General features: G+C 42.1%; 1 protein-coding gene across 2 annotated transcripts; it reads left to right on the forward strand.

Moving 5' to 3' along the window:
- Positions 1–5,961: 5,961 nt before the first annotated feature.
- Positions 5,962–53,381, forward strand: LOC117441578 (zinc finger protein 271-like). Of its 2 annotated transcripts, XM_071202241.1 has the most exons (4): positions 30,937–31,406; positions 42,664–44,030; positions 44,474–45,328; positions 51,177–53,381. In XM_071202241.1, the coding sequence occupies exons 2-4, from the start codon at positions 42,869–42,871 to the stop codon at positions 52,328–52,330; spliced, it is 3,171 nt and encodes a 1,056-aa protein (XP_071058342.1). In that variant the 5' UTR covers positions 30,937–31,406; positions 42,664–42,868; the 3' UTR covers positions 52,331–53,381. The 2 variants fall into 2 exon arrangements, with proteins under 2 accessions (XP_071058343.1, XP_071058342.1); XM_071202242.1 differs by lacking the exons at positions 30,937–31,406; positions 42,664–44,030 and adding an exon at positions 5,962–6,375.
- The last annotated feature ends 15,001 nt before the right edge of the window (positions 53,382–68,382 follow it).

The following is a 68,382-nucleotide window of genomic DNA, read 5'->3' on the forward strand; positions in this document are numbered from 1 at the left end:
AGAATCGCCCCGTCAAAATTGAAATCCCCTATTAATACTGGGCGGTGGTGGCGAAGTCGATACGGACTTGGAAGGTCACCAGTTCAAGTCCCGGCAAGACCAAGTGCTACCGAGGTGTCCCTGAGCAAGGCACCGTTCCCCACACTGCTCCCCGGGCGCTGTTCAAAAAATGGCAGCACACTGCTCCTAACACTAGGATGGGTCAAATGCAGAGAAACAATTTCCCCACGGGGATTAATAAAGTATATCCTATCCTATCCTATCCTCCTAATGTATAGATTATAGGTCCGGGTCCGTGTTGGTCGGCGTCCGGATCCGGACCACGGTCCGCCTGTTGCCGACCCCTGATCTAGAGCATCAGGTCTTATCATGTCTGCCACTGAGGTACTTCCGGGTCATTTCACTCCGTTAGGAACCTTCCTGAGAGAAATAGGTTCATCCCAATGTCCCTCCTCGTCTCCTCATCTCTTCTCTCCTCGTCTCCTCTCTCCTCTGTGACTTGAACCGGAAATCGATCAAGACACGCCATGTTGAAGAACGTCCCGGGGAACTTCCAGTGACGAGGAATGGAGTAGAAGCGTGCATTTCTTTCGATATCTACAGGCTAGGCACTATGTGCGTTCTGTCTTGCCATGTTTTCCTAAGGAACCGGACAGTATCCCTGTTGATGTGTTCCTCTCCTTCAACCCAATATCTCAAAGGGCTATGTCAACCTTGTACAGTAACATCTCCATATTGATGCATGCACCCTTGGTCAGTATTAAACTGGCTTGGGTGCATGACCAGTCCCTGGATTATGTTCTATGGGACACAATCCTCACATCAATACATACATCTTCACTCTGTGCAAGACGCTGTCTTTTGCAGTTTAAGGTAGTACACAGGGCACATATTTCAGAGGCTAAATTGTCCAGTTTTTTCATGAACCCTACTTGCGATAAATGTAAAAAAAAATGATGCTATCCTTTTTCATATGTACTGGCTATGCCCCCGCCTACAGGAATTCTGGAGAGACGTTTTCCTTGCCTTGTACAACATCCTAAATCAAAAACTAGACCTAGACCACCTAGGTAGCTGTTTGGTACAACCACTGTACGTGTGCTCCACCTTCAGAACGCCACATTATTGCCTTTTCTTCACTGCTGGGTAGACGTGCAATTTTACTCAAATTGAAGGACGCTGCCCTGCCCACATGCAATCAATGGCTTCGGGACATAATATCCTGCCTTAACTTAAGCTTTGCTTCTCTATCAGAGGCTCTGATGAGAAATAATGTAATGTCTATGCCTTTAATTATATATTCTACTCTGGACAATGTGCTTTATAATTTGTTTTATCGTCCACTGGAATGGGGAGGGAAGAGCTATCTCCAGCATAATTATTTATTCACAAGAATTTGCTGCAGGTGTTTTTTTTTTTTTCTATAACGTTTCTTTACTTTTCTAATGTAATGCTACATGTATGCACCACTCACTTCACTGTGTAATGTTGCGGACCAATCTGTGGGAGTTCTGTGTTGAACAAGAACATTTATAAAAATATTTTGAAAAGAAGGATGTCTCAATCGCTTAAATGCACACAGAGGAATCGAGGAGAGAGGAGGGAGGAGTCGAGGAGAGAGGAGGGAGGAGGCTTCCAGTCTGATTATAAAAGTTCTTATTTTTGGTTTCTCATATGTGGATAAAAACCCACAGAACACATCCGTGGCCGATGCAAAGCAGCGGGTGTGGGAGAACTTCGGAGAAGACATGGAGAAGGACTTTCGGGCGGCACCAAAGTTGTTCTGGAAAACTGTCCGACACCTCAGGAGGGGGAAGCAGGGAACCATCCAAGCTGTGTACAGTAAGGGTGGGACGTTGTTGACCTCAACTGATGGAGTGTTGGGACGTTGGAAGGAACACTTTGAGGAACTCCTGAACCCGACAACTCTGCCCTCTATGTTAGAGGCAGAACTGGAGTATGACGGGGGATCAACACCAATCTCCCGGGGGGAGGTCACTGAGGTCGTCAAACAACTCCACAGTGGCAAAGCCCCGGGGGTGGATGAGATCCGCCCGGAAATGCTGAAGGCTCTGGGTGTTGAGGGACTGTCATGGTTGACACGTCCTCACTCCCAGGTCGGCCTATGTTGACGTTATGTCAAGGTCCCCTGTGTCGGCTTTTTCCAACGCAAGGGGGGCGGCCCGAAACGTACATTTTCAACTTTCCGGGATGTCCATAGGCTTCTATATAGCTCCCTTCTTACTCAATATCAAGCCACACTTATTGTTTTTACCTCTTTATTTTAATTGAATAATGTAGGACTTTTGTTGCCGTCAGTTATGAGGAGAGTCGGGGCTCAGAATACTGAAATCTGTTTCATCATTTTTTCCTTCTAATTTTGTATTATTTTCTAAACCACACAGTTATTTACTCAACAATAACACATAATTATCCTTGTGTTTATTTTTTTGATTAATTAAACACAAGTTGGGACGGGTGGCGCAGTGATCTGTGCGTTTGATCATCAGATCAATGGGGCGTTGGGGAACTCCAGTTCGAAACATTACATTTAGTCAGTTACATTATGATATTCTCAATAGCTTTAGTGCATTCCCTGACACAGAACATTTATATTTTGACACCAAAATTGACCCTCTAAGTGGCTTGGAAGCCGAGATAATGGCACTTATAGCATCGCGGCTGATCTTGGAAATTCAAGATGGCTTGATGGCTTGATGAAGAGCCACTTCATCAAGATGGCAAATTTAAAACTATGGTGATGTAGAACACATGGAAAAAACGTGGTGCTTTTATCCGGGGTGTCCCCATAATTTTGCTAAGCAGCCGCACTATTTAAACATGTTTGAATGGTGATATACACAGTGATAGATGTTAAGGCCTAAAACGTTTATAATAGTTACATTTGTGTTTATTTTAAAATCTTTTCATACAATCATACGTATTGGGATTCATGTGGATACGTGAGGGTGACGAGTATAAGTTTCACTTTTCTTTTTAGTTTCAATTCCAACTAATAAAGAGTTTGTTTCTCTGTTGTCCATGTTCATAAAGCATAAAACAGCAGTTTTCTTATGTATATATATTTTGTTTGGCATTGACCGGTTCACGGTTCTTCAAAGTAACCAATAAACCTAAATTAATTTGTAATGTGTCTGTCCAATGACCTTGCTCCCTTTCATTTCATGTGATACCTTGATGAGCGAACCGTTTAATCAACCTGTACTGTAGCTAGCAGCAGCAAGTTCGGCAGCATTATAACAAATGTAATAGCTTGCATTTATAATGTAGAGCAAACAAAAGCACTAGAGCGGCGCTCAAAAGAGAAAGGACAAGAGGGAGTGTATGTCTGTGAGTGTGAGCGCATCAGCGTGTGCTTATATTTGGGGCAAACAATATTTGCACCGGGGCCAATCACAACCTTGTTACGCCACTGGTCAGTGAAGCCGGATTCTCAAAGCACCGCAGTCTCTTTTCCTAAGTCCTTTTGAATTATGCTATCCACTATTCCTTAACCCCGTGACGTTTCACACAGAGGTCAAGGAATAGTGGTTAGGAAAAGACGATAGGAGCTGATTTTTTGACAATTCGACCGGATACCAGGGTTTCTTGTTTACCCCCAGCCAGAGCCATTTAATAGAAGAGTTACGACATCTCCGTTCACTCCAATGGACCACTTTTTTACAGCAATGGCGGATCGTGGAGCCTCTCAATCGTTCCCCGGAAGTTAGCGCCAAGGCTGGCAGAGCTGTGGAGTTGCAGCATAATAGACCGTTCGTGACGGACTTTTAAAGGTAAGAAGAAGTTTAAAGATGTATATTGCGGATATTATCAGTACATCTGATTCAAATGAACATGTGTATTAAAGGATGTCAGTGGATTATCCCTAAATTAGTAGATTTAGGGAACGTTTACAGATAACAGATTAAGCTAGCATACCGAAGCAAGTTAGCAACACACGTTGAACAGCCTTTTAATTGTAAATTCCGTTCTCTCTATGTCATTTCGTCCAACATGTTGAATTAGAGAAGAGGGGCTTCTAAACGGGATTGTATGCAGGGGTGGAGGGAGTTAAATATTAGATAAATATAACTTTGGTGCGTGTAAGAGTGAGTGTTTTTAGCAGAGCCATATTGTGTCCTTGTGATTCTGTTGATTATTACCTGTCTGTATAATGTTGCAGCTCAGCTGATTCTGGATTGATGGCAAAGGGAGAGGGACTTAAGTGAGAGTGAAAACACAAGGTACGTTTAATACTACTGTTTTATATAAGTAAACACCTTATCTCCCCAAGGCATTTCCCATCCAATAGGTGTGCTATATAGGTGTGTATAACCCTTTCTCCTGTCTGTTACTCCCTCTCTCAGCACAAGAACCAGAGGGGGGTTCAATGCAGCCTGAATACCTGCACTGAGACCCTCACCCTGCACCCTGAGACCCTCACCCTGCACCTGAGTCTCAACTCTGTGTTTTTCAAGCCTTTCCCTGTTTTTTTGTATTAAACAAAACATTAAGCTTTCCCAATGGTGTGGTTTTCGTTTTGTGAAAAAGTGCAAATGCAGTGTTTGTATATAAATCACATATTTTGTTGCTGTTGGTCGTGAAATTGCTCCTGCTGACTTGAGCCAGCCATTTTTTCCTCCGCTCTGTGTCAGTGGGGAAGCCGTACATTCGTACTCCTTTCTCTGAGCGATTTGAGCATCCCCAGGCAGCACAGCAAACCATGGTGGCGACTAGGAGGCAGCACAGCAAACCATGGTGGCGACTAGGAGGCAGCACAGCAAACCATGGTGGCGACTAGGAGGCAGCACAGCAAACCATGGTGGCGACTAGGAGGCAGCACAGCAAACCATGGTGGCGACTAGGAGGCAGCACGGCAAACCAGGACAACACGGAGGAAAAGGCACAGACAAACTGCATGATATGCTCTTCTATGTTTATTGAATTCCATGTATTTGCAATGGATGTTCCTAAAGCAACACATTTAACATCATCATCATCATCATCATCATATGCTGCTAGTCCTGCTGCTGCTGCTAGTCCTTTGATAGTCACCTGTCGGTCTCCTGTCCTTTCTGAAAGCCATAAAGACGACATTAGTCATTTAGATAACTTGTGTCCTCAATTACCATGGGATTACTGAAACTACCATGAATTTAAGAAAATGGTAGAAATTAATCTGAATTTTAAAGCATTACTTTAGATCCCCTCCCTCTAAATGTATCAATAAACATTAGAAAGTGATGCTCCTGACTACCATACAAGTTTAAGAAGATAATATTGGTTTGAAAGAATTCAAAGCTATAAATAAACAGCAACAGGCTCTTTAACCAAGGAACTGTTAGCCTAACATGTAAACTAGTTGTTCACACTAATCCTAATATTACCACTTAATATTAGCAAATTCGATTTTATTTTTTAAAACATATTGATGTAAATACATACACATATCGATTTGTTGTATAAATATTGCAAATCAAAACCTTTATTCACTAATAATTACCAAAAATCGTAGTTCTATCTCCTGTTATCAATGCATTCACATTGCCCGCCATGAACTTCCGGGGAACGATCCCTCGTCTACATGAACCACGTGACGATAACCGTTTTTGGACTTCCGGTGTCGTAACTCTTCTATCTATATGGCGCTGCCCCCAGCTAACTTGCTAATGGAGATCCTGAAACAGAACTTCCGGTGCTGGCCTTCACAACAAAACCCACCGTTTTCTCTCTTTGCATTTCTCTTCTTACAAATATTATATTACAGCAAGAGGGGAAATACATATAATATAAATAAAGGTGTTTCAGGAGGAATACATCGGGTTCTCTGCGCAGCTCCATGTCTGTGTATTTTAAAGGTTTAGGTATTGTCTAAGCGGGGAAATTATATTCGCTTTTATTTTGAAGTCCTCTGCACCGGAAGTGATGGTCCCGCACTTTCTAACTTGGAACCAGATCGCGTCTTGTGGGTTCTCTCGCTACACCCATGGTTCTCTCTCTGTGTTCCTGAGGAAGTGTGTGTGAGAGCAGCTGATCCATCCATCGTCTGTGTGTCTGGATGAACCTCTGACTGTGTGCTCTTTCTTCTGAAGCCTTTACCTAGGACTCTAGAAGCTAGCTTAGCATGCTAGCTGGTAACACGCTAGCAACACAGAGTGAGAGAAACAGGAAGTGGTGATTTAGTAAACATGAGTGTTGTGCTGCTCTCGTTGGTGAAGCAGCGAATCACTGAGGCTGCTGAAGACATCTTTCTTCTGTTTGAAAGAACGATAGCAGAGTACGAGGAGGAACTGTCCCGTTCAAGACAGGAGAACGAGAGACACCGGAAACTACTGGACGCTGTTTTACAGCCTCAGCTTCAGATCCACAGAGCAGGTCTGTTCCCTCGTTCTTCACTCTCTCTAACTCTTTAGACTCTGTATTAACTCGTTAGACTCTTAATAGCTGTCTCTGCCGCCTGACGCTCTATTTGACTCCATGTTCATATACCGTTTCTTGATGAACATAAATATTCTTTTTCTGGCATCACTTTAAAATGTTATGGGGAAATCTGCATTTTGGTATGAGGGTGCACGCTGAGAGTTAGAGGGTGCAGGGCCCTGTTACCCAGTTTAGAGAACTTCTGAAGCAATTGGAAACAGGACTCAGAGAGACACGGGGAGAGCAGGAGCTTTGATGGCAAACACTGACGGTTTATTTGGAGCTTCGGCCGGAGAATTCACAAGACATGTTACGAGCCATGAGTTGACACCAGGGGCGTCGCCTGGACCTGAAAACATTCAGGGCTTAGCCCACAGTGGCGCTACAGTGGAATTGTCTACTGCAGGCAGGGCCGGCCCTAAAATCTTGCCTAGGGCGGCAAATTGGTCAGGGCCGGCCCTGACTGCAGGGGTCGGCAACCTTTTTGATATGAAGTGCCATTAAAAAAAAAACTTGTTATCAGCGTGCCAACGATCGAGAATTATCAACAGGGGGGGGGGGGGGTTGAGGAGCTTGGCCTTGTGCACTATCAGCAGGAGGGCTGGGGGAGCCTTGCTGCGGAGAAGCAGTGTGTGGACCTGTCAGCGCAACTTACATGATGCCGAATTTAACAAACACATTTAAATAATTGGTTTAAAAGGCATAATAATAAGGACGATCGTCCGTTCTGTGATTCTCCAGAACAAACATGTTAATGATATTAGGGTCATGCAGAGTGAGATGAGATCGCTGTCCCTTTAAGAGAGAGAGAGGGTTGTGGCTTGTGCATGTGTGTTTGTGGATGGTAGAGCGACAGTGAGAGAAGCTATGGAGAGAACGTATGTATGTTTCTGGAAGTGAAACGAGGAAGCAGAAAAACAGAGATATGTGATGTATTTTGTGAAACAGAAGAACAGCTAAATAAATGCAACGGCCTCCCAAGAAGAGCTCGCCTCTCTCCAGTCATTTAAGCTAAAGTGGGTTATTGAACCTGAAGCTTGTTGCTTCTACCCTCCTCGACTACGGTCTGGGAGCCGACAGGAAAGTTTAACACACAGATGGCCAGTCCGCCCCTTTGTAGCATATTATTTCGATGAGAGATGAACAGATCGCCCCTGGGCTTTCAACTAAAGACACAGCCACGCAAAAACTGCGGCATTTGTACAGCTCCTTATGGGTACTGCAATTCGAGAAGTGCTTTCCTCTGTGGTGAAACGATCAGCACCACGGAGGAAAGCGGCAGAAATGCCCCTTTCACACCAGCGCCTTTTCAGCTCCGGCTCGGAGCTAGAGCCTGAAAAGCGCCGGGTTTTCCTGTTCAGACCGGAGCGGCGCCGGCTCTTAGCTCCGGAATCCGCTTCATTTCCAGCTCCAAAAAATTGTCGGTCCAGAGGCAAGAGCTTTGGAGCTAAGAGGTGACGTCGCTTACGTCTCTCTTACGTCGAGGCGTGCAGGAAACTAAACCCACCTCCCCTGAACATGGGTCGACTGTTATGCCTGCCTACAAGCAGTAGTGCCTATAAACACACTTTATAAAGTCAGGCAACACTAACCAGGCTTCGTGTGATTCTGTTTATTTGTACCTTACTTTGACCATCCGTTCACTGTTATCGATCATTGTGGAGAGAGGCAGACGTGTTGTTTTGTATTATTGCAGCTATCGGATGCAAGTAGTCAGTTTAGCTTCGGTTGCTATGCCAACATCACCCGTTTTATACCAGAGAAACTTTCATAACAGCGTTGTGATACCAAACCGTGTCAATTCAGACTGACACACATTCACTTAGGCTAAGGGGAGCTGGGGATATGCATCAGCTGCTTGTGTGAGTCGGACAGTGAATACTTAGAGCGGCCGCTGCAGTGCGAGCTAACGGGAGCTAACCGGGAGCTAACGGGAGAATAAACTCTGTGGAAGAGCAGCACTGCAGCGGTCGGTAAATGCTGCAGAAACACATTAATAAACAATGAACCACGGCACTCTGGAGCAAAGCATAAGGTTGGAGAAGTCGTTATTCAATTTATTCTGGCTTCGTGTGATTAAAAGCAACACGATCATCGACCCGACGCAGTTGTTGTTGCGAGCGCCGTAATGGGTGCCGTTGAGGAGCAAATCAGCGATGTAAACGGTGACGCCATGACGCAGCAGGGGCAGCTCTGGGGCGCCAGTGGGCCGTGTGCACAGAGCGGGAGCTGAAAAGGGAAACCGGAGCTTAACCAGAAAAGCTCCCGCTCGGAGCTAGAAACTGAAAAGCGCTGGTGTGAAAGCCGCAAAAGTCGCCTGGAGTTAAAGAGAGCGGGGCTGCGTTGCGTGCATGGCTTCCTTCTGCAGGCAACAGGGAGACACGCTCTGGCGGGGGTCTTGTTCAGGATCCGAAAATACAATTTTAAATATTTTGCACACTTATTACACTTATTCCTAGTGTGCCACTGGTTACGGTGCCGCGTGCCAATGCTGGCACGTGTGCCAGGGGTTGCCGACCCCTGGTCTACTGCAACACTCTCCACATGCACACACACAGTACACCCGCGACTGTTGCAATGAAGGTTAGATAATCAGCTCACGGCATATAAGCAGGGGTAAAGTTCTATTTTTTATGAGTGGGGGGTGGACCTCACCTCCTCTAGGGGGGTCCGGGGGGACATCCCCCCGGGAATATATTTTTTGAAATATTGAAGTTAAAAGCATCAATCTGGTGCACATTGAGAGCAACATTAAGAGATCTATGGATACATCTCTCAACACATTACATTTCATTTTAGCTGACGCTTTTATCCAAAGCGACTTACAATTGCCAATTACAGGGACATTCTCCCTGGAGTAAATAAGGCCTTCCTCAAGGGCACACTAGTGGTGGTGTTCCAGACGGGAACACCCATATGAAACAGATTTCCTTTTTCTTTATGGATATTTTACAAATCACTCCCCTTTTAAGCTCTATTCTTGTTTTACTGCCATATAGTAGATTTTATAACTGTTTTTCATTTATTCTCTTATTTTTTTTATAACTATAATGATCATATGAAGGTGTGCCGCGGAGATAATCTTTTGAATAATTTGTGACCAAACCGTTTGAGACCCACTGAGATAACTTAGACTAAAGTTAACTATCTAAACACTCAGAGAGTCCTTTAGCTGAGGGGTTCCCAACCTTTATTGTGCCAAGGACCGGCAGATACATTAAAAAAAAATTGCGGACCGGTTGTCAATTTTAACTGATTTTAATGTTTACTCGTGGCAACAGAGGCTAATTGTATTTAACAGCCTGAACAAATACCAATATGCATCCAAAACATATTAACAACGTTTAAAACCAGGATACAATTAAAACAAAAAATTAGGACCGCTTTACAAATATTAATATAATATAATATAGCCTAATATAGGTGGCAACAGTGGCTAATTATATGTAACAGTCTGAACAAATAATAGAACAATATTCATCCAAAACATATTAACAAAGTTTAAAACCAGGATACAATTAAAACAAATTAGGACCACTGTACACATATTGATACAACTGAAATGTCAGTGAGACCCCTGGGCTTGTTTGCCAGCAATAATAACGTCATACCGGGGCGTTCGTTCCGGTGCACTCCGACAGCATTTAGCACTACATCGAGTTTAAGATTAAACTAACTTCTTTTGTGAACACCCACATACCTATGGAGTTGGCCAGATGTGTGTAAATCACTGTTCATGGTCATTTGAAAACAAATGCCGTTGTTGGACACACACAAACACACACACACATCATGCGCCTTTATGACCGGACATTTCCTTCATACGAGTAATAGGGGGAATAATCGGGGTGTGTGTGGTTGAAACGTAGCAGCCTGCAGTGGGGAACACAGTGAAGGTGGTGTGTACGCGCAGGTGCTGCACTTCTCAGAGGCTGCCTCCTGATGCTGCAGCCATTTCATGAAGTGAAGCAGGCTTTACAAATAAATAACTCTACACCCCTTTTGTTTTTACCCCCATTTTTCATGAGATGAACTCAAAGGTCTAAAACATTTTCTATATACACAAAATAACCATTTATCTCAAATATTGTTCACAAATCTGAAAAGATCTGTGATAGTGAGCACTTCTCCTTCGCCGAGATAATCCATCCCACCTCTCAGGTGTGGCATATCAAGATGCTGATTAGACAGCATGATTATTGCACAGGTGTGTCTTAGGCTGGCCACAATAAAAGGCCACTCTGAAACGTGCAGTTTTGATTTATTGGGGGGGTCCGAAAACCAGTCAGTATCTGGTGTGACTACCATTTGCCTCACGCAGTGCAACACATCTCCTTCGCATAGAGTTGATCAGGTTGCTGGATATTGGCAGGAACTGGAACACGCTGTCGTATACGCCGATCCAGAGCATCCCAAACATGCTCAATGGGTGACATGTCCGGTGAGTATGCTGGCCATGCAAGAACTGGGATGTTTTCAGCCTCCAGGAATTGTGTACAGATCCTTGCAACATGGGGCCGTGCATTATCATGCTGCAACATGAGGTGATGGTCGTGGATGAATGGCACAACAATGGGCCTCAGGATCTCGTCAAGGTATCTCTGTGCATTCACAATGCCATCAATAAAATGCACCTGTGTTCGTCGTCCATAACATACGCCTGCCCATACCAGAGCCCCACCACCACCATGGGCCACTCGATTCACAACGTTGACATCAGAAACCCGCTCACCCACACGACGCCACACACGCCATCTGCCCTGAACAGTGAAAACCGGGATTCATCCGTGCAGAGAACACCTCTCCAACGTGCCAGACGCCATCGAATGTGAGCATTTGCCCACTCAAGTCGGTTACGACGACGAACCGGAGTCAGGTCGAGACCCCGATGAGGACGACGAGCATGCAGATCAGCTTCCCTGAGACGGTTTCTGACAGTTTGTGCAGAAATTCTTTGGTTATGCAAACTGATTGTTGCAGCAGCTGTCCGAGTGGCTGGTCTCAGACCATCTTGGAGGTGAACATGCTGGATGTGGAGGTCCTGGGCTGGTGTGGTTACACGTGGTCTGCGGTTGTGAGGCCGGTTGGATGTACTGCCAAATTCTCTGAAACGCCTTTGGAGACGGCTTATGGTAGAGAAATGAACATTCAATTCACGGGCAACAGCTCTGGTGGACATTCCTGCTGTCAGCATGCCAATTACACGCTCCCTCAAAACTTGCGTCATCTGTGGCATTGTGCTGTGTGATAAAACTGAACATTTCAGAGTGGCCTTTTATTGTGGCCAGCCTAAGGCACACCTGTGCAATAATCATGCTGTCTAATCAGCATCTTGATATGCCACACCTGTGAGGTGGGATGGATTATCTCGGCAAAGGAGAAGTGCTCACTATCACAGATTTGTGAACAATATTTGAGAGAAATGGTTAGTTTGTGTATATAGAAAATGTTTTAGATCTTTGAGTTCATCTCATGAAAAATGGGAGCAAAAACAAAAGTGTTGCATTTATATTTTTGTTCAGTGTATTTGTATGCCAATATTTTCCTATGGTAAAGTTTCGTTTAGCACTTTTATTTTGGTAGTAATAAGATCGGGACTCTTATTTTGAAGGAACTTGAAGTGAATGGACAATGATGCAGAATATATATACATATATATTTCGCCTATCAAGACTTTACAAAAGTCCTCTTTGCTTTTCGTTCGGGTTCATCTTGCGATTTATCAGTTAAATCACTTTGAACATTCGTTTGAGATGTTGACGGGTTGGCCGAACGTTTTACCCCACGGTCAAACAACTTCATTTGCTTCGCAATTTGTTGTAAAAACAAACACACCCAGAGCCCTATAATAGAATGCACCGCGCACACGAGTAAACGTGCATCACTTTCTGCACGTGCAACTTAAGTATCAGGTTCCAACTGGTCACAACAATAATTAAATATCACTCTTAATTAGGGCTGCAACAAACGATTAATTTGATAATCGATTAATCTATAGATTAATGAAACGATTAATCGACTATTCGGACTATTACGCCTTGCACAATTTCTCAAACACTCTTATTTAAACTTTTAGATTTGGCTTGAGGTTGTTTTAGGCATGTGGAAACTAACAATGAAGACAATAAAGATGAATACTTGATTCAAAAATACATATTATTAAATTAACTAAACACATTTTGAACAAAATTAACATTGCTTTTTATTTAAGTTAAATAATATTTCACATCAAAAGAAACGACAGCGTTTTAACAAATCTCATTAAATAATGTGATGACAGAACTGTAAACACAATAGCTGAAACTTTAACAAAATAAATAACTCAGTTACCTCTAATCATGAACCCATGTTTGTATAATGTAGTTAGCTCCGTGTGTTGCTGCTAGCATACATAATACCTGACGTGGAAACGTTGCTCGTGGATGGGGCTACAGAGCTGCTAGAAAGACAGTCGAACCCGGTGCATTCCTCCGTCTGGATGTGGAGCACTTTTGCTAAATGTTTAGACAAATTGCTCGTGTTGCCGCCCTTACATGCTAAACTCTTATTCCACTTTTGGCAACGAGCATCGAGACGGGTAAAGTTTAACCACACCTCGGAGCGAGTTCTCTCCGCCATCTCCGCAGTGTGTTGCTGCATGTAGCAGCTGCGTGTGTGTAAACTGCCCCGCCCCCTCGCACACAGACGGGGGAGAGAAAGATCTCTCGTCTGGATTGGAAAGATCGAAAATACATAATTTTTGCATATTAGAAACGAGTTGGCGACACTAAGACTGCGATATAATGCTTATGTAGCAATAATACATGACATGTATTTTTTAAATGTCTCCGGTACCGATAAAAAGACCAATAACGTTGGAGCTTAACGGCACGTAAAACACACGTGATGACGTCACCAACGAATCCATGACTGAATTAGTTGGCAACTAATTTGGTAATCGATTTTAATTGATTAAGTCGATTAGTTGTTGCAGCCCTACTCTTAACGGAGCGTCCACACTACAGCTCCAAAAATAGCTTGGAGCTGGGCGTGTCTGGAGCTTGGGGATTTTATTCAAGCAACACGGCCAACAACCAATCACATGAATCTCCCGCCCCCGACATACAAAGCAAAAAAACCCGGGGATTTTATGGGAGCAATATATATATATATAAACTCCCCAAACAGGCGAAAACCTACCAGTTTCCCCACTGTCTCTGCCACCTCCCTCCATGCCTGGTTCCTCCGGTTTGTGTCCCGGGAGGTGAAGAGGGTCTGGTCATACAAAACCGGGTGATTTGCTACGGCGATAGTTAGTTTCTCCTCCGACTTTTTTTTAAATATAGAAATGAACGGCGGGATATCTCTCCCAGCTTAGACGCGGTTTGATTGGCTACGGCTTCAGCTGTCAGATTTTGGGAAACAGGATTTGATTGGCTGGCGCTGGCTACTCCGGCGTCTCAGGCGACAGAAGTTGAACATTGTTCAACTTCTGTCGCCTGAGACGCCTCGCTCTGCTACCCACAATTCAGTTCGGCGAAAAAGTGCGGCTACGTGACGTCACCCCATTGAAAGTGAATGGGCAGATTGGAGCAGATTGGAGCTTTTGACGCTGTCGACGCTGTAGTGTAGACGGGCCGTAATACAACAGATAATTCACATTTATCTATTTTGGGGTGCACATTTTGCTGTCCTTATTTCTTTATGTTAAAAACTGGTTGCCACTGATGGCAACCAAAGGCCAAGAAGTGGTTGACATTTTTCCTGAATGGTTGCCAATGGCAACCTGGCAACCGTTACTGTCGAGCCCTGCTCTTCTTCTCATACTCCCGGTCACTCTCCTTTAACTCCTCCGGTGACTATCTTTTATTTGAAGATCTTTGAAGATCTTTTTCTCAGCGCTTGGCCGGTTACCGGTGGTTTTAAAAACATTGGCGGGAAAGTCTGTAGTAAAGGAGCGCGCACGGGAACCTGCTGCGCTGCGCTCTACTCTGAAGCAAACCGCTGTTTGCTTTTCATCCGACAACAACAACCACCTCACGAAGCGCTATGTTGTAGCGTTAATAAACGAAACAATTTAAAGGTCCCATGTCACGCTTTTCTGGTTATTACCCGTCCCCTTGTGTGTTATGTAGCTTTTTATGCATGTAAACGGTCTGCAGAGTCACAAACCCTCAAAGTACACCCTGTAGCGAGTAAAACTCTGACACAGAAAGACCTGTCTATGCTGCCCCAGAATGCCTCGTTGGAGATTTCTCTTTTTCTTCCTGGGTACAGTGACGTAACGTCAAAGCCGTTACGTTTGGACCAATCCGCGGACTTCCTCACACACACACACTAGGCAGGACGTTGCGAGGCTCGCTGCTGCGAGGAGCGAACAGTGTGAGCTGGCTCACTGGTGTGGGGACACCGCGGAACTCGGCTTGACCACACACACAAACTCCCAGCCAGGCTGCGGGTGTGTGTGTGTGTTTCGGGCTGGGTTTCGCTGTGTCTCGCAGCCATCTGCGAGACAGATGACTAGGCTCACAGGGAGGGGGGGGGCAGGAGCTCCAACAAGCCGTTTAGGACAGAGAGTGAATACACATACTTTACAGAGGTGCTGTATAAGAAACCAATGTGAGTTTGGAAAATTGCACAATATAAATCTATTTTAGTAGACGTCAACAATGGAATTATGATCATTAGAAATGGCCATGACATAGGACCTTTAACAAAAATGCTTGTCAAATTACCAATACCACAGGACCATTTATTTTTTAAGCAATATTTCTCGTGGCCCGGGCAGGCAAGTGGAAAGTACGTTATGCTGGCCCGGGGGTCGAAATAGTGCTTCCGGTATGCGGGCCATTTATAATGTTGAGCCTTGTCTACCATTCTGGGATTTGTGAATACAAATCTTAAATTGCTTGTCATACAGAAGTTTCACTCAACTGATGCTTTTTAAAGGTCCCATGTCATGGCCATTTCTCCTGATCATAATTCCATTGTTGAGGCTAGAATAGATTTACATTTTTCAATGTTACAAACTCACATTGGTTTCTCATACAGCATCTCTCTATAGCATGTGCATTCACTCTCTGTCCTGAACGGCTTGTTGGAGCTCCTGCCCCCCCTCCCTATGAGCCCACTATGCTCTGATGAGTGGAGAAAAATCATTATTAACGTGATTATTAACGTGAGTTTTCCAGAAAAAAGTCGTAATTCTGAGAAACAAAGTCAGAATGTTGAGATTTTCTTAAAAATTCAGCATTTAAGAAAAAGTAAAAATGTTGGGAAAAAGTCAGAATTTGAAGATTATTATTGTAGAGATTCTATGGGGTATTGTTGGGAGGAAGATGAGGCACACGAGACCCAACAATGCAGACGAGCTGAAGGCCGCTAGTGAAGCAACCTGGGCTTCCATCACACCTCAGCAGTGCCACAGACTGATCGTCTCCATGCCACTCCGCATTGATGCAGTTATTCATGCTAAAGGAGGTCCAACCAAGTACTGACAGCAGGAACATTAACATACTTTTCAGAAGGCCAGCACTTCGATATTATTAAAAAATCAGTTTTTGTATTGGTCTTATGTTACCAATGTCACATTTTCTGAGATGCTGAATTTTGGCTTTCATTTGCTGTAAACCGCAATCATCAAGATTAAAACGCTGGAAATAATCCCTTTGTATCTGATGAATGTATGTGATGTATACATTTAAACTTTATAAATTGAATTACTAATATAAACTCACTTTTCCATGATATTCAATTAATTGAGATGCACCTGTTTGAGTCCATGTACAGGTTTAGCGAGGCAGAGAGAGATTTTAAACGACTATTCTGAGAAACTCCAACACCAGTTCTCAGCTAACGACTCTGCAGACAGGTCACAAACTATTTCATTTCATTTCATTTCAAACCTTTATTTATACAGATAAAATCCCATTGAGATCATTGATCTCTTTTCCAAGGGAGACCTGTTCAAGTAGTTCCACATGAAACAACTATAAGGCTAAGGCCTCACACTCTGTGAATGGCCGACGCCTTGCTAAGCGGCAGTGAAACTACGTTTTAGATCAGCTAGAGTACTAACTCACCTGTTGTCCTGAAACTCTCCAGGGTATCTGGTAAAGCATTTAAAATAAGAAATGGATAAAGGCTGCAAAGTTAAATAAGTGTTCATCGTGGTAAGATTTTAAATTCAAATATTCTACAGTTTCTCTGAATATGTGTTTCCTGTTTCCTGCAGATGTCCAGCAGCTGGTGGTGGTTGAAGAAGAGGTTCCCCCTGAGCAGCAGGAGTGGAGCTCCAGTCTGGACCAGAAGGACCCAGACCAGCCCCCCCCACACATTAAAGAGGAACAGGAGGAACTCTGGAGCAGTCAGGAGGGAGAGCAGCTTCAAGGGCTGGAGGAGGCTGATATCATCAAGTCCACATTCACTCCTGTCCCTGTGAAGAGTGAAGATGATGAAGAGAAACCTCAGTCCTCTCAGCTTCATCAAATACAAACTGAACACATGGAAACAGAAGCTGATGGAGAGGACTGTGGAGGACCAGCCAGGAGCTCAGATCCAAAGAGACATTTACAACCAGAGACTGAGGACAACCCTGGAGACTCTTCTGAACCTGACACTGAAGACAGGGCTGATTGGAAGGAGACGAGAGAACCAGGTTCAAACTCTCAGAGAAATAAACAAGACCTTGTCTGTGATTCAAGACGTAGTGCAGGAGAGAAAGCATTTGGCTGCTCTTTGTGTGAGAAAACGTTTAAACAGAGAGGAAATTTAAATCGGCACATGAGAAACCACACAGGAGAGAAAACATTTGGCTGTTCAGTTTGTAAGATATATTTTGCACAGAGAGGAAATTTAAAGAAACACATGAGAATCCACACAGGAGAGAAACCATTCATCTGCTCAATTTGTATGAAATCTTTTGCAGAGAGAGGAGATTTAAAGAAACACATGAGAGTCCACACAGGAGAGAAACCATACAGCTGCAGTGTTTGTGACAAAAGATTCAACCAGAGTCATCATATCAAATTCCATAAGTGTGTTGGTCGTCAGTCCTCACAGCTTCATCAAACTCAAACTGAGGAGAACAGAGAGGCAGAGCCTCCAGCCAGCAGCTCAGCTGAATACATGAGGCGCATTCACACTGCGGTACTTTTCCCACAAAGGTTCATGCGAACTTAGTTCATGCGAACTCTTTAGTTCGCATGAACTAAGTACAGATCGCGTTCACACCGGAAAAAGTCCCTGGGGGTGGATTAGGCAAATGAAGCCGCTGACGTCACTTCTTCTGCTTTGGGTTTACTGGCAGGCCGCAAACCACTTCACGGCGTATACTGCCACCCAAAATCCCCGGCCGGAAGTCCCCGGAGTTGGCGATTTACTCGGAAGGCTTCAGTAGAAGCTGCTGGGACTCCCAGCAGCTTCTACTGAAGCCTTCCGAGTAAATCGCCAGACCGCCGACACCTCCTCATCTCCACCGCTCCCATGTTTTATTTTGTGTTTCCATAAGTTAGTCTCTCTGCGTTTCTGCGCTGGGCTAATGCTAATAATGCTAATGCGAGGATAATAAAATGGCGGCTTCACAAAACGTTTTGGGAGTTTTACGGGGCGTGGTTTGCAATCCGCCCAGCCAATCAGGAATATAGCTCTTTTCTCAAAAAAGAGCCGCTCGAAAGTCCCTGCTCTCTAGCAGGGACTTTCGAGGGGGTAAAAAGGTTCGCATGAACTAATTTTAGTACCGGCTCTTTTTGGTATGAACGCGATCATGAACTAAGTTCGCATGAACCTTTGTGGGAAAAGTACTGCGGTGTGAACGCGCCAATTGAAACAGGAGCTGATGGAAAGGTCTGTGGAGGTCCAGAACCAGCCAGGAACTCAGATCTATAGTGTTGGAGCCATCTTCCTTTTGTTATTATTGTCTGAATGTTAGGCTTGATAATAATATAAATTTGATTAAACTCACTTATCAGGTGTTTTTGTGAGTCACACTATGGTTTAAAATGTATTAATTTAAGGCTCACTTATTTGTTATGATATATACATCGGTATCACGTGCATGGGTATATGCCTATATATGTTAGGTTGATAGGACACAGCTGATGGTGATGAGACGGGGAATTTATGAATGAAACTGTTTACAAAGAGATCGCTTCGTCAAAAAAATGCAAGGACTGATGTGTGCATAGTTACGGATGTTTGACAAAACGAAACGGGAAATCCATCCAGTGATATCATGATGCTGAGGATGATATTAAATGGATATATCCGCAATTGCTGTTGGAATGGTTGAACAATGAAATGCATTAATGAACTATCACGCAGTTAAGGAAGCGGACATTAACATACTTTTCAGAAGGCCAGCACTTCTATATTAGAACATCTCTTTTTTATTGGACTTATGTATTATCAAAATGTTCTGAGATGCTGAATTGTGGCATTCATTTTATCATCAAGATTAAAACAAATAAACGCTGCAAATAATCACTTTGTGTGTGATGAATCTATGTGATGTATAAGTTTCAACTTTATAAATGGAATTACTGATATAAACTCACTTTTTCATGATATTCAATTTATTGAGATGCACCTGTATGAGTCCAAGTACAGGTTTAGCAAGGCGGTGAGAGATGCTAAACGACTACTCTGAGAAACTCCAACACCAGTTCTCAGCTAACGACTCTGCAGACAGGTCACAAACTATAAGGCTAAGGCCTCACACTCCGTGAACGGCCGACGCCTTGCTAAGCGGCAGTGAAGCTATACGTTTTCGACCAGCGACAGTACTAACTCACCTGTTGTCCTGAAACTCTCCAGGGCATCTGGAAAAAATGTGTAATTGACACACTATTAAAGCAATAGGCACGCATTTAAAATAAGGAATGGATAAAGGCTGCAAAGTTAACCTGTTAAACCCGGAGGCCCCCGGGGTTATTTTTCACGAAACTGTGTCTCAGGGCTTCTTAACATTTAAAAACCTATTAATGTGTCATTCCCACTTAAAGGGAAGAAACTCAGCTAACTGACGATACGACAAATGTTTACCCAAACAAAACACAAGTCTCATAAGGGTCTAAATGAGCACAGAACTCACGGTAAAATACCCTTATTAATTATCGGATCTGCACACACAAGATAATGATTAGCAAACTGAGATTCCACAGATTCCAGAAATATAAGTATCATCGCGACAGGTGAAGCGAAGCCAGACATCACACCACGTAGCTTTACGGAGCAAACACGGAGATATTCTTACCTTGGCTGTTGTTCTGATCAAAAGTTGTGTTCAATGGCGTTAGAACGATAAAAACACTGCTGAAGGTTAATCCATAGGTTAATCCAATGTGTCTGAAATGATTAATGATAATCCATCTTCATATTTATGTCAATAACAGAGTTTTCTTATAGCTGCTACGAGAGTGTATGGGCCCTTCTCACTTCGGTTAAATGGATTCCTTGCGTCCCTCACTTGCGTCGTTTCCCTGCGACTAGCCCCTCCCACCAGGGGAGCATGGAGAGATGCAAGGAAACCACGAGAAGCAGGGAGATTAGGCCCAATCCCAAACCACTCCCTCGACCCTACCCCTCCGTGATGGAGTGAACTCCGTCTGTAGCCACACTCGCAGCTCAACGAGGCTCCCTCCTGTCAGATGGAGGGAGTGAATACAGCAGCAAGCTTTGGGACGGCCTCCCCTCTCTCCGGCAGAAACAGGAAGTGCCGTAACTGTATATAACAACGGTTTCAAATCAGCATCTCTTTGACAAAAAGTTTAAATTAATAACTCAAATAAAACTCCAAACATCTTTCATTGTGTTTCAAAGCTCTTTTAGTTTTAAACCTGATGTTTATAAGCTTCTTAGTTTTTGCAACGCTCTGTAAATATACACAACTTTATAATAAAATGCACACATTTACCTTTTTCTAGACTAAACACAGGTTTGATCCTAAGTTAAAACATATGAGGTTATCATGAGGTTGTTAACATCGCAGTTTATCAGTGGATGTTTGCTGGAACTACTTGTTAACAGCGTGTTTCCTGACGGACACACACAGCGTGACTCCGGTCAGGTAGAGACTGGTCTCAAGTCAGCACCGCTGCAGACTCGGGCTGCAGTCGAATAGTCCAAAGATCAGCTCCTAAATTCTAACCCTATCTCCTATTCCTTGACTTCTGAGTGAAACGTCACGGGGTTAAGGGATAGTGGATAGGAGAATTCAAAAGGACTTAGGAGAAGAGACTGCGGTACTTTAGAGAATCGACTGCACTTTCACTATCCCACGTGTTTCTGATGCGCCAGCGGACGTCCTGAATGTGCGTCTGCTGCTGTGGGGAAACCATGGAAACCACAGTTTTCTATACAGCGGACTACAAACATGGATGTTTAATAAGAACGAGGGACTGCTGTAAACTCATCTGGAGACTCTGCTCCGTGCTCTGATGATGCTGCTTTGCTTTATGAACGTGGACAACAGAGAAACAGATTCTTCAGGACCAAAGCTGGAATTGAAATAAAAAAGGAAAGTGAAACTTATGCTCGTCACCCTCTCCCTCCGGTCCACATTAATACAAATGATCCCAATACGTATGATTGTATGAACTAAAGATCTTAAAATCAATACAGATGTATTTATTATAAACGTTAGTCCTTAACATCTATCACTGTGTATATCACCATTCAAACATCTTTTAGAAGTTGAACAAACTCCACACAGCTCAGTAAAGACTGAGATGTTGACTTTATTTGATCATTTCAGTGAAAACTAACGTTCATATTTCTCTCTTTGATTATAATACTGATGAACGTTCAAAACAAAGCACTTTGGCAACTTACCACATACGTTTTAAAATGCTTAATAAGCACCGTAACTTTCATGATATAATTTCTCGGTCATAATCGGTTGTTTCCGTGAACGGCCGACTGTTGAGTGACAGCAAATGCTGCGGCCGCAAGGCATTGTGGGGCAGCATTTTCGCTTCTCCTGTCGGTTAGGGAGGTCCAGTGGTTCCTAAGCTAAAGGAGGTTATAAAGGAAGTTTGAAACCTCCTTTCCTATCATTCTCATCATTCTAGAGAATTGGAACGGCACTTATCATGGCTGCCACTGAGGGACTTCCGGGTCATTTCACTCCTTTAGGAAGGTTCGCTAAATGGACTATTCGACTTCAGCCTTGCTGTTTGAGGGCTTGATAGCCCATTCCCCCTCCACACTCGTTGCTTTGGAACAGCCCTCAATATGGTGGACCCTCCGCGTTAACGCGCAAACGGAGGGGTAGGGTGTAGGGGTAGGGTGTAGGGGGCGGTTTGGGAATGGGCCTTAGTTTGAGCAATGGGACGTCCTTTCCTCCGGAGCGTCACATGAAGCGACGTCCGTTTGTGATGACAGCTGATCGTCTGACAGCAGCCAGCTCTGTCCCCGTTATTTCTACACACACCCCTGCCTCTGTTAGTACACATTTACTGACACAAACATTTGTATCATCTGTTGTAGACCCAAATACGTTAAAAAACATAAGAACTCATTCTCAAAAAAGATAAACGCCATTCTTAAATAACGAAAAAAGCGATCATGAAAATGTTTCCAATAAATGAAGAAATTGATTTTTGACCACTTTGTTGTTCAGATATATCACATACTTGTAACTAAGTGATACATTAATTGAAACAAAACACGGTATAAACTGAGGAGTGAGTCCTGTGAGGTTCATGTATTTTCTTCACTCCGCTGGGAAACTGCTCTCATCAGATCAGTGCATTCACTGCCTCGTCCAATCAGTGAGCGATACACAGTAAGTGGGCGGGGCGAGTGTCTGAGGATTTCATCGAAGGATGGTCTGGTGGTTCCTCGGTTAAAGCTCCTCCATTATCGCTCCTCGCTCCTCGCTCCTCCAGCAAAAATAAGGCCATTGGGACGCTACTCAAGATGGCGCAGACAAATCAACTTCCGGTGAGACCGAGACCGAGGAGCGAGGAAATAAAAAAATAAGAGAAGTGAGAAGGGCCCCATGACAGCTTCCGTTCTTGCGCAATCTGGCTACGCATCACTCTATTCACTAATGGGTAATGTTTAGATGGATTTTAGGAACTTCCCCTTGATCCTATTGGCTCTAACGGTTAAAAAGAGGTGTCAATCATCAAAATCGACCGAGCGGGGCCAGACATATGGAAAATCCACCCAAATTACCCCAGAAGTGGATTTTTTTTCTAAACCTCTCTAAAAAGGTAAAATGTCACTTGTTTTGCATCAATCTTGATACAGGGTACTTATTATATGTTATAGTTTGGATTCCTAAAGCTTTTGGTCTCCGATCCCATCATTCAAGGGTGGTCTTCACTATAAGTAATGTTTCTTTTTTGGACGTACACTATCATTTAAATGTTTTTACTATGTTCAATCTGAAATTACTTAAAAAATAAATAAATTCTATATTGATGCTGACTTTTCTACATCCAACTCACACGTTCATCATCGCTTTGATACAAAAGATTATTAATTTACCCCTTTTAGAAGTGAAGTTATAGTCACTTGTTCTGGGAATGTCATTTTCGAGACTGACACGTGTATTTCCATGCAACTCTCTGCTTGGTCTGGTGACTTGCCTCTGTTGCATTCACTGAACACGGGAAATTGCAGTCCTGCCGTCCTCTCTTGTGTCATGATGAGGTTCCAACACACTCTCACTCCCTAAGCGTCCAGGAGAGACGTTTGGTCAGTGTCCGTGGCGTCCAATTGTGACGCTCCTAGGCTCCTTCAGCGTCATAAAGGGACGCAAATAGCTTTCAACTGATTGCAATGTATTCCCATCTGCGTCGGGATTTGACGCTCATGGAAGCACGGCATTCGTTTGTGTCGGCTGCCCTTAAAGGCAATGTGAGCATCCATTCCCATTGGATAACGGAGAATTTTACACCCGGAAGTAAGTACTCCTCTTACTGTCGATTGATTTTACAGTGATATCTGCACTACTCATCGACTAAAAAACACCAGATTATCCTTGTTAATTACACAACATTGATTGGTTTAAATTGTGTGCAATGCTTTTGTATTTTTCCCCTTCGATTCGGAGAAACAAATATGTTTTCTGAGTAAAGGATGGCAGAAGACACTACACTACCCAGAATCCCCAGCTATCGTTTGGCCTACACCATGTGCTCTGTTTGACAAACCCCGTTTTTTTCACCATTCATTCCGATGGCTCAAATGTCTCCCTGCAGAAAAAGAAAACATGGCCGAACTTCGTTTTATTCTGGGTGTAAAATGCCTATTTTAAAGTTAGTTTGGCCATTAAAATGCGTTTTGATGTCATTTGATGCGAGAAATATGAGTTGTTATTTCAGATTATGTGTGCAGTGGATGTACATGATCTTTAGTTTGCTAGTTATTACGAAGATTACTTCAGGAAATCGCGACGTTTTCATTGTTACCAAGGTGGTTGCTAGGGACGCTGCTATCGATATTATTTCTGTTATGTTGTGTAACTGTTTAATGGTGTTATCTTTATTGCTACCCCCTTCCCCGTCAATGTATAGTGTTGGTCCACAGCACAAACGTATTAGTTTAACAAAATCCGCATCTAAAGATAGCCTACGTTATTTCCCCCCTGTGCAATTCCAGTCTCACATCTCAGAGCACACCGTCATTAACAAATACCGGAAACAGACCGAAATAATAATAATACCTTATTCCGAGTGTGCTTGCTTTTCTCTTTGAAAGTCATCACATAACGGCATTGTAATACACGGTTCGGCTGCATTACATATTACATATCTGCCGTAGTTCTGTATTTATAGAGCCCTGATGAGAAGACAAACATGAGGAACTGAAAACGTGACGTGGATCATAAATATATCAGCCATTAAACAACATCTTACATTTCTTTTCACACAATGCGTCTCCTTGCAGTATCAACACTAATTCGGCTCACTTTTATATTTGATCCAATTGGTAGATAGGCTGTATTTACACCATAAAGGTGCACAGTTGATATAAAGGGACACCTGGTGGTTAAAGCATGTTATTGAATTTCAATATTTTTATTATTAGATATTAATACGATCCCTATAAAGTATATTCATTACTCGTTATTCTCTACTAATAGTTAATTAAAGACTGTATGTAATGACTATTTTGCACATCCCGTTCAAGATTTCAAGATGTTCTAAGGTTTATTGACATATCATATAGGCCTACACAACTGTGGTGTAGTTCTGCACTGAATGAAAAACTTGGGTCGCAGGTTCCTCAACAGTGCATTACAAGACATCTATCAATATGTGTGCATACCTCCAGCAATGTTAACTATGTTGAAGCACTTATTTTAACTGATATTATACATAATGTATTATACTCTTATAGATGTATGTAGATATTTCATCTCCGGCCTTCTCAGGTATTGAACAATCAATAAATAAAGAACACAGAATTGTTGAATATAAAACACAGAATTTGTGTGATTATACTAAATGATTTACAAATAAACACCACTGCGTATTTAACTGTTACACATGCTGATGTAACGCAAATGTTCCAACTTGGGATCAATAAAGTATATCTTATCTTAAGCTGATCGATGGCTGCTGCCATATCTGCACAATGTGCCTCTGAACCTTGACAAGTGCATGTTTCAGGCTTATCAATTAATGTAATGTAATGTAATCAATTAACAACAGGAGGGGTCACAAACATAAGACCAGCTGTTAAATAAAGCTCTTCTGACCTTAGCTGGCATGTGGGTATATATATTAATACTGCCCATAATGGGCACAAGCAATTTTCACCCATTTATTAATTATATGTTTTAAATGTGAGTGTTTCCTGTCCCCTAAACCTCCAGGGATGTACACAGTTTAATACTGGCAACTTCTTATTATGGGAAATACGAAAACGTCTTTTAAAAACTACAACTCCCAGTAGAGACGTGCCATAGAGAACATGTTGCGAAACAGAATAGCCAGCATGTGTAGTTCTGGGGACAGGGTGGGGGAGGGGGGGACGCGGTGGACCCGTTCAAATCCAGTTTTGGACAGTCTGTCGTGGTTCCATCCCATTTCAAGTGCTGTTCGAGGCTCGGTAACCCTCGGAGCACACTCTCCAATCACAGAGCTTGAGGACTATCACGGGGTTTGTCAAACAGAGCACATGGTGTAGTCCAAACGATAGCTGGGGATTCTGGGTAGTGTAGTCAATCAATCAATCAATCAATGTTTATTTATATAGCCCAATATCACAAATGTTACATTTGTCTCAGTGGTCTTCACAGTGTGTACAGAATATCAGTATGACAATACGACACCCTCTGTCCTTAGACCCTCACATCGTACAAGGAAAAACTTCCAAAGAAAACCCAGTTTAAAGGGAAAAATGGGAGAAACCTCAGGGAGAGCAACAGAGGAGGGATCCCTCTCCCAGGACGGACAGACGTGCAATAGATGCCGTGTGTAAATTGAAAAGATAATACATTTGCAACATAGGTAGTCCAAATGTTTGGAAATGCATGTGTGTATAATAGGAAGATGAATCCACGAGGATATCCATCCAGGACCTATGATCCAGGACCACAGCCACGACTCAAGATCCAGCGCTCGCGATCCAGGACACAGGACCGCAGGATCATCCATGACTCCGGATCCCAGCGTATATAGACACCAAAAAGAAAGACATTTGGGGAAGCTGGGTTAATCGGAACATGAGTGTACACGGGTATAGACAGAGAGAAGGAAGAAGTAAGATGTCCCCCGACAAACTAAGCCTATATCAGCAAAACTAGGGGCTGAATCTAATCAGCCCTAACTATAAGCTTTATCAAAAAGGAAGGTCTTAAGCGCACTCTTAAAAACGGATAGGGTGTCTGCCGCCCGAACACAAACTGGAAGCTGATTCCACAAATGTGGAGCTTGATAAGAAAAGGCTCTGGCTCCCATTGTACTTTTAGAGATTCTAGGAACAACCAACAACCCTGCATTCTTGGAACGCAATGCCCTAGTAGGACAGTAGGGTATAATGAGTTCTTTAAGGTAAGATGGCGCCTGCCCATTAAGGGCTTTGTAGGCGAGAAGAAGAATTTTAAATTCTATCCTGTGTTCTATAGGGAGCCAGTGTAAGGCAGCCAGAACAGGAGTAATGTGGTCCCTTTTCCTAACTCTGGTTAGTACACGAGCCGCAGCATTTTGAATCAGCTGAAGCGACTTGATTGACTTCTTGGTACTCCCTGATAATAAAGAGTTACAATAATCCAGCCTAGAAGTAACAAATGCATGGACTAGTTTCTCTGCATCGTTTTGAGGCAAGATATGCCTGATTTTTGCAATGTTACGTAGATGGAAGTAGGCGGTCCTTGAAATTGATTTTATGTGGGCGTTAAAGGATAAATCCTGATCAAATATAACACCAAGATTCCTTACAGTCTCACTGGAGGCCAAATTAATGCCATCCATAGTTAGTATGTCTTTAGATAATTTGTTTCGTAGATTCTTCGGGCCAAGTACAATAACTTCAGTTTTGGTCGTGTTTAACATCAAAAAGTTTAAGGTCATCCACGTTTTTAAGTCCTTAAGGCAGTCTTGAATTTTATTTAGATGATTAATTTCATCAGGCTTGATTGATAAATATAGTTGAGTATCATCCGCATAACAATGAAAGTTTACAGAATGATTCCTTATAATATTGCCTAACGGAAGCATATATAATGTGAACAAAATAGGTCCGAGCACTGAGCCCTGTGGCACTCCATGGCTAACTTTGGTTTGCGTGGAAGATTCATCGTTAACACGTACAAACTGAGAGCGTTCAGATAGATAGGACCTAAACCAGCCTAAAGCAGTTCCCTGTATGCCAACTAAGTGCTCTAGTCTTTGCAATAGGATATCATGGTCGATAGTATCAAATGCAGCACTGAGATCGAGCAAAACAAGAATAGAGACAAGTCCCTTGTCTGAGGCTATTAGAATATCATTTGTGACTTTAACCAGAGCTGTCTCTGTGCTATGATGTGTTCTAAAGCCAGACTGAAAATCTTCAAATAAATCATTGTTTTTTAAGTAATCACACAGCTGTTTTGCGACCGCTTTCTCAAGAATTTTTGAGAGGAACGGAAGATTAGAAATAGGTCTATAGTTGGCTAAAACCTCTGGATCGAGGTTGTGCTTTTTAAGAAGCGGTTTTATCACTGCTACTTTGAATGATTGTGGAACATAGCCTGATAATAAAGACATATTCATAATATTTAATAAAGAAGTGCTAATTAATGGAAAAACTTCCTTCAACAGCTTAGTTGGAATTGGGTCTAACATACACGTGGATGGTTTAGAAGAGAGAATCATTGAATGTAATTGTTCAAGGTTAATGGCTGAAAAGCATTCTAGTTTACTATCTAGTGTAATATTAGAACTTACGTTTCCGGGAGCTGTTGATAACACTATACTGGTCGAAGGCAAGAGGTCATTAATTTTGTTTCTAAGAGTAACAATTTTATCGTTAAAAAAGCACATAAAATCATTACTACTGAGTGCTAAGGGAATAGAAGGCTCAATCGAGCTGTGGCTCTCTGTCAGCCTGGCTACAGTGCTGAAAAGAAATCTTGCATTATTCTTATTCTCATCTATTAATGAAGAGTAGTAGGCTGCTCTCGCTTTACGCAGTGCTTTCTTATATTCATTGAGAGTAATATGCCAAATTAAACGAGATTCTTCAAGTTTAGTGGAACGCCATATCCTTTCAAGTTGTCTAGACTTTTGCTTTATTTTGCGGGTTTCGGCATTATGCCATGGAGCTAATCTATGTTGTTTTATTTTCTTCTTTTTCAAAGGAGCAACAGAATCTAATTTTTGTAGTGTCTTCATTGCCTTTAAGGGCAGTTGACACAAACGAATGCTGTGCTTCCATGAGCGTCCATAGAAGCACATGGACATCCCGGAAAGCTGAAAATTGACGCTAAGGGCCCCCCCCTTGCGTTGAAAATGGACGATAAGGCCCCCCCCCTTGCGTTGAAAATGGACGCTAAGGCCCCCCCCCTTGCGTTGGAAAAAGCCGGCAGGGGACTTGACATAACGTCAACATAGGCCGACCTGGGAGTGAGGATGTGTTGGTCTAGGATATTAGCGTTACATTTATTAAATTTTTCTGGTGTAATATACACTCTCATTAGCCACTTGTATTGCAGAAGCTTTAGACGCGTATTACCCGTCTGTGTTTGGGCCGCCTTACACTGTTCCAGTGTTAGATCTTCCTGTAAGTCATTTTTCCAGTCATTAAGTCTAGAGTTAGAGGATTCTGAGGAGAACGCCAGCAGGAGATCATAGAGTTCAGATATGATGCCCTTCCCAAAGGGGTTTTTAATTAAAACTTTCTCCAATATAGACAGAGGAGGGGCCAGCATGAGTCGGTCCCGGTTCGCTCCTACAAAGCTCCTGAGTTGCAAATATTTAAAAAAATGTTTACGAGGGATATCGTATTTACTAACAAGTTCCTCAAATGATAAAAACTTCCCATTATCACTTCCAAACATGTCTTTTAACTGTCCCACCCCCTTTTCAGCCCATAGTATAAAACCCCCATCGGCATTCTCTGGCGCAAAAAGAGTATTTCCCCAGATCGGGCTGAACCAGGAGAGAGAAGAACGTTCGTTCATATATGTGTTAACCTCCTGCCAGACACCAATCATATTTGTAACTATAGGGTTAGTTGTAGTTTTTTTAAGGTTTTTAGGGTTGTCAGAATATAGATAAGTGGGAAGTGGGAGCTTTAAGGAGCAAGACTCAACATCCCTCCACGCCGGAGGCCTCTATGTAATAAAACATCAATGTTCTCAGCTGAGCTGCCCAGTAGTACCACATCATGTTGGGGAACCGTAACCCTCCTCCATCATAAGGCAAGTACGATAGAGACAAACGGAGCCTGGGGCGTCTGTTGTTCCAGATACAATTACTAAACATGTTCTTCATTCTAGGAAAAAGATCTGGTGGGGGTGGCAGGGGGATGTTTTGAAATAAATAGAACAGCTTGGGGAGAACATTCATCTTGAGTATATTAATTCTACCCATTAGAGAGATCGGAAGGTTTGACCATCTGTCAACTGATTTGGAAATAGACGCTATAGTCGGATTATAGTTAGAGTTCACATTATCTTCCATTTTGGGAACAATCTGAATACCCAAGTAAGAGAAAGTATTTACTGTTCTAAGATGACCAGCATGTTTGGGTGGGTTAGACCTTTCCTCCGAGTTAAGGAGCATGATGGAGGATTTTGAATTATTTACTTTGTAACCCGATATTTGGCTGAACCCTTTAATCAGATCCATAAGAGCCGGTATAGAGTCCTCCAGATTTCTAAGGAAGAGAATCACGTCATCAGCGTAAAGAGCTATTCGATGGTCAAACCCTCTCACATGAATGCCTGAAATCATTGTGTGCTCTCTCACAGCAACAGCAAATGGTTCAATTGCGATTAAGAAAAGAAGGGGGGATAGAGGACAACCTTGTCTACAGCCCCTACCGATCCTTATCGGCTTTGATATGATATTATTGGTCATTATTTCTGCATACGGGTCGTTGTATAAAAGTTTTACCCAATTACTAAAATTCTCCCCAAAGCCAAAGCGGACAAGAAGTTCAAACAAATAGGACCATTCCACCCTGTCAAAAGCTTTCTCAGCGTCTAATGCCAAGAGAGCTGTATCTGGCGCCCCCTTTGGTCATTTAGAATATTCAAAACCCGTCTCACATTGTGAAATCCCTGACGGCCAACCATGAACCCATTTTGATCCTCTTTTATAATTTCCGGCAGCAGGCCTTCCAGTCTTCTTGCCAAGATCTGACAAAGTATCTTCAAGTCTGAGTTTAGGAGGCTTATACCTTCACCTCTAAAACTACAACACATGTTAATAAAAGCACTGAATAGCAGTCAAGGAGGAACAGGCCTGCGTGTTATTAAGATGAGATAAGAAGTACTTTATTCATCCCAACGAGGGACATGTTTGCGTGGCAGCAGCATAAAAAGACAAGACATTGTAGAGAAATGAAAAGACTAGAAATAAACAATCCAACATCTAAATAATACATGCACTTGTTTTTCTGGATAAACTTGTCCTCAAAATATAAATAAAGTTGTATGAAAAGAGGATTACAAATATAATTTTAAATATCAAATAGTTGGCGACCCCCCCCCCCTCAAATGGCATTTTCCCTGTGTCCTTTCTTCTTGGTGACCAACTTCCATGTGAAACAGCATCATTGTATTTCTTATTTTATTTATTGACTGACTTCATTGCTTTATTTCTATTTCTATAAATATTTAGAGAGATTAAATCAATATATATCCTCCTCTGCTGCCACCTTCAGGATAGCAAGAGTAACATCAGCTCTACTGAACAGCCTCTACCTAAGGTCTGATACAAACACTCTAATCATGAATGTGATGCATCTATTTATCAATAAAGTATCTATTTCTCTTATAACAGCAGGGTGATGCAGAGTGGGGTCGCCTATCCCTTTAAGAGAGAGAGGGAGGCGTGGCGCGTGCATGTGTAGAGCGAGAGTGAGCGAGCATAGTGTGTGTCGAAGAGAGCGGGAGTAGCAGCAGTGATCAGTCTGTCTCCAGTTAGCTGTATAACAAAGTCCTGAGGAAACACAGCGGCCTCCCAAGGAACCGCCTGCCTGTCTGCCTCATTTCAGAGTGGGTTATTGAAGCCGAAGCCTGGTGCTTCAGTCCGGGAAGACTGCAGAGAGTCCTCCCCTGTATTCCTCCACTACGGTCTGGGAGCAGCATCTATCTTCACTGTTGCTGTAACCATGGTAATGTCCCTCTGTGGGACCAATAAAGGACTTCTGATTCTGCGGACAGACAGAAGAGAGGGGGGAGGGGCGGGTTTGAATGCGGCCTTCTTCTTTTCCCGAAGAGTCCTCTTCCTCGGAGCCCACCATATCCCAGGATGCAATACGCGCCGGTGAAGAGAAAACAAACAAAATGTCGGTCCGGTCTCAGAGAGAAAGCAGCACGTGAGGAATAACTGATAAACGTGAGTATCGGGTTTAACTTACTTTAATAACGGATAAATGTGAGTATTGGGTGTTTTGTTCTCGTACTGTATGTACAATCAATACTCCAGACTACGACGTGCTGAAAAAAACAGCTAATAACAATATTAGGTTGGATTAGTTTGCTGGTTAAGAGGGGGTTTGGACACTTTAGCTGGTCAGGATAGCTGGTTTGGTCTCAGTGGTCTAGCTGGTCACCATTAGCTGGTCAGACGGGTATGATCTTGAGTAGAACTTTAACTGGAATTACTTGATGGTTAAGCTGGTCATATATGATGATGAAACACACTCACCCAATTGCAGTAGCTCAATGAACATCTATCACAGGGTCGGCGTCATGGGGGGTCATTCGCGGCCGCGGGCCATGCCCCCCCAAATGAGTCACTGTACCCCCCCAACGCAGGGTGGGCAAGCCTTGCCACTTTGCCGTTTTTTCTTTTTTTAATCATATAAGTGAAAACGTTTCCACTAAAGGTTTTTTGTGTGAAATACATCAGAAATAAAGAATACAAATATAAAACACAGCCTGAGGTGTGCTCACTGCTGCTCTCTGATTGGTGTGTTGCTTGACCAATGACCCCCGACCTTTTTTTTGTTATCATTACGTGGCTGTGTGTTTAGATGAAAGCCCAGTGGCGATCTGTTATACTGATTATACAGTAAAGCCATCGAAAATAATATGATGTACAGTACAAGTACATGGGTATCTGTGTTTCATTCAAGCTCTGTGTGTGTGTGGCATGAGCGCATTTTGTGAGTGCGCGAGCGGTAACGTGGAATGTTGTTGTTAGCATCTGGTTAGCTAGCTATGCTAACGGATATAAAGGGCTGTTTCTACACCAAGGTGGAGGAGAGTCCTCTCCTGTCAGACTGAGAGGATCTTATAACGTCAGCTCAGTGAGGTAAGGACTCTCTCAGTGTTTAGATAGTTCACTTTAGTGTAAGTTATCTCAGTGGGTCTCAAACGGTTTGGTCACCATTTATGTAAGTATTTTCGAGGAATACCTTTATATGATCATTATAGTTATTAAAGAGAGAATACATGAAAAACGGGTATGAAATACTATAGGACAGTAACACAAGAATACAGTTTAAAAGGGGAATGATTAGTAAAATATCCATAAAGAAAAAGTAAATCTGTGTACAGTTCTGTTTCATATGGATGCTGAGAGATGTAGGCGATCCATAGATCTCTTCATTTTGCTCTCAAAGTGCACCAGATTGATGCATTTAACTTCAATATTTTAAAAATAATCTTCCCGGGGGAACATGCCCCCAGACCCTCCTAGAGGAGGTTAGGTCCACTCCCACCTAAAACATGTTCACATGGATAGGATACTAAATACATTTGCACACTTTTCATATGGTGTCCATATCAAATCAAGTTTTATTAATATAGCACATTTTTCAACGATTTTTGGTCGAGCCAAAGTGCTGTACATATAATACAAAATAACCTACAGTAAAGACACTTTACAGCAAATACAACAGCACAGTTTATGCAGAATATCAGTAAGAGAAAACGACACCCTCTGTCCTTATATGTTTCTGTTTTGGTGGTCGTGCCACAACCGTGCATGTATGCACAAGTCATAGGTGCGCTATACAATAGCACTACACCCCTGCAATGTGTGTGAAAGACAATAGACTTTACAACATGTTTTTTTAAATTGAAGTTGCGTTGGTGTTTGTGTGTTGGTTGTTGACGGCAGTGTGTGCCCCCCCTTGGTAAATGATTTCCCCCCCCATTCGATTTGTTCTAGAGCCGACCCTGATCTATCATTTCAGATCAGAGCACCTACCTTACCAGAAAGGTACCAGAATGTATAGAATGTCTGTACATAAATACTCATACATCAAATGATTAGAAGCAGGAAAATAATTTATGACACACAATGAACATTAACACACATTTTCAAAACACCCATTACTTCATATTTGTAAGCAGTTCTTCAATTGTTTCTTTCCGTTTTTCACAAGGTCCTGTATTGTTGTGAAATGTAGTAACCGGCCAACTTCTCCCTCTCGGTCTTCTCCACGTTTTGTGACTTCAGCCATCCTCTGAAGCACTCTTGAAAAGAGAAAGGAAAACAGATTAACTTTTAGCTTTGTGTTATAATTATTTAATATGTGCACTGTGAGATGAAAAAGAAACATTTATCAAATGTAGTTTTGAACATTCACTGTGATTGGGTCTATTATCCACGCAATACACCGTATTTAATTTCATATTCTGTTCTTGTAAATATCATATTATATTACATGTATATAAACATTTCTCCACTACTTTTTATTTTTGTATTTTATTATATATGTTGTATTGTTGGAGGAGCTCAGGTCAGAAGAATTTCATTGACATTTCTACACTGTAGCTGCTGAGCATATGATGATAAAACCCTTGAATCTTGAATCCAACACTTTTTTCAGTGGAAAATCCTAAATTGTAGGATAGTTTGGCCATAATAATGCTTTATGATTACATTTCTAGGGAGAAGTGTATATTTACTTTCAGAATCTACCTCCAGTGGATGTGTAGGATCTACAGTATGATAGATATATTGCTTTACACCTTTTAAATTGAGGGATATACGCTATATTTTATTACCACCAGTATGTACTTTATACATCCACCTCGAGTGTTTGTCTCTGCACCGGAAATAATTTAATTTTATAGTTCAGCCGCATATTATATAAACTATATCAGCGCCACACCTGTGTAACACATGGTGCCTCTTGTCTGAACCAGTTTGTAAGCGATTTGTAATCTATTCTTGTCGACTTGCAGCCTACATACAAAGAGAACTCCACTCTCCTACCACTGCTTACCTCTAAGGAGCCTTGGTAGAACTAGTGTCCGAGTCATGGGGTCCAGAACGGACTAAAGACATGTGGAACAGAGGGCAGGCATGGTTCCGTGTACAGGGAACTTTTTGAACCTTTCTAGAGCGATAAATAAAGAAAACATAGAAGACATTATTAATAATAGTAATGATCGTAACAACAATAATATTAGTATAACTATTTATTAGGGCTGTCAGTCGATTAAAATATTTAATCGCATGATTGTCCATAGTTAATCGCAAAATAATCGCACATTTTTGATCTGTTCTAAATGTACCGTAGAGGAATATTTTTCAAGTTTTTAATACTCTTATCAACATGTGAGTGGACAAATATGCTTTATGCCAATGTTTATTATCATTTGAACAATGACAAATATTCTCATGAATATTAAACACAACAACCTGGAACCTCTCTCATACAATAATACAATATGTGTGTGCTTGTGTGTGTTTTTTTGCGTTAACGCGTTATTAATGCGTTAACTTGACAGCCCTACTATTTATATAGCACTTACACAATTGCAAAGTGATTCTCACAACAAAAATAAAGAAAAAAACAATATCAACAATAGAAAAACAAAAGATAATAGGAATGTTAAGAGACAAAGAAATGCTAAACATTCTGAGAGGCCGACTACAACAGGTAGACTCAATGGCTCTTGATGACATCAATGAGCAGTCCCGATAGATGCTGTGGAATAAAAAGAAATAGAATAGGTCCAGATTTCTTCTATTTTGTGTTGGATGATTTGTTTTATTGATTGCTGATAGATGTGTATATATAGGGTTTATTCAACAGCAGTAAGTTGCTAAATTAACGTACGCTGAACTGTAAAACAACTTGGCACTATTTAGGAAAGGCTCTGATCAGGAGGGTTGACTAGTAGGACAGCAAAGAGGTGGTGTCATGTACAACCATTGGTCGACGTTACACCTGAAAGAAAGATAAGGAAATAAGAGAAGACAGGAGGACAAACATCCTCTTAAGTAAAAGACCAAATCATGTCAAGCTTTAACCTGAGCCTGTTTCTTCAGTCTTTACAATGCACTGTTGGAAATTACATTCCAAAGGCTAAATTCAAACTCAATACCACAAATAACTGGGTACCAAAGTGCTTTACCTGAAAGAACACGTTCCACACGGAGCAGCAACCATCCGGCTGGGCCTTTTGCTGCATATCATCTCCTCCCTCTGCACTGTTTCCAGTAGATCTCTACTGTCCAATAAAACTGAAATTCCCCAAAAAATCATAGTTATAAACATTTTTTTCCTGGATGTCAGGAAGGCCAGGAAGTCCGCAACCAGTCATAGGAGTTCAAATGCAAAGCCTGAACGATGACAAGAGCGAGACTTAGATTTTACAATTATATTTTTAATTCATACCAGAGCAGTGTGTACATAGGGTTAGATCAAACCCTGACAGACTCACACACTTTGGTGATGTCCTCATCTGATAATGTTTCATTTTTTTAGCAGCAAAGTAACATTACTCAAAGTATATGTATGTTTTACATCTCCTCAACAATGGTCTGTATCATTGAGTAGGAAAAAAACTGTCCCCACAAAGTCAGGTAGATTAACACACATTTGTAAGAAAAGTTTACAATGAAGCACAAAAACCCTCTTTGTGTTAAGCTAGCTGCCACAGAACGTACAGCTTAACATGCTAACCTTTGGTAGAGAGCTACAGTTAGCTAACTTCATGTTCAACACCACACCTCTAATGGCATTACATTGACGATTTTAAACAAAACGTAACTCAACTTGTAAGATAACGTTAAGTTAACTTAAAACTTATAACTGCATCACGTTTTTCAGGTGAAACACAAACTGCAGAAAATGTTAGCTGCTAACTGTTGTTAGCTAAGGCAGCTAGCCTCCTAGCAAAAGTAAGGTTAAGTTAACATTAACTTAACGTTGTAAGAAAGCAAAACGAACCTTCGAGAAAGCTTTTACTCTCAGAATTGGTGAAATTGTGTAGTGTTGCTACCCTCCAGAAGGACTTTTAGCGCGTTTCCCAGTAGTCAGAGCTGTCAGAGCGGTGCCTCTCAGAAGAGCAGCCGCTGGGCGGAGTCACAGAAATATTCAACTGATCTTCACTCCTCGACCGTTAGTGCCAGTCAAAACATACCGCTTTGTTTCAACCACTGCCGTGTCCCGCCCTCTCTGTCTGTCTGTGTCTGTTTCAGTTTCGCCAGCAAGACTGCTGCAGACCAGCATAACCAGCTTCACCTGCAGTGGCGGCTCCAGAGTATTTGTGTTGGGTAATCTATGGTAGCGCTAACCCATACAGTGGTGGGGCTCAAGTCAGTATTTGCAATGTAATTACATACCCGCCCCCCTTGGCAGTGAAACGCCACGCGTGAGGTTTAGATTATTTCCCGGTCTCAATCCAAATTGAACTGTATGAAATAAAAAGACACATTTGTCTTGTAGTAAATAAAAAGGACGACCTGGAGCCAATCCTGCAATTTCCCCACAGGGGAAAGAGTTGACATGCTGAAAACCCAACCCCTGCAGGGGGGTCTGGGGGGATTCTCCCCCAGGAGTTTTTTTTAAATACTAACGTAAAATACACATTCTGGTACTCTCTTGAGAAGAAAAATTAATGCCATTTTAGTTTTTTGTTACTCTGTTCTGAAAGCGGAACCTGCTGCTCCTCGAAGAGGGAAGAGGCTGTGAATTACTTTACATAAGGGTGGATAGCCCCCATTGTTCTGTGTGTCGAAATGAAAGACAGCCCACACACCTATCAATCCTCAAACCGGTGGGTCTTATTTCATTACGTGTTGATTTCTATCAACACGTAATGTTGTATCGATGTATATAGAGATGTACTACAGCAAAAGTATTCTCCGGGACTTCCTGCAACAACACCACGCCGTTATCGTGATTCTGATTGGCCAGAAGACATCATCAAAGATGTTCTATTGAGAAGACGATCACTACGTGACAAAAGTTTTCAAAACCGTTTCTAGTCTTCGGTATTTCCAGACAAGTGGCTGAACTCAATCTTACTAACTGCTGTCTGTGCAATTTACTCCACGAGTTGGCGGACTTTATTTTGCTTACTTTAACATCATTTTTCATGGTGGGGCTGAGACATTTCTTGGTATGGCTGTAGCCTACCCCAGCCATACCCTAGCGCCGCCACTGTTCACCAGCATAGACCAGCATGACATCCATTTATATTTTATGTATTCATTTATTCAACAGGGACAGTGCAGTGGGTTGTAAGGAGCAGAAGATTGGGTCAGTGTTGGCAGAGCTGATTCCTCACTAACCATGTTTTGATTTAAATAAAGTGAATGTGGTCTGGTCTCTGATTGGAGGTGGGATTGAGTTCCATTGCTGAGCAGCTTTAACAGAAAATGAAGACTGACTGAAATAACTTTTTCTGAGTGGAATAATGCACTGACGGTCTAAGAGGAGGTGAGGTAAGGCCGTTGACAATCTTGTAAAAAAGGCAAGCATGTGTTTAATAAGGTTTTCCAGCTTAGCAAGTTGTATCTTTTGAGTATTGGGCCGTGATGCGAAAAAACTGATTTTTTTTTTTGTCCAGTATTTTGAGTGTTTGTTTGTACAATGACTCCAGTGGTTTTAATGTTGTTGTACTGGCATGTGACCAGGTAGTTAAACAGTAGGTGACGTGTGAGAGAACCATAGAGTGTGTACATCAGAGATGCCTCAATTGACATGTAATCTCTGGTGAACCTAAAATTCGACAGACTGAATTTGACCCTATTACATATTTTATTAACCTGAGCCTTGAAATTGAGTGTCGACTCCAAGGTACTTGTATTGTGACACCACTTGCAGCCTCTCCCCTGACACAAAAATATCTGGCGCAACACAAGAGGACTTTGTTTTGGTGAAGAAGATGCATACTGTTTTACAAATATTTAGTTGCAAACAGCAGTGTTCCAACCAAGTTGTTACATGAACCATGGTGTTTGTCAGTTCATTAGCCACTTGTGTCATATTGCTTCCATGTACATGTATTACAGTGTCATCTGCATACATTTGGATGTTTGTGTCAGGACATACAGATGGTTAATCATTTATAGAGAGCGAAAATAGAAGGTCAGCAGATTCATGATTTTGAACTCTCACATACTGAGATCGGTTAAACAGATATGATTCTAACCATCTGTTTGTGAAGAAAAGTTAAAACTGGAAAGCTTAGATATGAGTATTTTATGATTAACAGTGTCACAAGCCTTTTTTAGGTCAAGAAACACAGCTCCTACGACACCACCTTTATCCATTTTTGATTTGATTTGTTCTGTGAAAAGACAGTTGGCGGTCTCTGAGTATTTTGAACTAAAGCCAAATTGCATTGGAGGCAGAGAAAATGTACTAGTGTTTAAATGGTCAATGATTTGCTCAGACACAAGTTTCTCAGCAACCTTTGACACTGGAGGAAGGATACGAATTGGCCTGTAGTTACAGGAAGACATGGAGTCTCCACTTTTAAATATTGGGGTAACTATAGCAGGCTTCCAAACACTTGGAAACATTCCCTGACTGAAGGGGAGGTTAATCATTTTGGCAATAGGATTAGAAAGTGTTGTGCTGAGATCTTTTAGCATAACCATGTCCATGCCAAGTATATCCTTTGTTCTCGATGCTTTAAGTGATCCAATCACTTTTATAACTTCAGATTCAGTGATATTGCTTATGCTGAAAGCCGGCTCAATTGTATTAACATAACAAAAATGTGTGCAGTCAGGTGAGAAACACTGCAATGGTTGCAACAGAATCGATGAAGTAGTGGTTTAAAACTTCAGCTATGTCAGCTGCATGACTTTAAGTTCAAGCTGTTTTCTTTCCTTACATTTATTTCCAGTGAATAGTTTGAACTGTTTCCAGATCATTTTAGAATGACCCCCTGCCTTGTCTATTATAGTCAAGAAGAAGTCTGCCTTAGCCTTCCGTAATTTCTTAATGACTTTGTTCCTCAGCATAGCAAAGTGATGCCTGTCATGTCTTAGTTTAGTTTTGATTGATTTTTTTTAGGACTAGATCATGTTCTTTCATCAGTTTTAAAATATCGTTATTTATTTTAAGGGACAGTTATTTTCTTATTTTTCTGCTTGAATTTGCAATTGAAATCTCTGATAGTGTTCTCTAATATTTTTGAGAAAATGTTACTGTCGCATTTATAAAGGTCTCATATTTGTTTTTGGGAATTCCAAAAGAATCATTTTTCTTGAATGAAGGGCTAAATCGCCTCTTGGTTAGGTTCCTGGCGATTAGAATCATATTGTGGTCAGAGAGACCAGTTAACATATTAAAAGATTTAAAAATTCTCTCTGGTTTGTTACTAAAAATTAGATCAATTTGTGTCCTTGTGGAATTAGTGATTCTTGTAGGTCCATTGATCAGTTGCACAAGGTCAAAGTTATCGGTTATCTGTTTAAGATTCTTTCTAATAGATTTATCCTCCCAGTTGATGATAAAATCGCCCATTATAATAACTTCTTTGTTAAAATTACATTCTCTTAATAATTTCCTAAAATTAAAAAATCAAAGAAGCCTGTCTTCCCTTGGTCTCCAGGAGAAAACGGCACTGTATATCACCACGCTTTCATATAGTATAGTGTGTAAAATAGATCGCTGCAGTGAACACGACTTTATGTATTTGTTTATGGTTTATTTGTTATGGAGAGATGCAGTATGCATAGAAGTTCAAAGAAGAAGCAACCCCTATATTGTTTATTTCGTTTCATTTCGGCACCATGGCGGAGGCAAATATAGAGTTCATGTGCGGAGATTATAATGTCCAGTTTACTCAAGTATGTATTTTTTTATGATGTTTAGTTGACAAAATTGTCACTGTGCTACATTTTCCTGCACTCAAGCATACATCTGAACTCGGGGTGCAACAACTAATCGACTTAATCGATTAAAATCGACGACCAAATTAGTTGCCAACTAATTCAGTCGTCGATTCGTTGGTGACGTCATCACGTGTGTTTTACACGCCGTTAAGCTCCAACGTTATCGGTCTTTTTATTGGTAGGCTACTGGAGACTAGGGCTGTGCATCTTCACTGGTCTCACGATTCGATTACGATTATCCTGTCTTCGATTCAATTCGATATCCCGATGCATCACGATTCATACCAATGCGTTGCATCCTCAATTTTCTATATTACTACACATGGCTTATTTTTCATCAATGCATACATGCAGTAAATACATATGAACTCTCTTTTTATTATTTAGAAAGTGCTTCAGGAATCAATAACATCAATGTCTTGACATTAATTTATAAATCAAAATAAATGAATTGTATAGGTCTAGCCTCCCTATATCTGTGTGTGAAGTTGTTCCATCCTCAAAAACAAAAAACTAATGCTTCTGCAGTCTAGCTGCAGCTTCTAGCAACAGTCTTCTGTTAAAAAAAGGACACTGAATGTCCTGAATGAGGCATCACACACAGGACTTGAGTCTGAACACAGCAGACAACAGGAGTATTTACAATAGCATATACAAACAAAAATACTGCATGTGGGTGCACACTCACATTCTCTGTCTTACTGTTACATAAATCCCATGAATGTATGAGATTAAATTAGCTTCATTATATCTCAGTGATTAAGTGAATAATAAAGTTTCTATCGGGTCACTATCAGCCTGTCACTCATTATTTTCAGGGAGGGGGCGGGGTTTGGAGGGACGGAGACGGTGATCGCGGAAGCTTTTTTCCTCCTGCCTTCACAAACTTTACACATGTATCGTCTGAAAATTGCTAGAGGACATTCATACTTTGCAATCCAAGACTTAATTAAATCCACCAAAAACCTGACATGATTGTAATGCGGAAGCACTATTTAGACCCCCCGGGCCAGCATAACGTACTTTCCACTTGCCCGCTCGGGCCACTAAAAATATTGCTGTATGGGTAAAATGCCCCCGGAGGGCCAGTGGCATTTTACCTTTAATGTCTACCCCTGTTACATACTCAATACTGTGGTCAATCCCCACAGGAGCAATTTGGGGTGAAGTGTCTTGCCCATTTATTACTCAAACAAGACCCTCCAGAAAAACGCGATTCTGCGATTGCAGAATTTACCGCATAATCAGCAAAATGGCGCAGATTTTTAAAAGGCCGCATATTTATCAAAAGGCCGCATAATCTCCGCATTTTTCCACACAAAGTTGAGAAAAAAAAAAGTTAACTCCTCTTGACGTGAAGTGGTGATGATGTTGACGCGACGTCATCAGCTCGCGCATCACAGAAGGTAAACAACACCGTAGAGTGAACGTGTGGAGCTCACACGAGAGAGAAAACACCAAGATGAAAAAATCTAATCCATCTCATTTACCGACGAACATTTCTGCTAAAGACCGGGCAAAGCAGTACCCCGATGTCCTGCACGAACGTGGGGGGAAACTATTCTGCACCCCGTGCAACTGTGTGTTGGAGCATAAGAGAACATCGACGGTGACGACCCACTTTGATTCATTCAAACATTCGAAAATGCTTTCTGCTGCTGCGGACAAGAAAGCCAAACAACTCACGTTCACCGAGGCATCGACCTCCAAAACCCTTTCGAGGGCTACAAGAAACGAGGTGAGACGCCTACGAGACTGAAGCTGGTCAGATAACGAACGAGTAAATGAAAACAGAATGGTGTGTGTGTGTGTGTGTGTGTGTGTGTGTGTGTGTGTGTGTGTGTGTGTGTGTGTGTGTGTGTGTGTGTGTGTGTGTGTGTGTGTGTGTGTGTGTGTGTGTGTGTGTGTGTGTGTGTGTGTGTGTGTGTGTGTGTGTGTGTGTGTGTGTACAAACAATAAATACACATTGAATGTGTTTAATTGAATAGTAAAGAGGTTTAACGTTAGTGGCAGGTTGTGTGTGTGTGAGAGAGAATAAATAAATAAGACAGCCCAATATTTATTTTTTTCGCAACTTTCCGCACATTTGGCAACTCCCCGCAATTTCACCGCATAAAATCACATAAAACCCAGCATGTTTGATCGCATAATCAAGGATTTTAGCCCGCATAATCAAGGATTTTTGCCCGCGTTTTTCTGGAGGGTCTATCAAACCTACATGTAGCAACTCATATCTGCAAACAGAAAAGTAGAAACTTCGCCCCACGCTCTCCCTTTGCAAACTAAGCACTGTTACTATGTTTTAGATCAGCTACAGTACTAACTCACCTGTTGTCCTGAAGCTCTCCAGAGCATCTGGACAAAAGGTGTAATTGACAGACAATCGAGCCAACAGAAACACACAGTGGGCGGGACTTAGAAAAACAATAGGCAAGCATTTAAAGTAAGGAATGGATAAGAGCTGCAAAGTTAATGAAGTGTTCATCGTGGTAAGATTTTAAATTCAAATATTCTACAGTTTCTCTGAATATGTGTTTCCTGTTTCCTGCAGATGTCCAGCAGCTGGTGGTGGTTGAAGAAGAGGTTCCCCCTGAGCAGCAGGAGTGGAGCTCCAGTCTGGACCAAGAGGACCCAGAGCCCCCCCCCACACATTAAAGAGGAGCAGGAGGAACGCTGGATCAGTCAGGAGGGAGAGCAGCTTCAAGGGCTGGAGGAGGCTGATATCACATTCACTCCTGTCCCTGTGAAGAGTGAAGATGATGAAGAGAAACCTCAGTCCTCTCAGCTTAATCAAAGACAAAACTGAACACCTGGAAACAGAAGCTGATGGAGAGGACTGTGGAGGACCAGAACCAGCCAGGAACTCAGATCCAGAGAGACATTTACAACCAGAGACTGAGGACGACACTGAAGAGTCTTCTGAACCTGACACCGAAGAGTCTTCTGAACCTGACACTGAAGACAGTGAAGATTCGAAGGAACCCAGAGAACCTGTGTCAGCTCCAAAGTCTGCGAAAAATAAACAAGACCCTGTCAGTGATTCAAGACATAGTGCTAGAGAGAAACGCTTTAGATGCTCTCAGTGCGGGAAAGAAAATTGCAGCAAGATACATCTGAATAGACCCATGAGCACCCACACTAGAGGGAAACCATTCAGCTGCTCAGTTTGTAACAATTCTTTTACACAAAAATCAAGTTTACAGACACACATGAAAATCCACACTGGTGAGAAACCATTCAGCTGCTCAGTCTGTGACAATTATTTTACACAGAAAGGAAATTTACAGACACACATGAGAATCCACACAGGAGAGAAACCATTCAGCTGCTCAATCTGTGAGAAGTCTATAACACATAAAGGAGAATTAAAGAGACACATGAGAACACACACAGGAGGGAAAACATTCAGCTGCTCAGTTTGCAACAATTATTTTACACAGAAATCAAGTTTACAGACACACATGAAAATCCACACAGGTGAGAAACCATTCAGCTGCTCAGTTTGTAACAATTGTTTTAGACAGAAAGTAGCTTTAAATAGACACATGAGAATCCACACAGGAGAGAAACCATTCAGCTGCTCAGTCTGTGAGAAGTCTATAACGCATGAAGGAGATTTAAAGAGACACATGAGAATCCACACAGGAGAGAAACCATTCCATTGTAGTATTTGTGATAAAAGATTTATCCGGGGTAATCTGGTCAAAACCCATAAGTGTGTTGGTCGTCAGTCCTCACAGCTTCATCAAACTGAGGAGAACAGAGAGGCAGAGCCTCCAGCCAGCAGCTCAGCTGAACACATGGAAACAGAAGCTGATGGAGAGGACTGTGGAGGACCAGAACCAGCCAGGAACTCAGATCCAGAGAGACATTTACAACCAGAGACCGAGGACAACGACAAGGATGACATATTCAAAAGTAAGAAAGGACTTGGTCTAATAGAGCCCTGTTCATTTCAGTGTTTTATTTTATTACATACACCTCAGAAAAAATTCAGAGGGCCGGACCTCGTTGAGTGTAATGGGGGGTAAGGCAATGACTGCACTTCATTTGACTGACAGCTCTAGTTACTCTTCTAAATCATTCATATCTCTATTTAGAGCTGCCTTAAAAACACTAAAGGCAATCCGAGTCCCAAGCTGTATCCACATGTGACTTTAGGGGTACCAAACCACTCACATTATAATTACACTTATCTTTCTCTGCGATAGTTGTTGGTGCATAAATGCAAAGAGATACTAACCATAGGTATTTATGATATTAATTAGGAATATAAAAATAAGGGGTTCAAAACGGGGCTTTGAGCGATGACGCAACAGCTATTCTCTAACGTCTCTGTGTATGTTTCCTGTTTCCTGCAGACGTCCAGCAGCTGGTGGTGGTTAAAGAAGAGGTTCCCCCTGAGCAGCAGAAGTGGAGCTCCAGTCTGGACCAGGAGGACCCAGAGCCCCCCCCACACATTAAAGAGGAGCAGGAGGAACTCTGGATCAGTCAGGAGGGAGAGCAGCTTCAATGGCTGGAGGAGGCTGATATCATCAAGTCCACATTCACTCCTGTCCCTGTGAAGAGTGAAGATGATGAAGAGAAACCTCAGTCCTCTCAGCTTCATCAAAGACAAACTGAACACCTGGAAACAGAAGCTGGTGGAGAGGACTGTGGAGGACCAGAACCAGCAAGGAGCTCAGATCCAGAGAGACATTTACAACCAGAGACTGAGGACAACCCTGGAGACTCTTCTGAACCTGACACTGAAGACAGTGCTGATTGGAAGGAGACCAGAGAACCAGTTTCAAACTCTCAGATAAATAAACAAGACTCTGTCAGTGATTCAAGACGTAATTCAGGAGAGAAACAATTCAGCTGCTCAATTTGTAAGAAATATTTTGCAGTGAGAGGAAGTTTAAAGGACCACTTTAGAATCCACACAGGAGAGAAACCATTCAGCTGCAGTGTTTGTGACAAAAGTTTCACCTGGAGGCATCAGGTCAAAAGCCATAAGTGTGTTGGTCGTCAGTCCTCACAGCTTCATCAAACTCAAAGTGAGGAGATCAGAGAGGCAGAGCCTCCAGCCAGCAGCTCAGCTGAACACATGGAAACAGAAGCTGATGGAGAGGACTGTGGAGGACCAGAACCAGCCAGGAACTCAGATCCAGAGAGACATTTACAACCAGAGACCGAGGACAACGAGAAGGATGACATATTCTGTTCATTTTCAGGTTGGTATTAGTATATTGTCTTCACTGGGACATGTCTCCATGCTTTAATGTTGAAAAAGGTCTTTATTTTTGTCATTCTGCCTCTTTTCACCTTCTGTCTGAAACCAGAGCCCAGTCTGCTCTGAATGGTTAGCTGGCTGGCTCTGTTGTGATTGGTCGACCACGGGGCAGGACATATCAATCAGGATACTTTTCAGAGGGGAAATGTACGTTGTTACAACAGAAAAGAGCCAAAGGCCGCTTAATGTTACGTAGAAGCTTGCATACAAAAGTATTAAAGTTATAAAATAAATAATATAAGAAAAGAAACGACAACAAAAAGTGACACAATTTACAAAATACACGTCCTGTAACAGTTCTGAGGATTTAGCAGCAAGGTGTATATTGCACAGTTTGCACATAGTCTAGACCCTCCAGAAAAACACGGGCAAAAATCCAGGGTTTTATGTGATTTTATGCGGTGAAATTGCGGGAAGTTGCTAAATATGCGGGAAAAAATAAATATTGGGATGTCTTATTTATTTATTCTCTCTCACACACAACCTGCCACTAACGTTAAACCCCTTTACTATACAATTAAACACATTCAATGTGTATTTATTGTAAAAGCAATTGGGCTATTTTAATCACACACACACACACACACTTCTCCGCATCATTCTGTTTTCATTTACTTGTTCGTTATCTGACCAGCTTCAATCTTGTAGGCTACTCACCTCGTTTCTTGTAGCCCTCGAAAGGGTTTTGGAGGTCGATGCCTCGGTGACCGTGAGTTGTTTGGCTTTCTTGTCTGCAGCAGCAGAAAGCATTTTCAAATGTTTGAATGAATCAAAGTGGGTCGTCACCGTCGATGTTCTCTTATGCTCCAACACACAGTTGCACGGGGTGCAGAATAGTTTCCCCCCACTTTCATGGAAGACATACTGCTTTGCCCGTTCTTTAGCAGAAATGTTCGTCGGTAAATGAGATGGATTCGATTTTTTCATCTTGGTGTTTTCTCTCTCTCATGTGAGCTCCACACGTTCACTCTACGGTGTTGTTTACCTTCTGTGATGCGCGAGCTGATGACGTCGCGTCATCATCATCATCATCATCACTACTTCACGTCAAGACGAGTTAATTTTTTTTCTCAACTTTGTGTGGAAAAATGCAGGGATTATGCTACCTTTTGATAAATATGCAGCCTTTTAAAAATCTGCTCCATTTTGCTGATTATGCGGTAAATTCTGCGATCGCAGAATCGCGTTTTTCTGGAGAGTCTGATCGCTGCAGGAAGGACGGACCTGCGGTATCTCTCCGTGAGACAGCGGGGGTGCAGCAGCCTGCCTTAAGGAGCAGCACAGTGCAGACAGGGTAAACAAGGTCCTCCCCAGAACATTGAATGTTGGATTTCATTTACTGATCCTGAAGACACCCGCTACACGGGGCGGAGTCCCCCCTTCAGCAGCAGCTCATCACAGAGGAGAGGAGACGCCCCCCCCTCCGAATGACTTTAAAGTTACGGAAGAGTGACAATTTTAATCCTTTGAAAAAAATGCCTTGACCTCAGATTTTGTCCTTCAGATTTAAAAACAATGATGTTAGGGCTAACTTCTCCATGCAGAGCTAGTGAAGATGAGGAGCCTCAGACTCATCCCTCCATTCAGAGCTAGTGAAGATGAGGAGCCTCGGACTCATCCCTCCATGCAGAGCTAGTGAAGATGAGGAGCCTCAGACTCATCCCTCCATGCAGAGCTAGTGAAGATGAGGAGCCTCAGACTCATCCCTCCATTCAGAGCTAGTGAAGATGAGGAGCCTCAGACTCATCCCTCCATGCAGAGCTAGTGAAGATGAGGAGCCTCAGACTCATCCCTCCATTCAGAGCTAGTGAAGATGAGGAGCCTCGGACTCATCCCTCCATGCAGAGCTAGTGAAGATGAGGAGCCTCGTACTCATCCCTCCATGCAGAGCTAGTGAAGATAAAGAGCCTCGGACTCATCCCTCCATTCAGAGCTAGTGAAGATGAGGAGCCTCGGACTCATCCCTCCTCGGCACAGCACTAAGCGCCTCGGACAATCTTTTGTGACGGTAGCCATCAGGCTGCACAACCAAGGGTTAACAATGTAACCCATTATACATAACCTGCATCTTCATCAATATCTCAACTCTTTGATATTCATTTGTAACCCTCTGTGTTTTATTTGGGATGCAACGATACCGATCCCATTAACGGGTATCAGGCCGATACTGTCCTCATGTACTCGTACTCCTAACATTGCATCCCTAACTTTTGGTGAAATCAAAATGTCTTCCTCGTAGGTCTTCCGATATATTTTGTTTTGCGAGGCATGGTTCACATCAGAAGTTAAAACGTGTGAATAGCTAGTGTAGTGGCCAATTGTCCAAAGAAATCCATGTTCAAAGGCCACTTAGTCTAGGAGGCGAGCTCGAGTATTGACTCGCGTATATTCAAAAACTCAGATACCTTGCTCGTTCCATTCTGGTGCTTTATTGAGAGGTTCAATAGATCAGCTGGCGGCCCACTGCCGACGTGCAACATTTGCACGGTATTTAAACAAATAAGATCCATTGGTCATACGGATGTGTGCGGTCAAAAACTTTTTCCAACTGCCTCTCTAGACTTCCTGCTGTGTCATGCAGGCAGCGTCATTTATACCTGAGCATGCCCCTACTATTGCTTTGTATAAATAATAACAACACATAAACTAGAGCTGTCCATAAGCAAGATGACACGTTACAAAAACAGTATAATAATAATTCATAGTTAATCAGCTCATTTAAGTTAAATTAAAGAATATTCAATTGGCTCACAAAACCATAATTAATTACCAAAATAAATGTGCCTAAATGGCTCTTACAATTCCGGCCCCTAATTATAAGGCGGGAAGACTTATAATTAATGATAATAACAAGAGTCATTTCCAAACAAATATATGGCTAATAATAGCTCAATTATACTCCTAACAAACAACGTTTGCATTTACTTTTGGGGAAGGAATTCACCTACACCCCTTGACATAGGTTTTCAATAAACAAACTAAATATATAAAAAAATGTACATAAAATACGTATATATATATTTAAAGGCAAAATCAAGTGTCCTATTCACAAATGAGGCAAAGTCTTTCCACAGGCCTCTCCAAAGTACTGGATTTTGTTTTAACCAGTACTCTACGAACCAGTCCTTTTAGAGTCTGTGATGGTCTGCACGACTCTTCCCAGAAGCCACGAGTTCCGAGGGGCGTTGTCGTCCAGGATCATGACAATGTCCCCTGGTGCTAGATTCTGCTTCACTTTAGTCCATTTTTGACGCTCCTGTAGGTCAGGCAGGTACTCACGCACCCACCTTTTCCAGAACAGGTCTGATATGTACTGCGTCTGCTTCCATCTGCGACGTGTGTAGCAGTCATCCTTGCAGCTCAGTCCTGGAGGAAGCAATGGCTGTTTCTGTAATAACAGCAGATGATTTGGCGTCAGCGATTCAATGTCATTTGGGTCATCAGATGATGTGGTTAAAGGTCTGTCATTAAGTATGGCCTCAACTTCACACAACACAGTCTGGAGACACTCGTCGTCAATTGTTTGCTCGTGAAGGACAGACTTTAAGACCTTCTTTACGGATTTTACCTGCCTCTCCCATACTCCACCGAAGTGAGGTCCAGCAGGAGGGTTGACAATCCACTGGATTCCTTTCTGTGCAAGAGCTTCCTGCATTTTGGCTTGATTCCACTGCTGCATAGCTGCCCGTAATTCTTTGTCTGTGCTGACTAGGTTGGTGCCGTTGTCGGATCTCATAAGCGACACTTGGCCCCTTCTGCACATGAAGCGACGCAGAGCATTTATACAGGAGTCTGTGTCAAGTGTGTGAGCAACCTCTAGGTGTATGGCTCGGGTAGTCATACATGTAAACAATACTCCATATCTTTTAACGATGCTGCAACCTCTTTTGACCTCTATAGGCCCAAAATAATCCACACCTACATTGGTGAAGGGTGGTTTGTTTGGAAGCAGTCTGTCTGAAGGTAAATCTGCCATCTTTTGTCCGTGACTCTTTGCCTGTAATCTTTTGCATGTCACACACCTAGACAGGATTTTTCTTACTGCTGAATTTGCAGCAGGAATCCAAAATCTCTGGCGCAGACGGGAAAGCATGTAGTTTCTTCCTGAATGACCGACTCTTTCGTGTATATGTTGCAGAAGCAGCGTTGTAGGATGCATGTTGTTGGGCATGATTATGGGGTGCTTTGATTCTTCGGCCATAGCAGATTTACTGAGTCGACCTCCAACTCTCAGAACGCCATCCAGCAGTACTGGGTCTAGTCTCCGAATGGGACTATTACCTTTGACCAGTGTTTTTTCGTTTTTTAGAGCAGAAATCTCTGCCGGGAAACTGCGGCGTTGACAGTAGCGGACGATTTCCATCTCAGATTCGTTTAAGTCCTCCACAGTAAGGAGCCCCATGCTTAAGGTGCCTTCATACTGCTGCGTTTTCGTTTTGGCCCTTTGCCCGTTTGAATCTTCGTCATCTTTGTGGATACGCACCTCCAATTCTTGACGTCTTTTACCTAGAATCAGGAGACCTTTTCTTAGTCTGAGCATCCATGCGATGGCTCTTTTCAGACGCCCATAAAAAGCACAACTGAGCAGTTACAGTCTTTAAACTCTTCAAAGATTACCTTGAAAAGTCTCATCTTTGAGATAACTTCCATCAAGTTACCCATTAAAAGCTCAACTTCATTCATTTTGGCAGTGAGTTGTCTTAATTTACCTCTCCTTGCATTGATGCAGAGCTGTAGCCGCTGCTCCATGGCCTTTTCTGTTGGTTTTGCTGCCCTCTTGTGGGCGTCGACCGTAAATGCACCCTCAGTGGCGCTGTCCTCCGACATTATTCAGCTGGTTTGGCTGAACAAAAGACAACAGCTGTTTTACCAAGTGGCTCGAACTCCAACGGAAAGGCATGCAGAGTAGCGTGACAGCCTGTAGTCCATGTTGGCGGTAGAGGATAATCCAAATGGTCCTTTGCTCAAGCACGATCAGATACACTTTGTTTCTGCCGCGGCTCCAGTAGCGACGATCAGATCCACATCCGACAATTCCAGTGATTGTAAGTTCCTACACGCTAGTAATCCTCACGACGTTGTCGAAAGTTTTTGACTTTTTGTAGTGGCCAATTGTCCAAAGAAATCCATGTTCAAAGGCCACTTAGTCTAGGAGGCGAGCTCGAGTATTGACTCGCGTACATTCAAAAACTCAGATACCTTGCTCGTTCCATTCTGGTGCTTTATTGAGAGGTTCAATAGATCAGCTGGCGGCCCACTGCCGACGTGCAACATTTGCACGGTATTTAAACAAATAAGATCCATTGGTCATACGGATGTGTGCGGTCAAAAACTTTTTCCAACTGCCTCTCTAGACTTCCTGCTGTGTCATGCAGGCAGCGTCATTTATACCTGAGCACGCCCCTACTATTGCTTTGTATAAATAATAACAACACATAAACTAGAGCTGTCCATAAGCAAGATGACACGTTACAAAAACAGTATAATAATAATTCATAGTTAATCAGCTCATTTAAGTTAAATTAAAGAATATTCAATTGGCTCACAAAACCATAATTAATTACCAAAATAAATGTGCCTAAATGGCTCTTACAGCTAGTTATAATTACACTTACCTTTCTCTGCGATAATTGTTGGTGCATAAATGTAAAAAGATATTAGCCATAGGTATTTATGATATTAATTAGGAATTTACAAATAAGGGGTTCAAAATGGGGCTTTGAGCGGTGACGTAATGAACACAACAGCTATTCTCTGTAACGTCTCTGTGTGTTTCCTGTTTCCTCCAGACGTCCAGCAGCTGGTGGTGGTTAAAGAAGAGGTTCCCCCTGAGCAGCAGGAGTGGAGCTCCAGTCTGGACCAGGAGGACCCAGAGCCCCCCCCACACATTAAAGAGGAACAGGAGGAACTCTGGATCAGTCAGGAGGGAGAGCAGCTTCAAGGGTTGGAGGAGGCTAATATCACCAAGTTCACATTCACTCCTGTCCCTGTGAAGAGTGAAGATGATGAAGAGAAACCTCAGTCCTCTCAGCTTCATCACAGACAAACTGAACACATGGAAACAGAAGCTGATGGAGAGGACTGTGGAGGACCAGAACCAGCCAGGAACTCAGATCCAGAGACTGAGGACAACCCTGGAGACTCTTCTGAACCTGACACTGAAGACAGTGCTGATTGGAAGGAGACCAGAGAACCAGATTCAAACTCTCAGAGAAATAAACAAGACTCTGTCAGTGATTCAAGACATAGTGCAGGAGACAAACTATTCAGCTGCTCAGTCTGTAAGAAAGGTTTTACACAGAGAGGACGTTTAAAGAACCACATGAGAATCCATACTGGAGAGAAAGCATTCAGCTGCTCAGTCTGTAAGAATTCATTTGCACGGAAAGGATATTTAAATCTGCACATGAGAAGCCACACAGGAGAGAAACCATTCAGCTGCTCAGTCTGTAAGAAATCTTTTGCCGTGAGAGGGAGTTTAAAGGACCACATGAGAATACACACTGGAGAGAAACCATTCTGTTGCTTAGTCTGTGATACATCTTTTAAACGGAGAGACAGTTTAAAGGGCCACATGAGGATACACACAGGAGAGAAACCATTCATCTGCTCAATTTGTAAGAAATCTTTTGCAGTGAGAAGAAGTTTAAAGGACCATATTAGAATCCACACAGGAGAGAAACCATACAGCTGCAGTGTTTGTGACAAAAGATTCACCTGGAGTTGTCAGGTCAAAATCCATAAGTGTGTTGGTCGTCAGTCCTCACAGCTTCATCAAACTGAGGAGAACAGAGAGGCAGAGCCTCCAGCCAGCAGCTCAGCTGAACACATGGAAACGGAAGCTGATGGAGAGGACTGTGGAGGATCAGAAGCAGCCAGGAACTCAGATCCAGAGAGACATTTACAACCAGATACTGAGGACAAACCTGCAGACTCTTCTTAACCTGACATTTTCCAAGGCACATCTGCATGTGCAACAAAAAAAGAGGACAATTAATTAGTCCTTCGACAATTCACATGAGGAAAATCTGTCTGACTGTATAAACTCTGTTTGACAACATTCATGCATGACTTCATCTAAACTCCATCTTTATCAACAGAAGTTTTGAATGTTTCATGTTTTTGTCTTTTCTGATGTGTACTATAACCACTGACTGATTAATCTGCCGAGTAGTTTCTCTAAAAATCTGTTTGGTTAATGAAATGTTGTGACTTGAAACTTCCATTGGGATGTTGTTGAGTTATCAGTCTGTTCTGGTCTAAAAGAAGAACCAATGACTTATTAATATAGAGAAAATGTACGATGTTTTCAGTTTTATTCTGTTCTATTTTGCTTATATTATCAAACCAAACTAACCTGCTACTATTAGATCCCTTTCATCTTTGGGGTTGTTTAAGCATGCGTTATATCACTTTCACCTACTCTTGTTATCTATATCTATTAGACACTACTGTCCATTTGTTTTTAAATGCTGTAGATAAGAGATTAGGATGGATCCTGTTGAAAAATGTACGAAATGCCTCTACTCACATGAAATAAATCTTATGTACCCCTTGAGCACTAGGTAGATTAAACAGAACACTATAGCATGTGGCTTTAACAGGTACAAATTAAATATACTGAGTATATTGAAAGCCTAAAATGAACATAAAAAAGTCATGCTGGTTAAACATAGGGTAAATGAATATACCTAATATTAAAGGAAATATTCATATTAACAACAATTTCATGTTTCTTTGACATAACAGAGTTGTGTGGCTTTAACATAATGGAATAGTTTTGAGCACACATGATTTTGATATGTGCAACCGATGTCCATGTTTTTTATTATTTAAGTCCAGACTTTTTACAGTAAAGCTTAAATAAAGAAATCATGTTGCTTTAACAGGTACAAGTTAAATATACTATTAAAAGCCTAAAATGAACATAAAGTCATGTTGGTCAAACATAGGGTAAATGAATATACTTAATATTAAAGGAAATATTCACATGAGCGTAACAATTTCATGTTTCGTCTTTAACATAATGGAATAGTTTTGAATACACATGTTTTTAATATGTGCAACCGATGTCCATATTAAAATCATGTGAATCCAACAGCCTTTTTTTTTCAGTGTGCAGCTGGAGGTGTGTTTGTTTCTGTCCCTGTGCTGTCAGAAGGTTCCTCTCTGCAGCAGGAGGTGTGTTTGTTTCTGTCCCTGTGCTGTCAGAAGGTTCCTCTCTGCAGCAGGAGGTGTGTTTGTTTCTGTCCCGGGGCGTCCTTGTCCCTCTGAGCGGTGGTCGTCCGGAGAGGACTCGCCCCACGGGTTGACCTGCTCACAGTCTCTACCTGCAGACAATAATAATATAGGTTCAGCCTGGGTAAGCATAAAAATACACTACATATATAAACACTAAACATACAAAATTTAAATAAAACTCCATACAAACTTTAAAAAATATATATGTTAAACAGTTGATAATACAATTTTAAACAATAAAACTAAATATATAACAAATGTATACAAAAATTAGAACCTAATGTAAAAACATATTAAAATTAGACAATAAACATCACAAATAAATAATAAACATATATAAAATATGTATGAACAATAAAATTAAACATAGAGAAATAAAAGATGATATATGTAAACATGGCGAAAGACAGAAAAACAAATACATGTGATCAATACATAAACACTGGAAGTACATTTTAAACTTGAATAACAAAACTAAATATATATTAAATTATAATAAAATGAAATGTAATAATTAAGAAAACCTAAAAGAATATATAAATATTCAAAATAAATTAAAAAAACACAACTAAACTAATAAATATGCTAAATAAGTATGTTAAATATATATATAAACAATACAACCAAATATATACAAATTAAAAATTAAAAAAATGTATATAAAATATAGATAGACACTCCAATAAAATATACAAACATTAAAACAATATAAATACAAAAATATTTAAAAAATAAATAAAGACACTGAAAAAAAATATTTAAATGAATATTTAAAAACTAAATATTTAAAACCTACATTATGTAAACATGCAGACTCACCTGAGCTCCAGGTGACGGCAGTGACGGGGTCGGAGGTGCTAGAGCTGGACCTGAAGCTGGGCTACAAAACATACTGTAGTTATGAGACTGAAAAAGACTCACACTCGAGTACTCACTAACACTAAGAAAGAGGATCACATCACTTCTGTTCTGAAGTCTTTACACTGGTTGAGATTGTAGCCCCTTGTAGTAACTCAAACGCTGACGAGATGAGTGACAGGGGATATCGATTCTTCACCGTGACGTCGTTCAGACCCCGATAGTCAATGCAGGGCCTCAGGGTAAAAGAAAAAACCCATGCTCCTGCGGGTGATGTGGAAGGACGAATAATTCCCGCAGCCAGAGAGTCATTGACGTAAGTCTCCATGGATTTCTTCTCCGGTGCCGAAAGCGAGTACAACCGGGCCTTGGGTGGAACTGCTCCTGGATGTAGCTCAATGGCGCAGTCATAGGGCCGATGAGGTGGGAGAGATGTCGCCTTAGCCTTGCTAAAAACCTCCTTAAAGTCCAAATATTCTGCCGGAACACCTGTGACATCCGGAACCAGGTTCATATCCACAGATAGTTGAGGTGCAGCGGCCTGCTTGAGGCAAACCTGATGACAGGAGGAACTCCAACCTGGACTCAGTTGCCCAGTCAATGTTCGGGTTGTGGCGGCGGAGCCACGGATAACCCGAAATCAGAGGAATTTGAGGGGACACACATGAAACTGGATTGTCTCATGGTGGTTCCCCGACATGAGCATATGGACCGGTGTCGTCTGGTGTGTCACCGTTCCCAGCAGGTGACCATCCAAAGCATTAGCCGGTACCGGCTGGAGCAGCTGAACCTGTTGGATGCCCAGCTGGAGTGCGAGCTCCTCGTCAATGAGGCTGACATCTGATCCGGAGTCGATAGAAACAGCCAGAGCCTGAGATTTGCCTGTCAGGAGGAGTCGAGCATGGCACAAGGGTCTTAGATTGGGGATCAGCTCAGAGGTTTGGCCCACCAGTATACTCCCCATTACTGATGAGCTCTGCCTTTTACCGGACAACGGGAAACCATATGTCCAGCCTGACCACAGTAAAGGCAAAGATTACCTCTTCGACGTAATTCCCTCTCCTCAGAGGTAAGACTGGTACGACCCACTTGCATGGGCTCGACCTCCCTGTACCATGATTCAGAGTAGGAATGGTAATTCTCCGCCGAAACCGGAAGTCGAAATCTCCCGGAAACCGGAAGTTGTTGTCGCGAGCGGCTGTTGCTCTCCTCTCCGGGTCTGGATTCGTCTGTCAATCCGAGAGGTGAGCTCAATCAACCCATCCATAGGGTTGGGTACCGAGAACAACATTTCGATTCCAATGGCATCATTTAGAAATGTGAATTTCGGTTCCGCTGTTCGATGCCTGAGGAAATGTTTCTCGCCACTCTCCGTAGCCTACTGTATGACTGTGGCGGGGCGGGAAATGTAGCGTTGTACTGTACAACTTGTACAGTACAACTTGTACAGTACCTACACTTCCTACAGCGTAACCTGGGACCAGGACCGGCCCATCGCACTGACGTTATAGATGTTCGCCTAGGGCGCCAGATCCGGTTACACTTTTCATTTGCCCTGTATGATGGGCGCTGTAAGTGATGAAAATGGGGGATGTTGGCTTATCTGGCGCCCGCAGCTCACAGCCAACATGCGAGCGTGGGAGCGAGCGAGGGAGAGAGGGTGCACCGGTACCAACACTGTTGTTATTAGAATCTGGTGCTAGCTGCTCTAACGGAAGAAGAAGATGTTTCTACAATAATTTGGAGGGAGGGTCCTCTCCAGTCAGACTGAGAGGCTGATAACTACAGCTCAGTGAGGTAAAGGACTCTGAGTGTTTAGAATCAGATAGTTCACTTTAGTCTAAGTTATCTCAGTTTTCAAACATTTTTATCCCAATTTATGTAAACACTTATTTCCAAGGCACTCCTTTATAATTATTGGGATAAACAGGTTTGAAATCATTCCAATGTATAAACTGGAGAGATAAAAAAATATGCATAAATAAAAAAGTAAAATAAGATATGAATGAACAACAAAAATAAAACAAACGTTACATTTATTTGTTATTGGCTATGGTAGGTTATTGGTCTTTTTCATATGGGTGTTTGGAGTTGTACCCCCTAGATCTAGTCTCTAGTAATTCTGCCTAAAGTGCACCAGATTGAAGCATTTTACTTAAAAATGTTCAAACATTTCTTCCCGGTATGCCTGAGAAGGCACATATTCTTATTTTTCTCAACAAGAACTGTTTTTAAATGGGGGGGGGGGGGTTTCCTTTAAAAGTTGGACTGTTGCACTGTTGTAGCTTCAGTGGTTCTCATGTTACAGTTACATAGCAGTGAATATAAACAGACTGATTAATGTGAATATTACTGTAAACTAACCTGTGTAAAAGTTTCTCGAATAAAAGTAATTTTTTTTGGTGGAAGAAGCATGTATCATTTTTTTACCCTGCCCCTCAAAGAATCGGAATTGAGAACCGTTAAGAACCGGAATCGAAAAGTAGAATCGTGGAAATTCAAACGATACCCAACCCTACCTCTCCGGGTCTGGATTCGTCTGTCAATCCGAGAGGTGAGCTCAATCAACCCATCCAAGGAAGCAGGGAGATCATAGGAAACCAGCTCATCTCTCATATAATCCGCTAATCCTCTCAGAAATGCGTCACACTGCGCTGGCTCGTTCCAGCGGCTGCTGGTGCGGAAGTCAATAACGTAATCCACCACCGTGCCGGAACCCTGGCTCAAACTCAGCAGACCTCCGGCAGCGTCGGGACCCAGACGAACGGAACCGAACACCTTCCGCATCTCCGCGGAAAATGCAGCAAAAGAGGCGCAGGCTGGAGTCTGCTGCTCCCACTCTGCAGTTCCCCATAAACGGGCTCTCCCCGTCAGATGATTAACGGTGAAAGCTACACTAGCCGCCTCGGAGGCGAAGGTGTGTGGCTGCAGTGAAAACAATATGGAACAGTTTGTGAGAAAAGGACTGCATCCCTCAGGCTCACCAGCGTAGCGTTCTGGCGTTCCCAGACGAGGATCCGGAGCGTATCCAGTCGGGCCAGGGGCTGGAGTGAACATCGGAGCTGCGGGCGGAGGGACGGTAGCAGCCATGGTAGCGGCTAGCTGTTGTACGGTGGCGGCCATCTGCTGCATCTGGGAGGTAAGGTAAGCCAGCATTTGTCCCTGGGTTGAGGTTGCCTGGTGGGTCTCGGTAGCTAAGGTAGCTATCGTGACCTCCTGTCTTTGGATGGCATCCTCAACCCTCTCAAAGCGGTCTCTAGGAGACCCGGTGTTTGCTTGGTCCATTTCTGGCCAGAACGTTCTGTCACAAACGAGCTGAGAACCAAAATGCAACACACGGGAAACCAGGGATAGTCTGTAACCAGCTTTATTAAAGGCAATAGGCTGGTAGGAGACACAACGGCAGATAGTAGGCAAAGGGCTGGTCGGGGACAGGAGAGGGTTCTAGGAGAAAGCAAGACGCGAGTCGCAGGTACAGAACGGGTCAGGGAGCAGGCGAGGCAGAATAGTCCGGGTACAGGCAGGGTCAGGAAACAGGTGAGGCAGGCTGGTCAGGGACAGGCAGGGTCGAAACCGGGAGAGAAATCTGGAGGGTAATGCGGGAAAGACTGGCATGCTGCAAAGTACAATCTGGCACTGAAGTGAAAGTGAAGTGGGCCTAAATACTAATGGAGCTGATGGGTGTAACAGAGTTAGAGAGAGAGACAGGGTGTGACTACCAGGTGACTAAGGAATGTTAATGCAGAAAATAAGTGATTGAGAAAGCAGACTGTGACAAAACTAGAATGCTTTTCAGCCATAAACCTTGAACAATTAAATTCAATGATTCTCTCTTCTAAACCATCAATGTGTATCTTAGACCCGATTCCAACTAAGCTGTTGAAGGAAGTGTTATAGCAGAATGTTTATTACAGCGTATTTCTGGTATATTCATTAATGTCACATGGTATAATCTACAGTATAGTGAAAGAGGCCCATCTATAGGCAATCAGCTGAAACTCTTCACCAGCAGTTGTATACATTGGCATGTGTGGTAGCTGCTAAATAAGGTCATGAAATCTGGGATCATGTAGAACTCAGAGGATGCAACATATATGACTGTATAAGGTTGGAACATCTCTGCCACGTATGCTGTTTCAAGTGTATGTTCGTGTGTGTTTTACATATACGGTGGGGCAAAAAAGTATTTAGTCAGCCACCAATTGTGCAAGTTCTCCCACTTAAAAAGATGAGAGGCCTGTAATTTTCATAATAGGTATACCTCAACTATGAGAGACAAAATGAGATAAAAAATCCAGAAAATCACATTGTCTGATTTTTAAAGAATTTATTTGCAAATTATGGTGGAAAATAAGTATTTGGTCAATAACAAAAGTTAATCTCAATACTTTGTTATATACCCTTTGTTGGCAATGACAGAGTTCAATTGTTTTCTGTAAGTCTTCACAAGGTTTTCACTGTTGCTGATATTTTGGCCCATTCCTCCATGCAGATCTCCTCTAGAGCAGTGATGTTTTGGGGCTGTCGCTGGGCAACACGGACTTTCAACTCCCTCCAAAGATTTTCTATGGGGTTGAGATCTGGAGACTGGCTAGGCCACTCCAGGACCTTGAAATGCTTCTTACGAAGCCACTCCTTCGTTGCCCGGGCGGTGTGTTTGGGATCATTGTCATGCTGAAAGACCCAGCCACGTTTCATCTTCAATGCCCTTGCTGATGGAAGGAGGTTGTCACTCAAAATCTCACGATACATGGCCCCATTCATTCTTTCCTTTACACGGATCAGTCGTCCTGGTCCCTTTGCAGAAAAACAGCCCCAAAGCACGGGTTTCCACCCCCATGTTTCACAGTAGGTGTTCTTTGGATGCAACTCAGCATTCTTTCTCCTCCAAACACGTCTAGTTGAGTTTTTACCAAAAAGTTCTATTTTGGTTTCATCTGACCATATGACATTCTCCCAATCCTCTTCTGGATCATCTAAATGCTCTCTAGCAAACTTCAGACGGGCCTGGACATGTACTGGCTTAAGCAGGGGGACACGTCTGGCACTGCAGGATTTGAGTCCCTGGCGGCGTAGTGTGTTACTGATGGTAGCCTTTGTTACTTTGGTCCCAGCTCTCTGCAGGTCATTGACTAGGTCCCCCTGTGTGGTTCTTGGATTTTTTCTCACCGTTCTTGTGATCATTTTGACCCTACAGGGAGATTATCAGTGGTCTTGTATGTCTTCCATTTTCTAATAATTGCTCCCACAGTTGATTTCTTCTAACCAAGCTGCTTACCTATTGCAGATAGGTGTCTTTTATACTGATAACGAGTTCAAACAGGTGTCATTAATACAGTTAACAAGTGGAGGACAGAGGAGGCTCTTAAAGAAGAAGCTACAAGTCTGTGAGAGCCAGAAATCTTGTTTGTTTATAGGTTACCAAATACTTATTTTCCACCATAATTTCCAAATAAATTCTTTAAAAATCAGACAATGTGATTTCCTGGATTCTTTCCCCCCATTCTGTCTCTCATAGTTGAGTTATACCTAGGATGAAAATTACAGGCCTCTCTCATCTTTTTAAGTGGGAGAACTTGCACAATTGGTGGCTGACTAAATACTTGTTTGCCCCACTGTATAAAGCACATGAGATCTTTCTGTTCCTGGGAGTTCCGCGATTGGCTGCTGTGGCAGTAGGTGATGTACTTCCCATTATTGTTTGTTTGTTGCAACAACTAAATAATAATTACTTTATCAGCTATATCTGTGTTTGTGTTTTATTGATTCCTCTCCGTTTCATTCTTTCCTTTTGTGAGTGCTGGATCGCCACAACAGAAGTTTTTCCATTAATTAGCACTTCCTTATTAAATATTATGAATATGTCTTTATTATCCGGCTATGTTCCACAATCATTCAAAAAAGCACAACCTCGATCCAGAGGTTTTAGCCAACTATAGACCTATTTCTAATCTTCCGTTCCTCTCAAACATTCTTGAGAAAGCGGTCGCAAAACAGTTGTGTGATTACTTAAAAAACAATGATTTATTTGAAGATTTTCAGTCTGGCTTTAGAACACATCATAGCACAGAGACAGCTCTGGTTAAAGTCACAAATGACCTTCTAATAGCCTTAGACAAGGGACTTGTCTCTATTCTTGTTTTGCTCGATCTCAGTGCTGCATTTGATACTATCGACCATGATATCCTATTGCAAAGACTAGAGCACTTAGTTGGCATACAGGGAACTGCTTTAGGCTGGTTTAGGTCCTATCTATCTGAACGCTCTCAGTTTGTACGTGTTAACGATGAATCTTCCACGCAAACCAAAGTTAGCCATGGAGTGCCACAGGGCTCAGTGCTCGGACCTATTTTGTTCACATTATATATGCTTCCGTTAGGCAATATTATAAGGAATCATTCTTTACATTTTCATTGTTATGCGGATGATACTCAACTGTATTTATCAAACTAGCCTGATGAAATTAATCATCCAAATAAAATTCAAGACTGCCTTAAGGACTTAAAAACGTGGATGACCTTAAACTTTTTGATGTTAAACACGACCATAACTGAAGTTATTGTACTCGGCCCAAATAATCTACAAAACTAATTATCTAAAGATATACTAACTATGGATGGCATTAATTTGGCCTCCAGTGAGACTGTAAGGAATCTTGGTGTTATATTTGATCAGGATTTATCTTTTAATGCCCACATAAAATCAATTTCAAGGACTGCCTATTTCCATCTACGTAACATTGCAAAAATCAGGCATATCTTGCCTCAAAACGATGCAGAGAAACTAGTCCATGCATTTGTTACTTCAAGGCGGGATTATTGTAACTCCTTATTATCAGTGTGTACCAAGAAGTCAGTTAAGTCGCTTCAGCTGATTCAAAATGCTGCAGCTTGTGTACTAACCAGAGTTTGGAAAAGGGACCACATTACTCCTGTTCTGGCTGCCTTACACTGGCTCCCTATAGAACATAGGACATAATTTAAAATTCTTCTTCTCGCCTACAAAGCCCTTAAGGGGCAGGCGCCATCTTACCTTAAAGAACTCATTATACCCTACTGTCCTACTAGGGCATTGCGTTCCAAGAATGCAGGGTTGTTGGTTGTTCCTTGAGTCTCTAAAAGTACAATGGGAGCCAGAGCCTTTTCTTATCAAGCTCCAAATTTGTGGAATCAGTTTCCAGTTTGTGTTCGGGCGGCAGACACCCTATCCGTTTTTAAGAGTGCGCTTAAGACCTTCCTTTTCCATACCTGTGTACTATCATGTTCCGATTAACCCAGCTTCCCCACATTTCTTTCTTTTTGGTGTCTATATACGCCGGGATCCGGAGTCATGGATGATCCTGCGGTCCTGTGTCCTGGATCGCGAGCCCTGGATCTTGAGTCGTGGCTGTGGTCCTGGATCATCGGTCCTGGATGGATATCCTCGTGGATTCATCTTCCTATTATACACACATGCATTTCCAAACATTTGGACTACCTATGTTGCAAATGTATTATCTTTTCAATTTACACACGGCATCTATTGCACGTCTGTCTGTCCTGGGAGAGGGATCCCTCCTCTGTTGCTCTCCCTGAGGTTTCTCCCATTTTTCCATTTAAACTGTGGGTTTTCACCGGAAGTTTTTCCTTGTACGATGTGAGGGTCTAAGGACAGAGGGTCTGAGGACAGAGGGTCTAAGGACAGAGGGTCTAAGGACAGAGGGTGTCGTATTGTCATACTGATATTCTGTACACACTGTGAAGACCACAGAGACAAATGTAACATTTGTGATATTGGACTATATAAATAAACATTGATTGATTGATTGATTGATTGATTGATTGATTGATTGATTGATTGATTAACCCCGGCCGTGTTTGTTTGTTCTTCATGCTTATATATCGGACTATTGTGACTCGCTCTGCGGTTGAAACAGATGGTGCATGCATGCGGTTTTGCGGTAAGTGAAAATGTAGTACTTATTTATGTGTTAATGATTTTAATCAGCTACGTAATGAATGTTAAGGCTTGGGTTAGCGTGTAAGCGAGTGGTAGCTACATCGGTGCTAACGATGCTAATCGTAGCCTCCAAGTTAAAATCATAGACTGTATATATAAAGGTTAAAACGAAATAAACAAGTGTTAAAGCGTTAAGTGGGATAATACTGTTGAACAAATGGCTTCTGTTTGAGGTTGATAAAATAAGGTCATCCTTGTAACTTAGAGAGATATTTTATTATGTAGGTAGGAACTGTATGCATCGCTAAGGTTAATTTAAATGTGCTATGCTCAAGTATGTAGAGAAGCTAATGTTGAAGTAATGTATGTGAAATCAACCTCACAATAAGATGTGTGTATATTACAATTATTAATGTCATATTTTAAGATGATTACTTATGACTGTTTTTTTCATACTGTACAAAGAATCAAGAAAGATATTGGTTTAAATGAATGAAGTATTGACTTGAATACATTGATATCCATTCCATTAAAAATACTAAATACTAGATCACCTACACATCAGTTAAGTTGAGGGTTTTTTCTATGCAAAAAGTTACATTTAGATATTTACCAATATGACTTTGTCAGCTTTCTAATTTAATGTATTGAAGGCAAAGCTATTTAACACATAGTAAGAACTGCTTCTATTTATCTCTCAATATTGTCTGAAAAAACGTGGTAAAAGTTATTCTTTCAGTGAGACAACAGAGTAAGCTTCTACAGTTGCACTACGTTTTGATAACAGTTAAATATTATTTTGATAATAACATATATTTCAATGTTGATGAATTTCATACTGTTCATTCATAATCTGATTACAATTAAAAAATAATTATATCAACAGCCCCATAACACACAAACACACCTCTTTCATAAATAACACACTTGTTCTGCAATAATGTTTTATGTCTCCTGTCATTTTTGTTAGGAAAGGACATGCCCGAAAGACACGACATATTCTCCTTCTCTGAGGGTCAAGAAGAACATCCAAGAGGAACATTAAAAGCTGATGTTATGAGATTTTAAGACCAGTACAGGACATTCACTAATAAACTACTTTTATTGTGAAAACACAGTCAGCTGATCGAATGCAGCTATTTCCACATCTACACTCCATCAGCTGATTATTTATATTTGCCTCACTTTATGAGCTTCACATCACTTGTGCCTTGTACCGCAGAGTTTGCAAAGTCACAAATAAATGGGGCCAATCTTCAGTCAGATGTGAATGTGTAATCTAACATTTTCAGTAAGAATGATGGACAAAAGGAATGCAAATACAAATACAGTTTATTGAAATGTGAACCAAAAGTTAATCAAACATGTCTTGAATAAAAAGCACATATGGACAGAAGGTGTAAACCTATTAAATGTATAAGTAAACACATTTAGTCAAATAACGTGACAGACTAGGCCTGTGCAGGTGGTATTAGCTATGCCCAGCATGGGCTCCTCCATCAGGCCTGGTCCTCCTCGCTGAGGAAAGACCCTCAGTCCTCTCCAAACAAACAGACAGGACGTCCATCACACGGAGGTTTCTCCCTGAAGTCTCAGCAGCTTTCTGGACACCACGCTGTCTCAATCCGTCCACACTGAATATGAGAGGGGGAAAATGAAAATAATAAATGCTTTAGATTTTCAATACTATTACTGTATAACTAATATCTCAGGTTAAGAGGCACATTCAAATAAAGATTGGACTTTAAATACATGTTGTCTTTTTTGAATTGTTTGTCTAAAGTCAAGGATCTAGAACTGGTACTTAGTTTTAATGATACAGTCTGGTTATTATGCTGTTTGGAGGAGGCCTCACAGGTAAGAGCACTAACTAGCTACCATCACATGTATCTTAGCTTGACTTAAATGTATTAAACGTATATTGTATAATGTGTATAATGTGCTTGATTCCAGTGTTGAATTTAGCACAATTGCATACAAACATTAAGGGATTTTAAGATTCTGAAGTATTATGCTAAAATCTCAATAACTTAGATTATTATTTATAGTTTTGCTGAATAGTTTCATGTCCGCTTACCTTAGAAACGTAAAATGCGACGGCAGTGTGCAGATGGGGAGCATGTTAGCTTAGCTTGGTAGCTTCAGCTAGCTCTGGAACTTCCAGCTCGGTGGCAGCAGGTCCCGCCTCTCTGCCCTTATTTGGAGCAGGCGGGAGTTAAACTCTGACGTCACTGTCGAGCCGTTAGTGGCCGACTTCGCCTACTAAGGGCTTCTCGGCAAGTCTGCAGAATCCGATGGGTGACGTCACGGACCCTACGTCAATTTATATATACAGTCCATGGTTTTGTGGCACATTTGTAACGGTGTGACAACTTGAGTGAGTCCAGGCAAAGCTGAGCGGGCACAGGCTGGAGAGGTCAAGAGAGAGCGAGGGAGAGAGAGCGCGTGCAGCGGTCTGCTTGCGCACAGAGCAGGAGTTTTATGAGAGAAAATATATTTCTCTGTGCTCAAAAATGTTCAAGTGCGCGCTCAATAGCATTTTCTATGCTCAACATGTTTCATTGCGTGCTCAGGATAGAGGCACAAATATAACGCCATAGTCCCGCCCATCTACTTCCGACCCATGGGACCTTATTTTGGAAAAATTATGTATTGAAGTCAATGGAGAAAGAAAACCTATCTTTCCATCCCGTTTGAATTGTGCCATGAATTACAGATATGATGTTTGTCAATCTTAAAAAATAATTTCCACGTAAAAAAAGTCACAGTTTGTCGTAAAACTGTTGAAATATAAGACGATGAAAAATACGCAACTAGAAAGACTACACATCCCAGAGTCCCGGTCCCGCATGCTGGCTCTCACGGAACCGACTAACTCCCCTTGTGTGTATGTACAGCTCTCAACATGCCCAGACTTGGAGTGATTTTCTCCTCGTTTAATACTTTGCCTCATTCTGAAAGAAAGAAGTGAAATGTGCCAACGTGACGGCCATCTTGGTGTGTGGTGCGAGACGGGAGATGTAGTTCATTGAGCGGTTACGACACATTTTTATTTTTTTTACTTGCAAAATTATCTTTTAAATTGACAAACACATATTACACATATGATATGTGTAATTCGTGACACAATTCAAACGGGATCGAAAGATAATCTTTCTCTCTCCATTGACTTCAATACAGATGTAACATGGCAATCTATTTTAATTATTCATTATTGCATGGTTTTAAGTGTGTGTGTTTTATACCTTTTTATTGTGTGATTTTACTCTGAAATGTGTTTGCCTTTTTAACTGGTTTTAACTTCCTGCTGCATGCTTTTATTTTTGAAATGTTTGGATTGGCCTTGCCATGCTGATTGACAATGAGTGACCACACCTGGAGCCAATTTACACGCCTATAAAGGGAAGGAGAGCGCACCAGGAGGGGAGACGGAAACTGAGAGAGGCTGAAGGGCACAGCAGAAGCAGAAGCAGAAGCAGAAGCAGAAGCAGAAGCAGAAGCAGAAGCAGAAGCAGAAGCAGAAGCAGAAGCAGAAGCAGAACGCACCAGGAGCAGAGGCACACGCAACAAAGGGATTAAAAGACACGGCAGTCCGAGAGAGAGTCGACGGAGCAGCTTCACAGCCCTGGAAAGACTGGTTTTGAGAAAAGACTTTTAACCCTTATAACATTTGAATTCTTTGTATTGTTTTAACTACGGTTAATTGTATTTTAACATAGTTTTAGACTATCTTTTTACTGAGATTATATTTTAGAGAACTCGGATTTTAGTTTTCTTAGTAAAGATGTTATGTTCTACTGAATAAATTATTGTGTTTTAAACGTAGCAGTTGGCTCCTTGATTACCCAGTTTTGCTCTCCACCTGGTTTAAAAGAACCCTTTCCCTCTGCTTAAATTATTACTCCTCCCCCTCCTTTACATAAAGTGGCGTTGTCGGCAGGATTGGGTTTGAGAGCAGCTGTGGTAATCAGGAGCCTAGCTTGTATCATAGTTTTAGCACCATTTTTAGCATGGCTTTTAAGCACATTTGAGTTTTTAACCATGATGATGCCTGTGTATCCCTAAATTCAGTGGGTCAGGTGATGACTTAAAATACCAAGATTGGAAGGCACACATGCAAGGTTTGTTGGGCTCACAAGAATTAGCTGAAGCTAGTAAAGTTGGTATTGTGTTGGGAGCGCTTGCTGGGGAAGCTAAACGCCAGGTGAGTGTCCGTGAGGACAATGAGAAGAATGAGGTCCGCCAGATATTGTTATTTAGATTCCCTTTATGGCGATAGAACCCCTACCCCAGTGATGAGGTCACAATTCTTTGGCTCTTCACAGAAACCAAATGAGACAGTGCCATCCTTTATTCTAAGGTTGAGAGAACTATGTTGCAGGCTGCGGCGGCACAACCCACGTGACGCCCCCTCCGATGTCGCCCTGCGCGACCAGCTCTTGCTCGGGCTGTGTGAAGGCCCTATAGCCCAGGCCCTGAAGGTATACGCCCGGCGAAACCCTGATGAGGGCTTTGCTGCAATGCGCCAAGAAGCGTCACTGCTGTACCCCCACCACCAACTCAGCCTTGGCGAGAGCGACGACAATTATCATGACACCTCCCAACAGCTTCAGGTGGTGTTTGCACGAGAACGAAACAGGTTGTATCTGCTACTCTTGCGTATAGCCCGTTCGTTCACACGAGGCCATAACGGAACCGCGGAAACGGACCGCACAAAGGATAACGGGTCCCAAGGTGCAACCGGAACGCTCTGGGGGCCAAATGGTTCTTGTTTTATATTTTATGTCTGCACCAAATGACATCAAATCAAATTCCTTGTATGTGTGAACCTACCTGGTGATAAACCTGTTTCTGATTCTGATCTCCCTGGGCTGAATCCTCCTGTTAATCATCGGAAAACAAAGCTATCGTATGTTCAACATAGTGTATCATGAGCTTCATGTATCCAGTATTTTAATATATTTCATATTCAGTTACATATCGAGAGTGGTGAGGGGGGAAGACGGAGGATCCAGAGAGGTGATGTCCGTTCAGAGAGTAAACGTCTGCAGGGGCTGAGCTCTGAACACACTGCACAGCATGGCCAGAGTCTGGACGTCACTCATGTGGCTGTAGTGATCCAGACCACACACACACACACACACACACACACACACACACACACACACACACACACACACACACACACACACACACACACACACACACACACACACACACACACACACACACACACACACACACACACACATTGTTCTTCACCAACAGAAACTGTCTATTTGAGGTTTTTGAAAATGTCCATTTCTAAAACACGTGGGTCTCGGAAGCTCCGGTCTCTTTCTTAAAGTTTTCCAGAATGTATAGGCCTACATATTTTCAGCCTCAGAAGAGAGAACAACATGATGCACCTCCATTACAAATAAACAACACGTCAACAGTTGTAAAGACACATCTACAAGCAAAGAGCAACATACAAATACCAGCACCTTCACCTCTAAAACTACAAAGCATTAATAAAAGCTCCGAATAGCAGTCAAGGAGGAACAGGCCTGCGTGTTATTAAGATGAGATGAGATGAGATAAGAAGTACTTTCATCCCAACTAGGGAAATGTTTGCGTGGCAGCAGCATAAAAAGACAAGACATTGTACATTAGAGAAATGAAAAGACTAGAAATAAACAATCCAACATGTATGGATAAACTTGACCACAAAATATAAATAAAGTTGCATTTTAAATATCAAATAGTTGGCGACCCCCCCCCCTCAAATGGCATTTCCCCTGTGTCCTTTCTTCTTGGTGACCAACTTCCATGTGAAACAACATTATTTTATTTGTTATTTCATTTATTGACTGACTTCATTGCTTTATTTCTATTTCTATAAATATTTAGAGAGATTAAAACAATATATATCCTCCTCTGCTGCCACCTTCAGGATAGCAAGAGTAACATCAGCTC

Source organism: Pseudochaenichthys georgianus, unplaced genomic scaffold (assembly GCF_902827115.2).
Source record: "Pseudochaenichthys georgianus unplaced genomic scaffold, fPseGeo1.2 scaffold_180_arrow_ctg1, whole genome shotgun sequence".
In the NCBI taxonomy this organism is placed as follows: domain Eukaryota; kingdom Metazoa; phylum Chordata; class Actinopteri; order Perciformes; family Channichthyidae; genus Pseudochaenichthys; species Pseudochaenichthys georgianus.

Coding starts and splice junctions, on each gene's coding strand:
- LOC117441578 (XM_071202241.1), top strand. CDS start 42,869: ATGATGAAGAGAAACCTCAGTCCTCTCAGCTTAATCAAAGACAAAACT. Junction 44,031..44,473: donor CAAGGATGACATATTCAAAA/GTAAGAAAGGAC, acceptor TGTTTCCTGCAG/ACGTCCAGCAGCTGGTGGTG. Junction 45,329..51,176: donor CATATTCTGTTCATTTTCAG/GTTGGTATTAGT, acceptor TGTTTCCTCCAG/ACGTCCAGCAGCTGGTGGTG.